General features: G+C 38.2%; 1 protein-coding gene and 2 long non-coding RNA genes across 3 annotated transcripts; 1 reads left to right on the top strand and 2 right to left on the bottom strand.

The window, feature by feature from the left end:
* Nucleotides 1–5,776: 5,776 nt before the first annotated feature.
* CA1 (carbonic anhydrase 1) lies at nt 5,777–57,388 on the top strand. The gene is made up of 10 exons (XM_032470001.1): nt 5,777–5,817; nt 11,527–11,596; nt 12,928–13,005; nt 47,101–47,161; nt 48,305–48,502; nt 49,994–50,112; nt 52,152–52,247; nt 53,126–53,188; nt 55,804–55,959; nt 56,942–57,388. The coding sequence occupies exons 4-10, from the start codon at nt 47,125–47,127 to the stop codon at nt 57,056–57,058; spliced, it is 786 nt and encodes a 261-aa protein (XP_032325892.1). The 5' UTR covers nt 5,777–5,817; nt 11,527–11,596; nt 12,928–13,005; nt 47,101–47,124; the 3' UTR covers nt 57,059–57,388.
* LOC116660459 lies at nt 21,125–25,317 on the bottom strand. Its single transcript, XR_004315996.1, has 3 exons — nt 25,230–25,317; nt 21,424–21,544; nt 21,125–21,295 (listed from the first exon to the last, which is right to left on the bottom strand). It is a non-coding gene; the product is annotated as an uncharacterized LOC116660459 (long non-coding RNA).
* Nucleotides 27,456–35,538, bottom strand: LOC116660458. The gene is made up of 3 exons (XR_004315995.1): nt 35,418–35,538; nt 30,179–30,328; nt 27,456–28,795 (listed from the first exon to the last, which is right to left on the bottom strand). It is a non-coding gene; the product is annotated as an uncharacterized LOC116660458 (long non-coding RNA).
* Nucleotides 57,389–60,948: the final 3,560 nt, after the last annotated feature.

Raw genomic sequence — 60,948 nt, forward strand, 5'->3', positions numbered from 1 at the left:
GCTCACGAAGTATTAATGCTTTCTTCCCTGAAGCATGGAATTGGCAATGATATAAAATGGTTTGGCTATGCTCTAATCGTTCTATGAAAATCCTCTTCCGTTTCCTTGCTTACCTCTTTTTTTTTTTTTTTTTTTTTTTTTGCTCTTCACAACAATCTTGCAATCTCCATATCTTGCCCAAGACCCAGGTTTTCAGAGGAAATGAAGCATTCTGGCTTGGACCTCTTCAACATGTCCTAGCTGCAAAATTACCTGGCCCTTTTCCATCCATGTCTTCGTTCCCTTTGTCTCTCTTCCTCTCTCTCTTTCTCTCACCGAAAGAATTTTCTCTCCTCCAACTAAACATAATCCTTTTAGCTGAGCTCTGAACCTCAATCAAACCCACATGTTTTTCTCAGTTTCCTTTATGTCTTCAATAATTTCCTATTCTATTTTTTTTTATCCTTAGCAGGTAAAAAACTTAATTCACTCACATCTGAAAACAAGCAAAATGGAAAGCCTCCAGTTATCGTGCCTGAACTCCCTCCTCCCTTATGGCCTCTCTCCTAAAAGCAAGAAGTCTGCCCTGTCATGCTCCCTTGCCATTTAATCTTCTACGCACTGAACTTTGCACCCTTACTCTTCTGCACCTGCGCTCTCTAGGGCGAGCAGTTATCCTCCAGTTGCAAAATCCAGTGAATGCTTGTCAGCCTTGTTATGGCTCTATTCCAGTTGCTTCCAGTGGCTCATTTTGACTTCTTTCCCAATTTCGATCCCACCCTTAACCTTTGGCCTCACCCACTGGTTTGGCCCTTCTGGCTCATACACGTCCCTTTGCTGACTCTTCTCCCCTTGTTCTTTCTTCTCAAGGCTTGAGGAGGGCTGCTCAGACCTTGCTCTGGTGCTGTGGCATTGACCTGCACGGTCGACACATTAGTCCAGCCCACCCTGGCCCCACTGATGGGTCGCAGGGTATTTTAACTCGGTACAATCTCACCAGAATACTTCATTATAATTCATCCATAAACATATTTTATGCATTGCATCCTTTAATAACTGATAGGAGAGGAATCTGAAGTGATTTTTTCCTTCTCCATGAGCCTCTGTTACGCCAGGGTAGAGAAAAGAGCCATTTTTCCATAGGCCATGTTAGATGATCCTTCTCTGTCCCCTCTTACCCTCACAATGCCTTATACAGCCATTGGCAGACAACTGTGGTGGTTCTGAAACATCTCCAGGGCTGGCAGTGTCCTTTTCACTTGCACAAATCCGATTTCTCGAACTTCTGACACCCTGTGCAGGCAGCTTCCTAGAGTACAAAGCAGGTCCCCGTGCCAGTACCTTTGAGCATGCTCTGCTAGCTAAGCTAGAACAGAGCTTAAACCTCCGAGCACTGGCACTCCTAAGCCAGAGAGTTAAGTGGAATGGATAGCCTTTTAAAAAATTATAACCCAGGAGAAGATTCAAGGGGGCACATGCCTTAAGGGCCTTCACTGAACAAGAGTTTATTAAACAGTTACTGTTGGGCCCAGAACTTTGCCCCTGGTCCTGACTTTGATCCCAAGTGTGCCTGGATGAATTCACTCCTCTCTTCCCACTCCCTTAGTATAAATGGAGGGGGAAAGCCTTTCTGTTTCCGGTTTCCCTAGGAAAAGCAAATATATCTACATTATCCAGAAAGAATGAGAGTTCACTCTGGCGTGTATTCCTGGCCCCTTCCAATTACAGACTCTATCTTCAAACCAAGTGACCTTGAAAGATTGATTGGGAGTTTGTCAGTCACAGAGAGCTTCAAGAGTACTTAAAACTAGAGAAATGGGGAAAAAAAATAAAAATAGATGTTGTTAGTCTTGGCAGGACTCCGAGTACAAATTTGGTAATTTTATGAAGGATATTCAGAATTTCTTCAAATTTTATATACTTCACTGAATTGTTATGGGGCCACGCATAGAGTTATACTCACAGTATAAGTCGTTTGTGTCTAACTTATTTTATTTATTGTGCCCCAACATGTCTTGAAGGGTAGTTACAGGAAAAAAAAAATAGGGTTATAAAAGGCAGCCCTCCTACACTGCTGGTGGGAATGCAGTTTGGTGCAGCCACTGTGGAAAACAGTATAGAGATTACTCAAAAGACTAGGAATAGACTTACCATATGACCCAGGAGTCCCGCTCCTGGGCATATATCCAGAAGGAACCCTACTTCAAAATCACACCTGCACCCCAATGTTCATAGCAGCGCCATTTACAATAGTCAAGACATGGAAACAGCCTAAATGTCCATCAACAGATGACTGGATAAAGAAGATGTGTTATGTTTATACAATGGAATACTATTCGGCCATAAAAAAATGACAATATAACACCATATGCAGCAACATGGATGCTCCTGGAGAATGTCATTCTAAGTGAAGTAAGCCAGAAAGAGAAAGAAAAATACCATATGAGATTGCTCATATGTGGAATCTTAAAAAAAAAAAAAAAAAAGAACATAAATACAAAACAGAAACAGACTCATAGACATAGAATACAAACTTGTGGTTGCCAGGGGGACAGGGGGTGGGAAGGGACAGACAGGGATTTCAAAATTTGTAGATATTGACAGGCATACACAGAATAGATAAGCAAGATTACACTGTACAGCAAAGGGAAGTGTGTACAAGCTCTTGTGGTAGCTCACAGAGAAAAAAAATGTGACAATGAATATATGTATGTTCATGTATAAGTGAAACACTGTGCTCTACACTGGAATTTGACACAACATTGTAAAATGACTATAATTCAATTAAAAAATGTTAAAAAAAAAAGTATAAGAAATCACATAAAAAAAAACAATAAGGTTGACTACTTCCTCATCTGTGCACTTTGCTGGATCTAGAACAAACCTCCATAATAAACATTTTTATAATTAAACAACAAGAATTTGCATTCTTGTCCTTTCCATTGCTTTGCCTTCTCACTGTCGGCCAAGTCAGGGCCTGAATCATCTTTGTGTACCAGCATCTAGTCAAGTGCTTGACTTCTAGGAGCCACTCATTAAATAGTTTGTGAAAATATAAATACAAACTTCCTAAGAAACAAAAGAGAGAACTCTTGGGGATGGGTATAGCTCAGGGGCAGAGTGCGTGCTTGGCATGCACAAGGTCCTGGGTTCAATCCCTGGTACTTCCATTAAAAAAAATAGAGAGAGAATTCTTGCCCTCAAGTCTCATACATGACACACTTGTGGAGCTCCTGGAAGGCAAGCTTTGATGCCCAAGGTGATACTTGTCAATTTTGACCATGAGAATTGAAGGAACTACAGATGAGGAAAAGAACAACTTAGGGGAAAAATTGGCCTGGGCAGGGTTTCACTGTGGGGAGAACTGAGGCAGATCTTAAGGGGTAGGTTTGAATTGAAAAAAAGGAATAAGAACATTCCAGGTAGTGATGAAAACTAAACAAGGTTATGGCAATGGAATTTGATAGAAGATATTAATGACCATATTATAAGTCTGTTGGACAGAGTAGTGAGAGAAAGGAACATGCTCTTGCTAGAAATCGCCTCGATTTCCCCTCTTTTCAAAATGTACATGCGACCATCTTCAAGGCCATGTTCATGGCTCAGTTTCCTTTCCTAGTGACCCAGCCCTAATCTTGCTCTCTTTCTGAAAACTTCTTCCTTCACTCTTTTTTCCTGTACCATTTGATACCTAAAATATACTACACTGAAGTAACGGAAAGTAGTGGGAAAGGGTCCCAAAAATTGGCATTCCAGTATTACTAGCTCTTCAACCAACTGGCTTGGTACCTTTGGCTAATCAATAAACCCCCATGGACCTCAGTTTCCTAGCTAATTTCTAAGGTCCTTTCCAGGTATGGGAATCTTTTTTTTTTTTTTTTTTTTTTTTTGGCCTTTTAGCAGCAAAAGGGAAAAGGGCCTCCAAATACTATCCATTTTCTAAAGTCTTAGGTATTTTCTAACACAACCCATGTCCTGCCCAGGTGGGCCAGGTCCTTTGCAGCCTTCTCTAGCTATACAGAGTATTCATTTAAAGATTTCCTCTCAAGTCTCTCAAGTCAGACAGCCTTGCTTTGAATTCAAGTCTACCACTTACTTGCCCATGGAAAGTTGCTTAAGCTCATTTTTACTATACACAGAATAGGGCTATGAGAGTACCTACTCCTCGTGGGAAGTCTTAAAAGCTTGTTGTGAGGCTTAAAAGAGATAAGCCATGAAGAGTTTAGCACACTTATTCCCAAGAGAAAAAAGCAGAAAGAAGTGATTTTCTTCCCCTCGTCCAGTGGGCTGAAACCCTGCTCCAAGAATCATGTCCTTCCCCCACAGACACCTGAGCCTTCAACATCACCATCCCTGCCATACTGAAAGCTGGGTTCCCCCACCTTCTTGGTCTTTCTGTTTCCAAGCTGTTTTCTAGATAAGCTTCAATAAGAAGTGTCCAACTTTCTTCACAGGTATTGGGAGTCAGGAGAAATGGGCTTAACACGTATATTCAACCCCAGATTTCAGTTCTCCCATTTCTAAAATGTTGGAGTGTGTCCCGTAAGTACCAGAGTTGTACTGTTTTATGTTTAAGGTGCTCTGAAATAATCAGTCCCAAATTAATGAGGCTGAGACATTCAGACTGAATTTAATAGATAGCAAAGGAAAAGCTATAAATTCTTAAGAGGTGAGTGAACAAGGAGATGGTACTTTAGGAAAACTGAGCAAACATTGGGGTATAAGAGGCCCTGAATTTAAGGACAGAAAAGACTTCTGATCCACAAGCATATATATTTTAATGGGATTAGGGTGTGTTATTTTTGAAACCACTTGGAAAATATGATCACACCCAAGTGTCAAAAGCCTAATTAGTAGAGAGGGGAGGGTATAGCTCAGTGGTAGAGTGTGTGCTTAACATGCATGTGGTCCTACAGAAATAGACTCACAGACATAGAATATTAACTTGTGGTTGCCAAGGGGCGGGGGGTGGGAAGAGATAGACTGGGATTTCAAAATTGCAGAATAGATAAAGAAGATTATACTGTATAGCACAGGGAAATATATACAAGATCTTGTGGTAGCTCACAGAGAAAAAAATGTGACAATGAATATATGTATGTTCATGTATAACTGAAAAATTGTGCTCTACACTGGAATTTGATACAACATTGTTAAATGATTATAAATCAGTAAAAAATGTTAAAAAAAAATGCATGTGGTCCTGGGTTCAATCTCCAGTACCTCCATTTAAATAAATAAATAATAAATAAAACATACAAACAAAAAACTTAATTACATCTCACCACCAAAAAAAAAAAAATAGTCTAATTAGTAGAGTTTTACTCTCAGAAACACATTTAGAAAGGAAGAAAGGAAGGAAGGGAGAGAGGAAGGAAGGAAGGAAGGGAGAGAGGAAGGAAGGAAGGAAGGGGCCCAAGAGGTGCTTGGCTTTTTATAAAAAACCTTTATTTCTCTAATTCCTTGAATAGACGTTATAAAGGGAAGGGCTAGTTTCTGACCTCAGCACATTTCAGGTAACAAGGTTTTCATACATGCCTCGCTTTTAGAATCCACACTGGTATTTTGAAATCAGTGGTGAGGGGTAAGGTTGGGTGATGGAAACCATTGTTTCTTTAAGAGGAGCAAACAGACTAAAACCTTTGAACCAGTATGTTTCACCTTCAGTAACCCGTCCCTGAAATACCCAGTGGGTGACGTGTATTTTGGAAACGAAAGCCAAAATTAACTGACTTTGGTTAAGCCTATAATAGTTAAACAGCTACCCAAAGTGTGAAAAGATAAAACTGCAAACCTCAACAGATCTACAAAGAATGAAGGGGACCAAGAGGAGGACGGGTAAGTCAGAGAGATGACAGATCTGCCAGGTGAGAGCAGAGCTGTCCGTTCAACATCACCCTCAAGAGGCTTTCAGATACGCACCGTCATCAAAAGCATTTGGGTGAAGGGGGGTCAAAGGGTACAAACTTCCAGTTATAAAATAAATAAGTCGTGGGGTGTAACGTGGGGCCTGGTGACTATAGTCAATGATGCTGCATTGCATGCAGCTGGGAGAGTGGATCTTGAAGGATCTCATCACATGGAGAAAAATAATTTCTTTTGTGACTGTGCATGGTGACTAACGTTGAAAAAAAAGCATTGGGGAATATGAAGGAAAACAGCGTCTAGGCTCAGAGCTGGGACAGTGGACATACAGGGTATCAATGAAACATAGCAGTTTAGGAGGGATGTGATTGGGGGTGAATTCTTATTTTACTTACTATACATGTGACTGTCCAGTAGTTTTTGTCTCTGTCTGACTCATCTCGAGATGATCACTCTGATGCACATTTCAGCATTTGTATGTCAGTTCATTTTCACCCTGTGGGCCGGCAATATCTTTGTTCAAGAGAGTTGACCCTGTTCAGGCCTCTTTAAATGAGCTCAGCTTGTCCAAGCAAACATACATACCTGGAAGGGCCATTAGGGATTCGTCTGCCAGCTTTCTTAGAGATGAACTGTCATGGCCTGAGAAGGTAGAGTCACTTGCCTAAGGTCTCAGACCATTGTCTGGAGGAGGCCACATTTCCAACCCAATGCTCTTGCCTATTGTAAGTTTACCTTTATCTTACATGAAGCATTAATCAGGTTGTATCATGGCTTCATGTCTTCACACTGGAGCGCACAGCCCTCAGGGGTACGTGAAAACAATGCAGGGACACAGAGAGTTTTCCAGGGAATCAGTTTCCAGATTCTTACCTTCCACATCTGCCTTTTCCTAATGTTCGTTTGCCTGAGCATGTGCCTGTGGTTGAAACCCCAATTATTCTTTCCCATTGTCACTTTCATAATTGACCATCTCTTTATATATAAAATACCATCTCTTACTTTATCTCTCACACTTCCTGATTTCACCATGCTTCACCTCCACATATAAAGGGACAATTCAAAACATTGTTATCACCCAAACTTCCTTTATATCAAGGCATCAAATAGCACAGGGGGCTTTTGTGTCTTTCCTTTTCTTACATGTATTTCTGTTAAGAGAAAAATATGGTGTTAGCAAAACAGAAGTTTTATCTTCTGTTGCCATATTCTACACTGTGAATATGCTATGAAGTGGGTGTAAGCGATAAGGTTTGCTAATGAGCTCTTCTGTTCTGCCCTCCAACTGTTGCCCAACTATTAAGTTTCTTTTTTTTTTTTCTAATTTTATTTTATTTGGGGGAGAGTAATTAGATTTATTTATTTTAATTTTTTAATGGAGGTAATGGGGATTGAACCCAGGACCTCATACATGCTAAACTCATGCTTTATCATTGAGCTATACCCTCCCCCCTTAATTTTCAATTATTATAGAAGCACTTATCCTAAGGGAAAGTCTTTTGAAAGCAAAGCAAAGAGAGTATCTGTAAGAAAAATTCAAGGTGATGTCTTATTTCATTTAGGTGACAAACTCCTTGCAAGGTTCTGTGCTTTATCTGTCTCAGAACTGAAAATCAAAAGTAAGATTATTATTACAAACATCTGTATTAACACACTTAAATTGAAAAATGAAGCCAATGTCAGTTACTAATCCTTAAACTGCAAAGAGGTAAAGTAAACATGGCAACGTGGGTATCTTTTTATTTTTTCAAGTCTACCTTTGTGTTCGCCTTACACAGGTTTTGCAAATTTCATGTTAAGTTTATTTCTAAGTGTTATATCTTCTCTTGCTCTGTAAATAGAGTTTATTGTATCATTTTATCACTTATCTGGCTACATTTCATGTACATGAAGGTTATCTCTTTATATTAATTTTGTATCCTGCTAGATTACTTAATTTTTTATTGTTTGAATCAATGGACATTCTTTTGAAAACTACACACTACACACATTTTCTTACAGCAGACTTTTCCTAATTGACAATTTCTTACTTTAGTCAAGAGTATATGATGTTATTATTTTAAAGTTAAAGGAAAGTAATCTATAACAATGTTGAATTTTGAAGATCTTTGTTTCAAGAAGAGGTCAGTACACTTCACGATTTCAATACCTGCTACAAACAATGGTGGTGAAGACAGTGTGGCACTGGTACGAGGACAGACATATGTATCAAAGGAATAGAAATGAGAGTCCAGAAGTAAACCCATATATCTATGGTCAACTTACTTTCAACAAGGGTGTGGAGACCATTAAATGGAGAAAGAATAGTCTTCAACAAGCGGTGCTGGGACAGCTGGATAACCACATGCAGAAGAGTGAAGTTGTACCATCATCTCACACCACAACAAAAATTAACTCAAACTAGGCAAAGACCTAAATGTAAGAGCAAAGCCCACACAACTCTTAGAAGAAAACATAGGATCAAATCTTCATGACACAGAATTTGACAAAAGATTCTTAAATACAACATGAAAAGCCTGAGCAACAAAAGAAAAAATTGGTAAATTGAAGTTCATCAGAATTAAAAACTTTTGTCCTTCAAGAAGCACTCTTTAAAAAGAGAAAAGACAGCCCAAAGAATGGGAGGAAATAGTCACAAATTATATATCTGACAAGGGGCTTATATCTAGAATATATTAAGAACTCTTACAACTCAGTGATAAAGACAACTAAGCCAATTGATCTAAAATGAGCAAATGATCTGAATAGATACTTCACTAAAGAATACATACAAATGACTAATAAACACACAAAAAGATGAACAGTATTAATCATCAAGGAAATAAAAATCAAAACCATAATGAGATATCACTTCACACCCACTAGGTTGTCCAGAAACAAAAAGTCAGAACAACAAGTGCATAGAGATTGAGGAAATGAGGAAACAGGGAAACAACTGCATGTAATTTTTGAAAAGAAAAGAATTTGAAATTAACATGACTCCATTTCAGTTATTTACAGATTAAAATTTGTATATCTTTGTCCTCTATGCCTGTTAACCTCCATTATAACAAAATCAAAATATATTAGTGATGTTCCCCCCAGCACAATTCCAAATCTTGTAGGTCATCTGGTCCAACACTCTAATTCAATAATTCCTTCTCTACAGTTTGTGGAAAGAGGAAACAGAGGGCAAGAGCGTGGTATTTGTGAAATCAGAAGGACTGGGCTTGAAACCTGGCTCCAGCCCATTCAAATCTGATGTTACCTTTGATTTGAGGCAAAATACAAACCACTATAAAATGATTTTTTCTGCATCTATTGAGATGGTGACAATGATTTTTATTTTTCCTTCTACTAATGTGGTACATTACACTAATTGATATGCACAACTAATACCATAGAAATACCAAAGATCATAAGAAACTACTGTGAGCAATTATATGCCAACAAATTGGTCAATCTAGAAGAAATGGGCAAATTCCTAGAAATATACAAATTACCAAGAAACATACAAACTACCAAGACTGAATAATGAAAAAACAAAATCTGAACAGATAAATTACTATTAAGGAGATTGAACCAGTAATTTAAAAACCTCCCATCAAAGAAAAGCTGAGAACAAGATGGTTTCACTGGTAAATTCTCCAAGCATTCAAAGAGTTAATGCCAATTCCCAAACTCTTGTAAAAAACTGAAGAGGAGGCAACACCTCCAAACCCACTTTAAAGCATTACCCTGATTCCAAAGCCTGATAAAGACACTACAAGGAAAGAAGCTACAGGCCAATATCCTTGATGAAAATGGATGCAACAGTTTTCAACAAAATACTAGCAAAACCAATTCAACAGCACATTAAAAGGATCATACACCATGATCAAGTGGGATTTGTTCTTGGGATGGAAGGATGGCTCCACATAAGCAAGTCACTAAGTGTGAGCCTCAAGGCTCAGCGGGCACCCAGTTGTTAAAAGACTCATTTGAACCTATATTTCTACCACCTAACAATCTTTCATCCTATTCAAGCTATAATGGGTGGATGGTTAATCCAGTCTCTCAGTCTCAGTCCCTCAAGGAAATTGAAATTATTGCTCCAGGGCCATTTCCACAGATGACGTGGACTATCAAGACATAAGCAAATCCATTTGATTAATGGAAATCACCTTTAAAAATTATGGTAGAACCAACACTCTACCCCACCATGATAAAGCCAGAACCTCCTCCTTGGTAAAAATTCACACCAGAGAGAAAGAAATACCAAGCAGCAAAAGCCCTTTAAGATGTAGCTGCACACCACTCTGTTGGCTTTGGGCTTATACTTGGTCTTGGTCTAGGTGCTTTCATTGGTTTGCCATCTGGAAACCCCAACCCTTTAAATAAGCCATTATTTCAAACAAACACAGCAAATTCTGAGGTCCAAATGCCATGAATTTTGCTAATGCAAATGTTGTACCCTCCCCAAATCTCAATGGCTTTTCCATCACCAACCAACAAAGAAATAGCAGATTCCTGTGACAATACAACACAAGGGTGAGTTTCCAAAGATGATAATGAGCACCCACCTGGAGACAGGATTTCTTTAGTTTCAGATTGCTTTATAGCATTGGGTTCTTTAAGGAAAAAAAGAAAGAAAGAACTGAGACTGAAAAATCCCCATAGGAATTGGCTACATTGGAGGGCTTGTCTGAAGCTAAACACTGGAGCTCCAACCTTAGCCATGGACATTTTAATTGTCAAACAACCTAACACCTTATTAACCACATGCACCCAAATCGGGCCTTATGATTGAAAACCTGTTTGGATCAGAACCCCTCTCATTACCTATCTGGGAAAACCTTTGGACTATTGATAACTTTTAGAGTCAGCTACTTTTAAGTGGGGCTTTAATTATGCCTGTCAAGCTCGGGCACTTTGCTCTAATTACGGCAGTATCATGGATGCCAGCATCATGCCAGCTCCGCACCCATAAAACCTTTGACTTAAAAGATATTCGCTAATCAAGCTTCCAGGGCCCAACACTATCTTCAAATTCCACAAACCACTCGGTCTCAGTACAAGACCATAGAGCCACAAAGATAAAACAAACATCAGCCTGAGTGGTTATCTACATGGGAAGGGTAGCACCATATCACAGGGCTTCTGTCCAAGAGATGATTGCTAGGAATGATTTCACCTCTGAGTCCCAACCAGCTGCCAGGAATTCCAACCACAACAGAGCTGGGAAAGCCTCGCCACCCACAGAAGACCCAGACTCTTGGTTTTTCAGTAATTAATTACTGTTGAGTCCTGCTTTAAAAAGTGGGACCCACCGACTGGAGTGGCTTCCCAGACATTGTAGTTTGCTTGTTGCATGACCCAACTCTCCTTTTTAATACCTGCAAAACAATAAGTTCTTCCCTATGACTGTAATTCAGCCTACACCATGTTACGCTCCTATGGGACCAAGTCCAATGTTTCCACAATGCTTCCAAGATTCAAGTTGCTGCTAATACCATCCATCTCTCCTGACTAAAGGGCAGCCTTACCGAAGTAACCACACTGTGTGCTCTGCTAGCTGTAACAGGAGAATTCTGCTGGCCTTTCAATGTTCAAACCACTCTTTCCCCTTCATCCTCTTCCCCTCCCCCTCCTCAATTTTCAGCACCCACACCCTCATCTTAGTCTCACGTATCCTAATAATGTCTATCTCTCTTGCCCTCTAAGAGACTACGAGGCAAGTAAGATGCAAATCCGAAGCTCCAGCCTCTCGAAGATTTACACAGACATCTAACAGGTATGTCCATCTGACGGAAGTATCCTCTCTCGCATGGACTATCCATAACCCTTGGATTTGCCATCAGTCTTCTTCCACATATACCATACCACACATTCATCCAGCGGATATCCAGCCCAGAGAAGGAAAACACTGGGAAATTAAAACCTGTTGCAAACTGTCGTCTCCTCTGTATCTGGGGTGCCCCCTCATGGCAAGTGGCAACGGCTCTCATGTTTCCTCAGTACACACTATATCTAAGAATTATGAACTCCTCACCCTCTCCACACGCTCAACAAAAATTGTGGTCTGCCTCCAGTCCCATTCTTTGTAATTCCCACTTACAGATTTTCAGTCTAAAGATGGCACCCCAGGACTACACTGTAGCACGACAAATGAGGGGGCTCCGTTCCCCTACTCCACCCCTCCAGTACCTCCCAGCCACAAACTACATGGGTGATCTTTCCATTTATGCAGACTTTGATCATTTTTCCTGACCCTGGCCAAACATCACCAAGGTGCAGGCTCCTACCTGTAATATGGAGACTCACCATTCTGCTGGGACTTGCTGACATGGCCACAAGTTAGGCCTAACAGTCAAAAATCATCGACACTAACCTACCCATGTCCCAAACTCTAGAATCTCATATTTCTAAAGTGCAACAAATATTGGGTCTGCTTAATCAAGGCCGAGGAATGCTGGCAGAAATGGTTTTTGACAGTAGATTTGTCCTAGCTCGTCAAAGAGATGCTTGTAGTATCATTAATACTACTTCATGTCGTGTGTGTGGGTGACACCACCAATCAAGTGGCCACTCTCACAAAGCCTGCTCCACACGAAATCATCATCATGATTTTTCATGCTTTTGCTTACTATCCTCCTTTTTACTGTCATAATGAAATGTTTTCTATGCTGTTGAGGGCAACTCCTCCTCTCTCAAATTCTCTGCTATTCCGACCATTCAAATACCCCCAATAATGGAGCTCAAAACTGATGTCAGACATTAAGGAGTCAACTGAGATATATATATAGATATAGATGTAGGGTTTTTTTTTTAATTTTGGGGGCTGTCTTGACTCAGTTCTGAGGACCTGGCTAGAGGATAATCAAGAGGGGAACTCTTCCTGAATGACTGATTACGTCCACACCTCAACCTTTTTCCTTATCAGGCTTGTACATCGTGAGGCCACCATTCACTTATCCTAATCTCTACCAGGCCAGGCACCGAACAGTTAGGGGCAACCCCATGCCCCAGGGCGGGCCAAAATTATTAAAATCAGCCAATCCATAGGAAGCCCGGGAAATCCAGCTAATCCCACCCTGCTTGCCATATATAAGCTGTCCCTTTCAGATCCCGGTTGCTGCCACCCTGTCCCCAGGTGCAACCCGCTGTGTGGCCCTGCCTGGCAGCCTTCTCTCATTTGGAGCTGTAAGTAACCAAAGTTCTGTCTTTCAGTGTGTTGTGTCCTGCCACCAAAGGAATCTTTAAATCTTATAAATCATACTTCTGCATAGGTTTTCATTACCATTGAATGTATTAAAGGTGCCAGGTTTAAAAATCCATTTTTCTAAAGTGTTGGTATTTAACAAACAAATCTTTATAAATCTGGAAATTTAGGTGGAAAATACAAATGATTACTTATACGCAATCCTTGATGAACATTCAATCTAATGTTAGTTTCCGTAGATAATTAAAGGAATGGATAGGCATGGTTCATTAAGTTGCTTTAAATATTTTAAAAGATAACAATTATAAATTTAGTGTATCTGAGTCTCTCAAATGCCTGAGATGTTATTCTCTGACACGCCTGACAAGTTAAAGGCGTGGGATGGGACCGGGAGGCTTTTCTAATAACTAAAGTAACCAGTAAAAGTAGTAAATCAAATGCATGCATTAGTAAATTATGGCCTCTTAAATATTTAAACACTGTACAAACTTAAAGTTCTCTTATACCTTTGGAATTAAATGGTCCATACATGTAATATTCTAAAATGTCAAGTTCTAGTAGGTGTTTCAAACACCTTAAAAATAATATTTCATAGATTATTCCAATAATTCAGTAATTCCCCAACAGTATGAATGTGTTAATACTGTAGGTTTGATTAATTTCAACATTCCTGTATTCCCAGTTTTGCAAAGTCACTTACTGACATAAAAAGAAGAGACGTGTGATCTCGTTGGGCCGAGATTACTGTATCAGAAGATCAGGGTCAAGGTTGAAGTGTCAGTTAAAGAATTTGAGAGAGGAGCAGGGACCTAGTTAGATACTAAAAATGGCCAGGGGGACTTCTCATGAGGTCACCACGTGGAGTGTCTCCTTGAGGCAATGGAATTTTTCATGCTCACACCATTTTGTGCAACCTGGTACATTATGTGTGTCTTTCCCCAATTTTTAACTTTAATCTCTCTTACAACTTTTAATTGTCTGATCTTTAGTTGACACTTCCTCTATAGGCTAATATTCTTCACCACTTGACTAAATTTAACTTATCTCTTCATTGCAGGATTGGAGTCTATATGGTTTTTATACTTTCCATATCTGGTTCATTATGGACAATCCTATTGCCGTTTTATTGGCTACTCCTTACCTTATTAATACTATCTATTTGATATGTATTTTAGAATATTATCTAGATTTGTATCTATAGCTCAACCACGCCCACCATTCCATTTCTGCAATTTGGGCTCGCAGTTACCAGGATCCAGTCCCTGTGCACCAGTCTCCACTCCACCCTGGGGTTCCTGGCTGCTGTTCCATCTTGTCTGAACAACCGCTCAGTGCCGTGTGTCTTATTCCTCTTGAAGTTACATAAATTCATTTGCAGCATGGAGCTCTTTCCTTGGGAGGTTTTTATACTATTTTATTCTATTTTATACTATTTATTCAAAAGTCGTGCCAACTTTTGTTTTAATCTCTTCATCTGTTGTAAACAAGTGTTCTAATCATAATTCTTAAAAAAAAAAAAAGAAAAAGAAAAGAAAACAGATCTTTTCTGGCACCAATGGGCAGGATAAGGCAGATAGGCAGGATGTGGAATTAGATGCATTTAGTGTTAATTTTCTGAAAGTGAAGATAAGAGGCTTAATACACAACAGTGCTATCTTAAGACAGGCCAGCACAAGGTAGGTGCTGGTTCTTCACTCGAAACTTTCCTTGGCCCAGGCTGGTTTATGTGTCCTTTGTTGGTGCATCTTTAATCTCTAGTTAGGTTTCTCTTGTATCCCTTGCCTCAATACTTTATAACTATCCAAGGTGGAATAGTATGTGCTTGAGAAGAAAAATGTTGAGACTTAGGTAGAGATGGCATTTATGTGAAACTATGACGTTAAGCTTCAGGACATGCCACTTGCTTGAACCCACTTCCAAAATCCTGGAAAGGCCCTAGAAGTGCCTTCATGTAATCACAGGTTTATACGAAATTTACAAAACATACTTAACCACAATTTAACATCTCACCGTCGTCAGATTTCCTGTGTCAGGTGGTGTTAGGAGGCTGCAGGCATTTTGAGATCCAGGTGAGGGGATGGTGGATTTTAGTTTGTGTTTAATGGGAATTACTTATGTGGTTCACAGTCATTTCTGTATATTGATAATTTATGGGTAGCCATTATGGGTAGCCCCCACTCTGCCAAAACAAATATGCAGAACCCAGAGTCTTATCAAAGTGCAAAAGTGTCCTAATGGCTCCCAGCTCTGGAAATTGGTAGGCTGTTGAAGGGAAAGAGATTGAGAAATGCAGAGACCAAGCAAACTGTCAATAAAAAATTTTTCAATCACCAAATGTGCAAAACTGTAGACAGAGAATTTACTTCCCATCCTAGTCAAGACAGAAATTCCTTCCTCAGGAATAAAACTGATAGTGCCTTCTATAAAATTAAAACCACATCATATTTTTTGAAGGAAAAATAGAAAATTAAATTTATGAGAATCCTGTGTTTGTAAGGCACAAATGTGAAGCAGTACTTCAAATGTGTGTGAAGTTTTATGCATCCCATTCTCAATAACAACAACAACAAAAAATTTTTAATCAACCGTGCTAGAAGGCTAGAAGATCTTTCTATTCTCTCTATAGAACATGATGTAAATTTTTTTGCCCTATGAATAAATAATTGAAGATTATGAAACTAAAGCATAAGGAAAAGGTATTACAGAGTTGTATTAGGCAGTTTGTTAATATAAAACTTTGTAGTATTTTTCTGGATTTTATGGTATTTTTGATAGTTGCCAGATTTTTTTAATGTTTAATTTATGATTTTTTTGTCCTAAGTAGATATTACCTTAGTAATATCTTAGTAATGAATTTTTATTATTAATTCTGTGTTCTTTTTTATGGTAAAATTAAATTTACCATTTTAACCATTTCAGACGTAATGTTCTGTGGCATTAAGTATTTTCCCATTGCTGTACGACTGTCAGCACTGTCTCCAACTCCAGACCTTTTTCACCTTCTCAAACTGAATCTCCATACCCATTAAATAGTAAGTCCCTAACTGCTTCTCCCTCAGCCCCTGGTACCACAATTGTACTTTCCATCTCTGTGAATTTGACTATTTGGTACCTCATATAAGTGGAATCATATTTGTATCATTCCTCTGTCCTTTTGTATCTGGCTTTTCCCATTTAGCGTAGTCTTCAAGGTTCACCTATGTTGTAGCATCCTTTATGAAGGCTGAGTAATAATCCATTGGATGTAGATACCACATTTTGTTTATCCATTCATCTATCAATGGACACTTGGGTTTTTTCCACCTTCTGGTTATTGTGAATATTGCTGCTTTGGACATGGGTGCCACAAGCATCTGTTCAAGTCCCTGCTTTCAATTCTTTTAGGTATATATTCCCAGAAGTGGAATTACTGGATCATATAGTAGTTCTGCATTTAATATTTTAGGCACTACCGTACCATTTTCCACAATGGCTGCACATTTTATATTCTCACAAGCAGTGAACAAGAGATTCCAATTTCTCCTCATCATCACTAACATTATCATTTTCTGGGGTTTTTTAAGTTTCATTTTGCTTTGCTTTTGATAATAGACAACTAATGGGTATGCGTGGTATCCCATTTTTCAGAGGAGCTCCCCCAAACCTGGGTCTGCCTTAGACTCAGTTCTGACCTTCAGCTCCACCATGATATTTGGTCCATTTACTCAATTTCCCTATGCTGTTTGTTTCCTCATTTGTAAAATGAGGATAGTAATAAGCCTGGCTCTGGAATTGTTTTGCAGATTTGGTGGAATAATACACATGAAACCCTTACCACGGTGCCTACACTTAGGAAGTAGCCATGCCTTTTGCCATTATTTATGTATGAATCTTTCTCTATTTTGAGCTCCTCACACATGTGTTTTCTCTAGAAAACCTAGCTTGGGGCCTGACACACAGTCAGTGTTTTATAAATGTTTGATGGTTGAGCTTAAAATAGTCTGTAGAACACAGGTCATAATTTTTTCAGCCACTGTGAATATAGGAGTTCAAAAGTTCCTCAGTGCAGAAGAACTAGAAGAACATATTAGACTTCTGCTGCTCTGTAATTCACTGTGGGCAATTAAATTCTTATCAACCTAGTAAAGTCTTTTAGTGTTCTCCTTCTCCAGTGCTCACTCATGCTCGGCAAATGATTTTATTTTTATCATAAAGTTGTAAGTCAAAGAACTCCTCTGGGTATTGCTTTAGACAAATATTTATACTAGGTGGACCCCACCTGACTATTGCTGAAATGACTTTGGTGCCCCAAAGGGCAAGATGGGATCAGCAGCAAGTGTTTCAGGATGCTGCCTCAGTGGGGCTGACTTCAGCTTGGGTTACTATCTGTGACATTAAAGCCAACAAGTTTTGGGGATCCCACTCCTAGGTGGGTCTTAAGGCTCATACAAACCCTGAAACTATATCTGAAACTGGGGACGAGGTACGTGTCTGAGACCATCTTCGTTTTTGAGAGACACAGATACAACTTCTATCAGAATCTCAAAGGAGCTCATGACCACAAAATGGATTAAGAATGAAAAACCTAGAAGGCCTGGGCACCTGACCCCTTATCAAGCCAGAGTCTTAAATTTAGGAAAAGAAATAGTAATCTTTATACAAACTGTGATATAGTTCAGGTCTTAGGCAAGATAAAACCCTAGATCCTAGCACTAAGCCACAGAATCAGCTCTAAGGGTCATTGAAACCATAAGGATGATTTAAATCTCCTTTGAACTCCCTCTGGCTACACACAGGATTGATCCAGGGTCTGTAGACTGATGCTAAAGATGGCAGGAAAGTCATAATAGCTGGGGACTATCCAGAGGAGCATGCAGGGATCAAACAAGTAAACGTAACTTCCAATCAATAAGAAATAGGCTAACAGGAGTAACGGGCTGGGGGACGGACCGAGGACGTGGAGATCAATCCATCACAGTGTCAGGGTGCCCTTTCATTTTCTCTTCAGGTAGAGGATGAGAGGATACTTTTTAAAAAGAACATTGTTCATTTGTTTCCTGTCAAGTACAACTCTTACAGCTTTTCAAGTCGGAGTACCTGTGATGATGTAAGGGACGCTGAGAAGCTGCTCTGACCAAAAATCCCTCCTTCTCTAGCCTGTGCTGTTCCCTGAAAATGTATTCCTGGGGAGAGGATACAGCTCAGTGGTAGAGTATATGCTTAGCATGCACAAGATCCTGGGTTCAATCCCCAGTACCTCCTCTAAAGATGAATAAATGAATAAATGAAAAAATCTAATTACCTCTCCACTGCCAGAAAAAAAAAGTTTTAATTCAAAAAAAAAAAAAAAGAAAGAAAATGTATTCCTTCATTTGGGTTTAAAATCACCATATAAAGTACAAGTGTGACTGAAAGAAATCAACATATTAAACTATTTTCTGCCATTAACACACTGATGAGAATTCGTTTCGAGATGACTGACCAGCTAAGGCTAGAAAAATTGGGGTACGGGGTTGGAAGCCAGAGAGATGTGTCCTAGGCAATCCGACATCCAAAGTGGGGCAGACAGGTCGCAGCAGGAAGCCGTGAACTTGGGAAGGAAAGAATACCATGAGAGATGAAATGGATGTGAATTAGGAGGAAGGCGGCAAAGCCATTTCACAGATATGTCAACCAACAGCAGTCCTGACCTCTGGTTTCCCTCGAGTTATGAGTAAGAGCTTTCACAAAGTAAGCATGCTATTTCAAAGTAGTGTCTGAGATAGCAGTGCAGCTACAATGTACAATTTAACTGGAACAGGGGAGAACCTCAGAAGAGCACAGACATCAGGGTACAAGCTTGTGGGAGGAGAGAAGTGGCTACTTGCTTGAGGATGTTCTTAGTTGTCCTGCTCTGCCACTGAGCTGCAGCCTTCAAACTCCGTCTTCACGGGAAGCGTTTTCAGAGCCTTCCTGGAGAAAACCCATGACCCCAAAACCTTCCCCCTGAAGCTCTGTCCAGAGGCTGAGTCCTGGCCCAAGAAGAAAATCTGATTTAGTTTCTGGGAGGGAGGACTTCATTGGGAAAGTTGTAAGATTGACATGATGGTGACAAACCTGGAGCCTCTTGACTTTGACGCACAGCTATTGGGCCATCTTAGGAACAGGACACTGCTCCCCCTAAATATTACAAAATTCTACCTGGAGTGGTTTTTTTTTTAACATGTTTCTTTTTAAAAAAAAAAAAAGTTAAATTTTAAGAAAGACAGAGCGTCAGTCTTGAAAAAATTACAGGGAAACCCAAAAGGGCTTATTGTGCATGTCAACTGTCTCAGTCACAATAAAACACAATAATCAGAGGGTATTTATATTTGTTTTATACCCAAAAAATGAAGGAAAAAATACTTCCATATGCTTAAAGCAGTTATGCCCTGCAACTAAAGACACACAGGATTTTTTTAAATTACAAATGCAATTCGCCAATATTCTGCCTTCTTTTTTCCTCCAATGCTCTGTGTTTTTATGTAATTTCAAATATGAGTAGCTGTAAAAGTCAATAGTCTTTCATCCCTTGTCCCTGCCAATCACAGTCCTTTCAAGGCAACAAATATTACCAGGTTAGTGTTTCTCTCTCCACTCACTTATCACTGAATGCAGAAGCCTATATATAAGCAAAAAAGGAGCTGTATACAAAATCAGGCTTATATGATGCTATTCTCTGCATTTCGCTTTTTATATCCAAAATACGACAAACACAGTTGCCCAGCTTCATTATTTCATTCATCCGCCTTTAGTTTATTTTGAAATGCCTACACTTACAAACTCTGATTCAGTTAGCATCCTTGTACGTATACATCAAATCAGTCAATTCTTCAGTAGCCTGGAGTTCTAAACATGAGATTTGAGGACACAATTCCATCCATTTGTAATGCAAATGAGTACTGCCAACTAATAACAGTATCAGTTTATGTTTCCAAAAGGAATGTCACCAATGTTTTGAATTTTGCACCCCCATCCTCTTGCTTTCTCACTGTTTTGAATTTCATCTTCCTACACCATGGCCACCTAGAGTCTTTTTCACGCCCTATTGGCCATTGGTGAGCAGAGTCTAAAAATTTCTTCTTTTGGAGGCAAAAGGGAAAAGGTGACCTCTTGGCGTTCCAGATGACAAAGGGCACAGTGGGCTTCTCCCCTCCTGCACTGTGTGGGTTAGCCACTTCTGTGCCACACTGCAGTTCTAAGATCCCCACAGTTGCTAAAGTTGACCTGCAGAAAGAAGGCTGCACGCTGGAAACTGGCAGAGCAAATTTTCTCCAAAGACCAAGGGGGACTCCACTGGGCTTAATTGGTTGTCCCCAAATCAGGGAGCCCAAGGTTCTGAGTTTCTCACCCTAGGCTAGAACATCAAGCCCGTTCCCAGGCTTCCCCTCCGTTCTGTAAATCCCACCCCATGTTCTTACAACTTCGTACTTTGGAGACCCACAGGCCTTGCTGATTCAACTGGTTGAATCTTGCCAGCAAGGCATTGGCAAGGAGAGGGTGGTCGTGGATTTGCAATCAGATTGTCAGCTTTCCCAGTTTGCTGTATCTTCTTCCTCTGTGTGCTCAGAAACGATGGCCACAGTTGTTCGCCAGGAACTTTATAATGATCAAGTTATGTTTCAGGGATCCTGAATGCTTTGATTCTTGTTTTGTAAAACTGGATTTCATTTTCTCTTATAATTTCAGTTTATCTAAATTTTGTGTTCCATATGTGTGACTGTACCACAGACTGTTACAGAAATTCAGTGTTGTATGTCTCTCTTTGCACTGTGGTACACCTAACTTGTGGATTTTTTTATACTAAAAATGTAGAATAAAGACTATTTTGAAGATTGGAATAAAGTGATGAGGTTGAAAAAAAAAGAAATATTTCAAAGCATTAGATATTAAAGTTAAATTAACAAGTCCAGGGTACATTGAAAGTGAAGGGGAGAAAAATATGTTTAATATTAAAAGTGTATCAACCCTTTATAAATTTTTTTAGAATTTGAAAATGTATTTTTTTTAATTGAAGTGTAGTCATCAGTTACAACATGTCAGTTTCTAGTATACAGCACAGTGTCCCAGTCATGCATATATATACATATATTTGTTTTCGTATTCTTGTTCATTGAAGGTTATTAGAAGATATTAGAATTTTAGAATTTAAAATCCATGCAAAGTCTATTAGGTGATTCACCAATTCTTCCAAATGCTAGTCTTAAAGTAGCATCTTGCGTACAGATGGGTGCAGGACACCATGGCATGAAGACCATATTTGGTTTCCCCGGCCTGCAATGTGAGAAATTCCTTTTACCATAATAATATTAGAGAGGCTCTGTCCAGCCAAGCAGGGTTCGCTTTCTTAAGTCATAGAGGTTTATCAGGTCAGGTAAAGTTTCAGAATCATTTAATCTCACCTTTCATCATCCATTATGGTGAAGCCGAAGTGATCTACTTCTAGATTTATGTGCCTGTAATTTTTTCATGTTGCTCCAAAATGAAGCGCCTGTAAGTTTACACCCGGGTAATCCTGTGCTTCTGGAATATAGAAGTTATCCTTTTCCATAACCAATGCAACATAGTCTCTCAAGCAGATATGACAACTTAGTTCAGAGATCACTGCCGTTTTACAGACTGAAGACCATCCCCTGAATCATCCCACTTTGTGTGGCTCAGCGGCATCTCCAAGACCAGAGTCCTCCTGGAACCCCCGCCCCATCTGTCCACCTGCCTCCCCATCGCATCTTGGATCTCTTAGCTGTTGGAACTTTTCTCATCCATCTCTTGGCCACAGAGGGAGGGCAGAGGGCTGCCTTCTGAGCCAGATGGCAGCTGTTGCTGGCAGTACCATGACCAGAAGCTGAGAACCCACCCCTCCCCAGCCTTCTCTAGCTGCTCTCTTGTCACATGCCCTTAAGGTGGCCCTGCGGGGTGGCCAGTGCTTAGGCTGATTCAATCCTTTCACCTCTGTCACAGTTTATGACATATTAAAAATTGAAACATATTTATTCTTCAGGTTTTAGGTTTCTGGTACTAGGATTAGACCAAGTCTTAAGAGACAGTATCTCTTTCCTGAAAACGGTGTTCTAAGAGTCTGGTCCACTTTCCTGAGACAAGACAATCCATAGCCTGGTGTGCACTGAAGCAGCCTTACTTGACTGAAAATGTTGTCACTCCAGCTCGAGGTGGGCTCAAATTCTTATTCACAGCATCACAAATGTCCCATGGAAATGAGTTAACAAGCTCAACTCACTTTTTTATCCATCCCAACATTTGACAGATATTAACTGAGTATCTGCTAAGGATAGTGGGAGAGTCCTAGACCCTTATCATGCAGTGGAGAGACAAGAATACACATAAATGTAGCCAAGGTTTGAATATGAGAAGCGTCTTATATAAGAAAGAAACAAAACAAGTTCTGTGGCTGCACAGAGACCTTTTCCAACTTGGGAGAGTATGAATTTCATCAAAGACTTCATTAGGGAAATACTTATGGTCTAAGACACACTTTGAGTAATAGGTTGGATTTGCACAAGTGGACATGCATGTTTGGAATGAGAAGTTAAGTGTTTCACACAAAAGAGCAGCACGTGGCCAAGCCTGAAGGTGTAGAGAGACACGGAATCAATCTGCGGATAATGTAGTCCTGTCTTACTGAGACATAAGCAATATAAAGGGAACTAGCAAGATATAAGACTAGAGAAATAGATTTGCAGCCCTTGAAGGCCAGGCTGTGTTGTTCACCGTGTTAGGCAAAGCATGGGGAAGCTGCTGAAAGTTAACGGACCAGGAGCAAGCTTATTGGAACAGGGCTTCAGGGCTGTTATTCTCACGGGCAGACTTGAGCTGGATTGGAGGAGACAGAGGCTCAGGCGGGATACAACTGGATGTCATCAGGGAAGAGGCAATGGCAGTGAAAAGGAAAAGGAAGGAAGGAATGCCAGAGGTGTTGGGGAGATAAAATTGATAAGCATTCACCTGTGGAAGTCTAAGGAAAAGGAGAAAGAAAGAGAGGACTCCAGGTCTGTGGGCTTAGACCCTGCCCCTTGGGTGACGGTGGCAACATTAACTGACATGTTGTAGGCGGGAGGAGCTCCGAGTGTGGAGCGAGTCATTCTGTAAGGGCTAACCCTTTAGCGGAAAGACTGAATAGTTGAGTGTTTAGTTAAAGGAGTAACATTTTCACAGATACGCCTTGCAAGCAAGCGTGTAAATCTACATTTCTTAAATGACTAACAGATGGAACACTTGACAACACTTATCACCTGCGGGAACAGAAATATTTATTGTGCTGTGTTCCTGTGTATGGAGCTAGAAAGATATGCATAAAGGTTCATTTTTCAATGAACTGTTCAGAAATTGGGAGTTTCTCTTGTTAGTAGTAAAAGCAACAAGGAGCTCCCTGAAGAAAAAGTGTTGGGAAAGGAAAATGTTCACTGTCCTTTTCCCTTAACCTGTGAGTGGAAGGACATGCCACAAAACACCAGCCATGATGACTCAGCAAAACCGTGTAAATTTAACAGCTCTTATAAAATAAAACTCACTTCAAAATCAATCTGACTCACCTTCGTGCTGTGGTGCCTCTAGGGAATGAAAGGTGAACAGTGCACATAAATGACTTTATTGGGAATCATTTTGCCAAAACACACATTTTCAACTCTTCTTAACCACTCCCCTAATGTACGTATTACTGACCTCAGCAGTGATATTTTCTTCAAAATACAATAGGGTATATTATCAACCTAGAAAATCCAGTGGAATCAATGGATGACCAACTGGATCATAGAAAATGCAGCAAGCTCTCCAGATGAAATAACAATGTGGAAAAGGCAGCTCCTTTCTGCTCTATCAACCACAGTCGACTGAAAAATATCCAAGAACAATACTCTTTACAGTAGTAATAAAACTATGACTATCACTTCCTCCCCACTCCTGCTTCCTCCCCACCACCCCCCACTGCACACAAAGACACAGAATTAGACCTGCATTTTAGAAAGCAAATTCCATGGATCATTTTAAGCTCAAGATAAACCTAATTTCCCTGACTCTCCTTCCCTAAATATGCCAATCCCATCATGCCCAGGGCTGAAATTCATCTCTTTTCCCCATCTGGCTAGTTTCCTCCTCAATACCTCCCCTCCCCAACCAATCTCTGTCACAGCTTAAACTTTGAGAAGCTGCTCTCTGCTCCCTGCCAGTAGTGGGCTGGATAATGCTCCCCCCCAAAGATGCCCATGTCCTTATCCTCAGAACCTGTGAATTTGCTACCTTACAGGGACTTTGCAGAAGCAATTAAATGATGGATCCTGAGATGGGAAGAGTATTCTGAATTATCCAGGTGGGTCTGGTATAATCACAAGTTTCTTTATAAGAGGGAGGCAGAAGAGCAGAAAGAGAAGAGATGCTAAGCTGTTGGCTGTAAAGATGGAGAAGGGGCCATGAGACAAGAGATGCTGGCAGTTTCTGGAAGCTAGAAAAGGCAAGGAATCAGATCTTCCCTAGAGCCTCGAGAAGGAATACAGCCCTATCAACACCTTGATTTTAGCCCCTAAGACTTATTTCAGACTTCTGACCACCAGAAGTGTTAAGAGAATAAGTCTGCATTGCTTAAACCACTAAAGCATATTACCTCTATGCATCATTTGCCATAAACCCGGTCCTGTAGCTGTGGCCTGTCTGCTCAGAGAGAGGTAACTCGTACGATCAATGCGTATTTCAGAATGACAGTAGCTGGAGAACCAGTACTAACAGCACTGGTTCAGAGAAGAAAGGATGAAGTTGGATCCAAATGTAGCTTCTAGCAGTCAGCTCCCACTGCATTTCAGACACTGTGCTAAACGCTTTATATGCTATCTCTTTACCTTTTTCTCTTCTATTATCTCTTTAAAGACGTTTGAGATACACAGGGCTTGTCTTCTTGAGTATTGGTGGTCTTTGATTGTGAGCTCATTATTTAATCCTTATTTGTGGGGGTCCTAAATTCTCAATTGGGCAGTCTTCCCTTCAGAGAGGTCAGTATCCAGTGACCATGGGTCAGTTCAGTTCCCCTGAGAGTCTTGGCTCATCAGGAGAGTCAAGGGTTCGGATTCCAGTGGCCCAAGCCTCAGAACTGTCATTGGCACCCATTCTAAGGGCAAAGCCACACCTATCTCTAAGACCCAGCTCTCAGTTTGGGGGATTTTGTTAGGAGGGAGTGTGTGCGTTTCCTGAAGGGGTCAATTACCTCTTGCATGATCCACATTTTCTCCAGGAGTGCAACCTCTCCAGGGCCTGGTGGTTCTGCAAGAGAGGCATGGTGGCAAAGAGGGTGGTGCTGTGAAGTTGAGGGAAAGTAGATGGATTTAAAATATATTTAAAAGGAAGAAAATATTAAACTTGCTCATTGTTTGATATATAGGTTTTGTGGAAGGAAATACTCAAAGAAGACTCCCAGAGTTCTTTCTCAAGAAATAGGGGAGTTGATAATGCCACTTATGGATATAATTCTGGAAGAGTTGTGGGGGTTGGGAAATAAGAGTTACATTATGGATGTGTTAAATCTGCTACCTTCTGCTTTATTCTAAAAAGAGCTTTAGTATTGAGTGTCCAGGTCAAAGTTTTCAGTAAGTTTCACTGTACAGCATTATAGTTCAACACCTGTATACAGAGTGATCATCACCACAAGTCTAATTACCACCCATCACCACACAGTTGACCCTCATCACCCATTTTTCCCACCCACCCAACCCTTTTCCCCTCTGGTAACCACTAATCCATTCTCTGTATCTATGAGTTTGGTTTTTGTTTTATTTTGTTTATTTCTGGGGTTTGGCTTATTTTGCCTTTAGATTCCATGTAACAGTGGAATCATATGGTATTTGCCTTTCTCTTTCTGATTTACTTCACTGACCATAATATCCTCATGGTCCACCTGTGCTGTTACAAATGGCAGAATTTCATCCTTTTATATATCTGAGTAGTATTTCATTATATATATACCACATCTTCTTTATCCATTCATCCATCGATGGATACTTAGTTTGTTTCCATATCTTGGCTATTATAATTAATGCTGCAATGAACATAGGGACATATGTCTTTTTGAATTATTTTTTTCATGTTCTTTGAATAAATACTTAGACGTGGAATAACTAGGTCATATGGTAGTTCTATACTTAATTTTTGGAAGAAACTTCATACTGTTTTCCATAGTGGCTGCACCAATTTACAGTCCCACCAACAGTGTACAAGAGTTCCCTTTTTTCCCACATCCTCTCCAACATTTGTTATTCCTTGACTTTTTTTTTTATTATAGCCATTCCAAATGGTCAGAGGTGATATCTCATTATGGTTTTGATTTTCATTTCCGTAATAGGAATGTTGGACATATTTTCATGCAACTGTTGGCCATCTGTATGTCTTCTTTGGAAAAACAAAAAAAGTCTTTTCAGGTCTTCTGCTCATTTTTTAATCAGGTTATTCATTTTGTGTGTGTGTGTTGGTGAATTGTATGAGTTCTTCATATATTTTGGATATTAACACCTTATTGAATATATGTTTTGCAAATATCTTTTCCTGTTCAGTAGGTTGCTGTTTCATTTTCATTCCCCATTCAGTAAGTTTTCCTTTATTGTGCATAAGCCTTTTGGTTTGGTGAAGTCCCATTTGTTTATTTCGGCTTTTGTTTCCCTTGCCTTTGGAGTCAGATTGACTAAAAACATCACTAAGACTGATACCAATGAAGTTACAACTTGCACTTTCTCTTAGGAATTCCATGGTATCAGATCTCACATTCACATTTTTAATCCATTTTGAGTTAATTCTTGTAAATGGTGTAAGATAGTTATCTGGTTTCATTCTTCTGCAAGTGGCTGTCCAGTTTTCCCAGCACCATTTATTGAAGTTACTGTCCTTTCTCCATTGTAAGTTCATTTTTTCTTTGTGTAGATTATTTGTCCATGTGTGTTGGGTTTATTCTTGGGCTCTCCATTCTATTCCATTGATCTACGTGTCTTCTTTTGGGCCAGTACCATACTGTTTTGATTACTATAGATTTGAAATTTGAAATCAAGAGGCTTGATACCTCCAGCTTTGTTCTTTCTCAAGATTATTTTGGCTATTTGGACTCTTTTGGATTTTCATATAAATTTTAGAATTATTTATTCTAGTTCTGTGAACTATGCCATTAGCATTTTGACAGAGATTTCTTTGAGTAGTATGGACATTTTAGTAAGACTATGTATTTCTAGAAATTTAACCATTTCTTCTAGGTTGTCCAGTTTGTTGGTGTATAATTATCTTGTAGTAGTCTCTCCTGTGGTATTGGTTGTAATTCCTCTTTTATTTCTGACTTTATTTGAACGTTCTTTCTTTTTTTTTTTTTTTTTGGATTAGTCTAACACATGTTGATTTTGTTTGTCTTTTCAAAGAATCAGCTCTTAGTTTTATTAACATTTTCTATTGTATTTTTAGTCTCTTATTTATTTCCTCTCTAATTTTATTACTTTTTCTCTTCTACTAATTTTGGGCTTTGTCCTTTTTCCAGTTACTTTAGGTATAAAGTTAGTGTTTATGTGGGATTTTTGCTTATTACTTGAGGTAGCCTGTATTGCTAGGAACATCCCTCTCAGAACTACTTCTGCTGCATCTCTTAGATTTTGGTATGTTGCATTTCTGTTCTCATTGTCTTTAGATTTTTTTTTTATTTCTTCTCTGATTTCTTTGATTCACTGGTTATTTAGTAGCACATTGTCTAATCTCCATGTTTTTGTGGTTTTTCCAATTTTTTTCCCTCATTATTGATTTCTAGTTTCATACCATTGTGGTTGGAAAAAGGGTTTGATATGATTTTAACTTTCTTGAGTTTATTGAGAGTTGTTATTGAGACTAATAAGTGATCTTCAGCCCACCTCCTGGGCCAACTCTGATATCTAACTTTCACCTTACAGGTTGACAAGAGGAGGTGAGTATTGTCTTTAGAACACATGTATGCCTATTTTCAGGGAACACTGGTATTTCATCTTATAAACAAAATGGTCAACTAAATTTTCTATTTAAGATATGAAAAAGTGACTATTTCAAGCAAGTAGGGTTAAAGGAGATAAAAAACTGCAAAATCTCATGTTTTTTATCCTCTTGGAAGGATTTAATTTGTTCCCCCAAACTGTCTGACAATGATTTAATGTGGCTTAAACTATTCTTTCTGTGTCTTTATATCTTGTTTTATTTTTTAATATCCTCCATTTAACCAAATGCTACAACCAGGAAATATAATCTGTACAGAACGTTATCACATGCTCTCTGTGCTCCTCCAAGGAATTTGGTCTCCGCATTGGTAGGTTGTATAAAATACCAGCAAATGGGTTTTGAGCCAGTTGTGCTTACTTTAGGACTCAGTTTTCAGAGAATCTGGATTTTCCAGGGTAATTGAAGGAAGCCAGTGCTCAGAGATAACGAATATGCCTACATCCTCAAGGGCCTTGGAGAAGTGAGCTTTGTTAGAACTGCCACTAAGCTGTGAACTAGATGTAAAGGACCATTGCAAGCAGCTTTCACTGGGTTCTTGCACAGGTGAACAAAAAAGAAAATAACCTTTGACAAAACTGGTCTTGCTGCCCCACTTCCATCTGCATGTCAAGCCTTCTTTCAGTCTGAGGGCCAGTGTATTTCTCCTTCCAAGCCCTCTCCACCATTAACATAAGAAAGGTCCTGACGTGATTGTTCGCATTTTGTTGAACCGCATTTTGACTTCTTTTAGCTCTTCCAGGTGTTTCTCTTTTTAAGTGTAACTTCTATTTCCGTAGGACTCACCTACCAACCAATAAGTGACAAATTAAATCATTGGTTTCTTGATCTGACCTGCTGGCATAAGATTCTCTACACTCCCACCCCGATCAAAACCTCACCCCAGTTCATCCTCAGAGTCCTTCAGGACGGTCTGTATACTCAGAGGCACATCTCTTTCTGTTCTTCCATCTGGCCTTCCAGGGTTGGCCTTACTTACCTCAAAAGCAATTTGGAGGTACCGCCCCACTACCTTGGCTGCCGATAACCTTTATGCAGATGGTACCTTCCCTGACTAGGGTACAATCTGTGCATTTTTTCCAACTGCACAACTTCAAGGTGTCAAGTTACATGTCCCTTCTTTCAGTTCCCACTGTGTTTAAGGTGGTGTTTTGTGAACCAATGGGTTGAATGTCCCCAAGTTGTTGCAATCTGTCAACTGGGACTTTAACCAACTTTGCTTTGGCCTCCGATCTCACAATATCCATCTTGAAGAAAGTTCCTTTGGCTTCTACTTACCGTTTTGCTTTGTGCTGTTTTGTTCTGTTTTATTTTTTTAGGGAAATAAGAACTTATTGATACAGTTAAAGCCTATAGTCTACACCTCCCCTTTTTCTTTCTCATTTTCCCTCCTAGAGGTGACCGTGATCACCTGAAATTCATGCTTACTTTTCTCAAGTATATTGTCTGTTATTACTACATAGTATAAATGTATAAATTATATGTTGCATTGTTATGTATGTTTTAAACTTTATACAAATGATATTATACTATACTCATTTTCCCCCAATTTAACTTTTTTGATTAGTTATGTTTTTGAGATTTATCTGTATTGATGCATATAGTTTATACTCCATTGTATGACATCACAATGTAGTTGTCCATTCCTCTGTTGGTGGTTATTTGTTTCTAGCTTTTAGCCATCAGCTACTGCAAACAATGCTTCAGTACTTTTTTTTTTCTTTTAAAGGGATTTGAAGCAATTGTAGTGTGGAAAATTTAGAATAAGGAAGTAGTCTTCAGAGATCAATATAGTTATAGTGTCACTGAAGGTCAGAGGGTTTGAGGTAGGGTACAGTTTGGGAGAAGGTGGTAAGAAGAGTTTCTTTCTTCCACCTGGACTATCCCTTCCTTTCCTCTTATCTCCTCCCTAACTCTAACAACTTTTTGCCTCCTTTCTTTCTGCCACCAAGGCTCTCCTATATTGTCAATCCAGAGCCCGTCTGATCTCTTAGAGTAGAAACAGTCTGCTTTTGGAATTAGATAGACCTGAGTTAAAATACTGCCTCTACCTCTCTGAAAGTTTAAACAAAGTGGTATAACGCATCTAAACTTCTTCTCGTCCATAAAAATTAAGATGATATTAACTTTAGAGTGTTACTGTGATGAGTAGAAGATAATATCTGGGACCTTGGGCAGACTGGTCTCTCCAAAGACAGCTGGAGTATGTCCCCTCCTGTTGAATCTGGGGGGCTCAGTGACTTAGGGACCTTTGACATGATTTCTTCTGCTGGGCAATCAACTTCTTGAATGCAGACTCAGGCTTCTGAGAGAGAATCCCTGGAAAGAGACAGCAGAAATTGTCAGTCTCAAGGGCAAGCCTGGAAATCAGTGCAGAGTCTTTCTCATCATCTTCCGTTAGTCAAAGCAGCAGTGGATAACTGGACAGCCTCCTAGCTGATCTCTCCTCCCTTCAAGCCTATTGATGATCTCCCATTGCATTTAATATAAAATAACTCCAGGTGTAAGGCTCTGAATGATTGTTGCCCTGTTTATTTCTCTACCCCCATTTCATACCACTGTCCCCTGCTCAGTATGCTTCAGTTGTGTTTCAGTTCTTTTGCAGATAGCAGACCACCCAAAAACTCCATGGTTTAAAGCAACTGTTTTCTATCTCACAATTCTGCACTGTGGAATTTCAGGGGAAGAGGAGGGTTATTCTTCTGGTTTTGCCTGGACCCATTCATGCAGCTGGATTTAACCAGAGGATTGGTAGGGAGCTAAGTTCCAGCTGGGACTCTGGGATGACCTGGTTTTGCTCTCCAAGTGGTATTTCCATTTGAAGGAGACAAAACCAGGCAAGGCTCTTTCTCATGGCTCATCTGTCTCAGATAAGCACTTACCAAGCTTCTGTTGTATGTTGGCATCCCATTGGCCCAAAAAGTCACGGGACCAAGCCCAGAGTCAGTGAGGGAGGGGGCTTCACACAGGTATGGGTACCAAGAGGAAGGATTCACTGGGGGGGTCATTAAAAATGTGACATGACCCAAAAGCCTGATTTCATTTCCTAGAACACACCAAGTTCTTTTCCACCTTAGGGTCTCTGCAGATTTTCTTTATTCATTCAACAAATATTTAGATACCTATAGGGACTGGACAAAATGCTCAGGGTTCTTACGAAGGTTTCCGTCTAAATAGGGGAAACCCACAATAAGCAAGAAAACAAAGTAATTTTAGATGGCGATAAGAGCTCTGAGGATCAGCAAATGGTGTTGGGAAAACTGGACAGCAGCATGTAAATCCATGAAGCTAGAACACTCCCTTACACCATACACAAAAATAAACTCAAAATGGATCAAAGATTTAAACATAAGACAAGATACAATAAACCTAGAAGAAAATATAGGCAAAACATTATCTGACATACATCTCAAAAATGTTCTCCTAGAACAATCTACTCAAGCAATAGAAATAAAAATAAGAATAAACAAATGGGACCTAATAAACTTACTAGCTTCTGCACAGCAAAGGAAACCATAAGTAAAACAAAAAGACAACCTACAGAATGGGAAAAAAATTTTTGCAAATGAAACTGACAAAGGCTTGATCTCCAGAATATATAAGCAGCTCATAGGACTTAATAAGAAAAACAAACAAACAACCCAATCCAAAGATGGGCAAAAGACCTAAACAAGCAATTTTCCAAGGAAGACATACAAATGATCAATAGGCACATGAAAAAAATGCTCAATATCACTAATTACCAGAGAAATGCAAATCAAAACTACAATGAGGTATCACCTCACACCAGTCAGAATGGCCATCATTCAAAAATCCACAAATGACAAATGCTGGAGAGGCTGTGGAGAAAAGGGAACCCTCCTACACTGCTGGTGGGAATGCAGTTTAGTGCAGCCACTATGGAAAACAGTATGGAGATTCCTCAAAAGACTAGGAATAGACTTGCCATATGACCCAGGATTCCCGTTCCAGAAGGAACCCTATTTCAAAATGACACCTGCACCCCAATGTTCATAGCAGCACTATTTACAATAGCCAAGATATGGAGACAGCTTAAATGTCCATCAACAGATGACTGAATAAAGAAGACATGGCATATTTATACAATGGAATACTATTCAGCCATAAAAACCGACAACATAACGCCATTTGCAGCAACATGGATGCTCCTGGAGAATGTCATTCTAAGTGAAGTAAGCCAGAAATAGAAAGAAATATACCATATGAGATCGCTCATATGTGGAATCAAAATAAAGACAAAAAACAAACAAATGAAGCATAAATACAAAACAGAAATAGACTCAGACATAGAATACAAACTTGTGGTTGCCAAGGGGGCAGAGGGTGGGAAGGGATAGACTGGGATTTCAAAAATGTAGAATAGATAAACAAGATTATATTGTATAGCACAGGGAAATATATACAAGATCTTACGGTAGCTCACAGAGAAAAAAATGTGACAATGAATATATATATGTTCATGTATAACTGAAAAATTGGGCTCTACACTGGAATTTGACACAACATTGTAAAATGATTATAAATTGATAAAAAATGTTAAAAAAAAAAGAGCTCTGAGGAAATAAAGCAGGGTAGTGGATAGAAAGTGACTGGCGAAAGAGGAGAAGTTAAGTTTAGCAGGTCAGGAAGATCTCAGGGGATGGCACTGGATCTGAAATCTGAATAACGGGAAAGACTTGCAGACAAGGAGTATTCCAGGGACAAGAAACAGCTCATGCTCCTCCACCCCAGCTGCCTCCTGCTTTCCTCTTGGCACCACTGGTACCTTCTCATCTCAGCCTGAAGATCACTTCTTTTTATAGGTTTCTCTGTCTGCCTAATCTAAAGTAGCCCATTCCTGCCCTCACAGTCCCTACCTAGCCTACTCCTTTAAAGAATTTACAATTTTCAGTAAGTTGCTTCTTGTTTACTTGTTTATTGTAAGTCCCCAGGAAGCTATAATACCCATGAAAATAGGGGCATGTCCCTCTGTTTCTTGAATATTTTCATAGAACTACGATTACTCAACATTCAAAAATAATTGCTAAATGAGTAAATGCATGAATTAAAATAGTTTTCCCAGTCCAGAGGCTGAAAGTGTGACCACAAATGCCTGGAGAGGGACAGGTTCCTAGGTCCAATTCCTGATGGGTCCAGACCACCGCTGCCCTTCTCGCTACAGGCTGGGTTTAGGACCATCCACTTTCCAGACATTTCATTTCCAGAGGCTCTTTGGAACTTCCTGGACTCTGAACTTAGGTCAGTGCTGCCTTGTCCACCCCAACAAGTCGCCATCAATTCAAATCCCAGAATGAGAAACTTTGAGGTACTGGTCCTTTTTCCTTAAAGAACTCTCTTGGGATTCTTACACAAAATTTTGTCTTTGTTTTTGCTGTTTTTAGGACTCCCATTTTATTCTTGGTAACCTGATTGTTTGGTCATGTCCCCTAACAAGTGAAATGTTACACTGGAGTATTTGTTTAAACCCCACAGCTTCAGATATGTAAGTTGATGAATGATTTTTGCTAAAGGCACACATTCGATAATTCCTATAATGTGAAATCTCAGCCAGATTTAATGTTCCCTGGGAATCACTCTGAAATTATTACAGACACTATGTATTCCACTCCCTGGGCTTGGAATTAATTTCAAAGCAGAGTAAAAGTGCATCCATTTGGATGCCTTGGGGGAGTTCAGATGGGTAACATTCCATTTATCCTGAAGTTTCTAAAGTTTAAAATAACATTTCACTTTATTGCATTTGATCTGGGTTTAGTAGGTACAAAATTTTACCTCTTTCTCCTACTACTGTCAAATTCTTTGTTTTATTTCTTTTTGTTTGTTTTGGAGGGGAGGTAATTAGGTTTATTTATTTATGTTAACTTTTTTTTTTAATGGAGGTACTGGGGCTTGAACCTAGGACCTTGTGCATGTTAAGCATGCACTCTACCACTGAGCTATACCCTCCCCCCCTCAAATTCTTCGTTTTAAAAAAATTTTTAACTGTATTTCATTAGATCCCACCTCCTATGAACAATGACAGCAATTGTCAATTATAGTGTGTTTATCAGGTACCAGATATTTGAAACACATTGTCATGAACCCTCACTACAAGCCTGCAAGGTAGGAATTCTTTTCCTACTTTTCAGATTGGGAAACAGTTAAGCAGGTAACTTCCACAGTCCCATCCAAGGGGTGAATTGTAAAGCAGGTATTCAGATCCCTGAGTCTAGATCTGATGGTTTTCCTTCCACCTCTATTGCCTTCGTGTTGACCCACTCATCATACGGCTTGCTTCCGACCCTGAAACCCGAAACTTTCTGAAAACCAAAAAATTTTCTGCAAAAATCTGACCTGACTTGACCTGAACTCATTTGTGAGGCAAACTTGACCTGACCTGATGTAAAGCCAATTATAGTCCTTATTTATTCTACTTATTATGACTATTCATACATTTTGCTATAAAAATAGTAATGTATTCAATTACAGGGTGACGCACCCAGGCTTCCTAGGGACACTACTTATATAATCTTTCCACTGTAATGATCTTATAAGATCTGAACTATTTAAAACTCTGAAGCACACGTGGCCCCCAGGGTTTAGATCAGCAACTGGGAATCAGTAAGAAGTTATATTTGTGAATGACTCTGTAGCTCACAAAGCTTTTTAAAGGCTGAAGTCATTTTATCCTATTTTCCTCTCATGCATAAAGAGGAATTTAGGGACTTTTAAAGTATGCCTTATTTCCTTGCTTTCTCTAAAGTAGCTTCATTCTGTGATTTCAAGGTATTAGCTGCACGTGAATCCAACAGAAGTGTGAAATTATTTGTTCTCACCAAAAGACATTTAATTTTTAAATTAAATAACATGTTACAGAGAAAAGGTGAGGGCCAAAAAAGTATATATAGAATAATACTACCTGTATTTTTTGAAAATGATAAGTATGGTTCTCTCTGGAATGATGGGAGGGAGTTTGTTTTATATTGTACCCTTTCATATCTTTAAGTTTAGAAACATATAGACTTATTATCCATTCAAAAAATTAAAGTCACAAGTTAAGATATCCATGAATGATTTTTCACAATGTGAAAGGCTCATGATACTAAACGCTACCCAAGTCAGCTGAGTTGCAAGTGCACACACAGCCTGGTGTTGCTCACAGTGGGGCACATAGTTAATGGCCCGTGTTCTTCTTGCTTTCACCTTTTTCCCACTTACGCCAGATGTTTTTCCACACTTTTTTTTGATTGAACTATAGTCAGTTACAATGTGTCAATTTCTATATTCAATATCTTGTAATAACATTTAATGAAAAAGAATATGAAAATGAATATTCATGTATATATGCATATCTGGGACATTATGCTGTACGCCACACATTTCTGACCACCAAAGAGCACACACTGACCTTTGTTCTGGCCTGTGCCAGCATGCCCTCTCCCTCTGTTGCTCAGGATCCCCGGCCTCAACTCTCAGCCTCTGGTCCAAGCAGTCATATGAGCCTGAACTCAACTAATGGTCAGTATCAGCTCATAGAACGGGTAGAATAAAGGGATTCCAGACTGGAGGCTGAGCTATGCTGGCAGGCAGGGGGTGGGCAGAGCAGAGACAAGAGTCCTGACGCAGGCAGCAGTCTGACTGTGATGACCAGCCCCAGACAAAGACAAGGTCAGAGTCCAGGTGGGAGGGCTGGGGCTGAGGTTCAGAGGGCGGAGCTGCTCCAGATGCCACCGGACAGAACTGACCCGGGCATACAGGTGTAGATTTGACATTCAAGCTGGGCACTAGAAACAGAGTTCAGCTTCCAGAAAAGACAGGTTCACACGTGTCTACTCCGGAATGAAACTCTGACATTCCCCCTTGGACTAGCTTTCAGCACTTTTCCTGCCGAGGACAAATCAGAGAGGAGCAGGATTCTGTAAGTGCTGCTTGGAGCATGTGGTTCTCTCCCCTTGCACATGCAGTGATGTCTAGCCCAATTTTATACCCTAAGAAGACATCCCAACAAACTTTATCCGTCCATCCCCTGGAGTTGGGTTGAAGAATTTGAGGGGCAGCCCTGATGGTTAAGGAGGTGGGCTGGTAACCTCAAAGGCCGTGTGTGAGTAACTGTGAGTCACAAAAATCAACCCATCGTTAATTTCAACAACCAGAAGTTGTGGTGCTTTAAGCAGTGCCTGACCACCATGGTACCACTTGTCTTATTCCTTGTTCATACCGTAATGAAGGGATTAAGTTGTGCTCGATTTAGCTTTGCCCAGACACCGTGGTTCAAGTTCTCCGTCAGTAGCTGCATTTCTATCCTGCTCAATTTAGTAAGTTTAAACATCTCTGAGGTACATCCATTTATCAGCAGTCTTTGCACTGGTTCCGTAACAGCCTTACAAGTAAGAAAAATAATTTATCAGTTCCTCGCCTCTAGGGTCTCAGCGGAGATCTTGAAAAGAACCGGATTTTCAAGCTCACTTTGGAAGAGGCCAGTAGGAAGGGGACTGAAAGCAGATTGTAAATCAATTGCTTTAGGCAGGACACCTGCCCTGTCAGTCTTAGCAACATCCAAATGGAAACATGGGTGATCTAGGATTACCCTCGCGCAATGCCAATGGCCAAGGCACTGAAAGGTCACATCTATTATCGTTGGCATTTCTCTCCCCACTGGGCTGTTTTTTGAGTGGATGTCATATTCATCTCATACAGAAGGCATGTGCATCATGCCAGAACATTGCTGCTAATATTTGATCTAATAAAAGACACCCTATCTTTTCTTCAAACTTTACGATGTCTAGCTGCCACTAAGGAATGGTTCCTTTCTTCGTCACCACTCCAATTTTATGTTTTAAGGACTTGAATCCTTAAGCAAAGCTGCATTTGCCACCTCTTATCTTAAAGTTAAAATATTCCTTTAAAAAACAGGGTAACCGGCTAATACATGGCACAGTCAGCCCAATTTCCAGAAGTGACTTGATGTCAATAGTCAATGCTCCTTTGGAAGGAGCACTGGTATTTACTAATAGTACCGCGTTCACCAAAAAAATAGCTTGGCACTTTATAAGTAGTATCAGAAGTGGGAGAAGGATGAGCAACACAATCTTAACCAAAAAAAACAAAAAACAAAATTAGGACAGAAAAGGCTAACAACAGCTGGTGTCAGCTGCAAGTAAACACACAGTTGAATCCTGCCCGACTCTGCAGGGGGATCTCTGAGAATTCTCGGAGTCTGGGGCAGAAGTAGCAAAAGGCCGCATTGTAGGAATGTCAAATGTAAGCCCAGCTAGCTGGCACCCCCAGAAATTGCCAACAGGGGGAACTGGTAACATTTGCCAGGAATTCATCTTCCCCGATCATATTGTTACATAAAATCAGCCTTGTTTGTTCTAGGAAATCCGTGCCCCCAAGCTTCATTCTGCCTGGGCCTTGATTCTTAGTGACCAAGGCCCTGGAGGGCTCCGTTGGCCTCTGTGGATCTCCTTTCTAAAAGCGTTATTGACTGTGAACCTGGGGTGGGGTGGGGGGGCGGTTCCTGGAGTTCTTTCTCACCAGACTGGTTCCGGCTGCCTCCTGGGTGATGATGGAAAACTAAGGCACTTGCCAGCATGTCATTCCCTTACTTTGTAATCCTCAGGCAGGTGCACGAAGCTTATGTGGAACTTTACCAAGTAGTTAAAGGCAGAGTCCAGGACAGTCTTAAAGGATGTTGGGCTGTTACTGCAAGGCCAAAGTATTGCATATTAAGGAAGTCCACCGCAGGGCCGGATAAACGCAGGATAAGGAAATGCTGTCAACACCTTTTTCACTCTTCGCCCTGAAGGTTGGAAACCCAAGGTGTTTCAAGTCGCGGTTGAGAACTGGTCCCCAAAGCCTCTCCACAGTTTTCTGATTGCAGAAAGAAGCTGTAAGAGACCCCCAGAAAAGTCCCTGTGCACTCTTGCTATGGGAGTCATTGCTGAAGGAAGATTGTATTTTATCAGAGATCTTTAAGATTCCTTAAAAGTCATCACTAACTTACAGCCAAATCCATCTTAGAGATCAGCTTAGTCTAAGATATGTATTTAGTTATGTATTTATCTCATTTGCCTAGAGCAACATAAAAAAATTTTAAAGCAAAGCAGAGAAAAATTCAGAATAAGACATATGGCCTCTAGCAACTAACTTAATTATGCAAGTAAGCTTCCACACAGGAGAGACCGGATCTGGAGGGACTTTCATTAAAATCTTGCTATTTTGCCTTTAGCTAAAAGGACAAGAATGTCTCTGAAATCTGGTTGAAGGGAAACTAATGTAAATTTACTTTTTCTTCTTCCTGCCCGAGCAACCTAAGACCAGAGGATCTGTTACATTCCATCCTGTGCTCTGATCCTTTAGCCTTAGGACTAGAAGAAATTAAGCAGATTTTGGTGGAAATGTGGAAATATGTGTTCACCAGCAATGCTGGAACCAGAGAGTTTTGAAATGTGAGAAATGTGGGAAGGGTGGGCATCGAAGGAGCCTCAGGAAGGACGTGTGACAGTTTTGTGGGCCTGGACAGGCTGGCTGTGGACATGCAAAAAAAAACCCCACAGCATCCAGTCACTCAGGAGAGATGATGGCCCATATTACACCTTGACACACACCCCCCACCCCCATGGACAAAACCAAGCATTGTCTATGCAGACATTAAGAAGCCTATTTTAGGGAAACTACAAAGACTGTTTTGGGATAATAACTAATCTTTTTTAATAATGAAATGCAAAGTGATGAAAGAAAAGCTATTTTTAGTTAGATTTTATAATGTGTCACTGGAAAGGATCATTAACACAGAGTTGGAAGACAATATTCTAACACGTACACCTGACTTTGGGTAAGTGGCTTACCTTTCTCATCTGGGAAAGCCTCTTTCTTCCTTTTAAAAAGGAATGCTAACATTTGTTCCCAGCTCACTATCTTCTTAAAAGTTCTAACATCATGTGAGTCCAAGTAAAGTGAGTAAAATCTCCCTTTCTATGGGCAATTTTAGAGGAAAGAATTTCTTTCTTGAAAACCATCTATAATCATTCCATTTATTTCTTACCCATTTCTTAGAAAAAGCCTGAGGGAGGATACCGTTCCATGGTTTTCAGGCTGACTAGCCTGTACACTTCATCAATCAAAGTCTTGGAAGGTCTGACACAAACCTGTGTCCTCAACTCTTGGGGGCACTTAACTCTCCCATCCTATTTAATCACAACCCACGCCATTTTCCATTATTAATAGTACACTGAGTGAAAAAATAATAGCTATCTCTACTGTGCATCTGTTATGTGTCTTTATCTCTAATCCTCATTTTTTGAAAAAGGAAGACCTTCACGGTGAGTAATATTATTAACCCAGTTCACAATAAAGAAATAGAATGACTCAGAGAAATTGGGATAGACAGATAGGCAAGGTTTAGAGAACACTAACACCTGAAAATCGAGGTGAAGCAAAAGAGAGTTTTTAGAGACTGAAGGAGCATTGTAGCTACTGCTTCATCCCTGATGGGTAAGATTAAGACTGTACTGTAAGCCTTTTAAGGCCAATAAAGAGGCTGTCTGTAATGTACTTCTTCTGTGCACCCTAAGTCATTCTGTAAATTACTATTTCAATTAGCAAGCTCGCCACTTTCCTTAGGTAGACCTACTTGGACAAGGATCAGTGAAGAGTGAATTAAAAGAGTAACTTCCTGCATACACAATGAATATTTCCAGTGCTAAAGGGCACTTGGTTATTACACCTGCGTTCACTTAATCTCGCATTTGACTTGAGCATTTGATTCAAAAATGCCTGCAGAGCAAGTCACCACCCAAGTAACAATCCTGTTGTTAGCCTGTTGACCCAACTGATAAAAAAAAAAAAGCACACAAAAAAAAAATGAATGGAAAAAAGATTTTCTCTTCTAGAGTCGGGTACTTATAAAAGCATTAGATGATTTTTTAAATCTTGTGGGGGGGATAAAACTTGTAAAACAGTAAATAGTTTTTCAAGTGGCTACTACGATTGGACATACTTCCTGAAGGAGGAACGCATGTCAGGACAATGACATGCATCTTAAGAGTGTTTGTAAAAGGGTCCAAACGTGTTTTAAAATGCCAACTAGAGGGCGAGAGTATAGCTCAGTGGCAGAGCACATGCTTAGCATGCATGAGGTCCTGGGTTCAATCCCCAGTTAAAAAAAAAAATTTATTTTTTTAAATGTAACCTGGGAATGTTTGTTAAAGCCACACATTCTAAGGCCTCCTATGCAGAGACTTTGATTCAATAGGTGTTACTTTGGTATAAGTAATGTGATTGTTAATCTAATTCTTAATAGGAATGCTTAATAGCATCCTAATAGGGACCTAGCACCTTCAAAGGTGACCGCTTACCATATTTACAGCTAACTCAACACTGAAAGGCTTGTTATTTACTATAAAGGATGGTAGACATAATATTCTGCTCATGAAATTAGAGGTGTCAAGAGTAGTAACTGACTAGGGAACTTTTCTGGACCCATAGTTTTTTTTTTTTAACTGCTGCTAATTCTTTTATTTTTTTAATTTTATTTTATTAAGTTATAGTCAGTTTACAATGTTGTGTTCATTTCCAGTGCAGAGCACAATTTTTCAGTTATACATGAACATACATATATTCATTGTCACATTCTTTTCCACCATGAGCTCCCACAAGATCCTGTATACATTTCCCAGTATAATCTTGTTTATCTATTCTATATATACCTGTCACAGTATCTACAAATTTCGAACTCCTAGTCTGTCCCTTCCCACCCACCTCCCCCCTGACAACCACGAGTTTGTATTCTATGTCTATGAGCTGGACCCACAGTTCTTGCTTGAACGAGATACATGAGTGACAAGTCTAACACTTGAATGCCACTGATGTAGTGTGTAAGTCTAGGCTCCAGTGGGCCCCAGTGGACCCAGCTGCTTGAACCAACAGCAAAGATCACCAGTCCTGATGTCATCAAAGCCTGTCCGGAATGAGTCCTTCATTCAGGGTGCTAGTTAAGGAGCCTCACTTACAGGCAGTCTTTCTAAAACCACAGGCAAGTCACAGGACTATTTTGTGCCAATTTGCTGCTAATGAATATACAACGGAGGGGGTTTGATCAGAGACTTGCTTTCACTGAAACGTATCTTTTGGTAATTGGATTGTAAAGGTAGATTCGTATAGCCCCCAGATACATCTTAAAAAAGCTAATAATATTTACTAAAAGATCTTGATATTTGTTAGCAATCTAAATTGGCTCAGGTCAACTCACCAAAGTAAGGGATCGGATGAAACATACGCATATGCATTTTTTCTTAGGATGGATCTTTTTTTTTTAATTGAAGTATGTAGCACGTGCATTTTAATTCACGTATATATGAATCTGAGGCAGGTGAGCTACAGACTACATGTTAAGAAACACTGGTGTAAGAGAGGTCACATTCAGCTGCAAATGTGCTTGAGAAATCTAATCTTTGATAAATGAGTTGGAGAGTTAACAAAATTACTCGGGGAGTCAGCAGAAATTGCTTTTAAATCTTCAGGTCACTTTTCGGTAGATGAACCCCAGCGAAGGTTGCATGAAACATGTTACGACAAGGTGACTGACCTTCACCCCCTTAATATTTACATTCGAGACTTATCTCCTTTCCTGTTTACATACAGGATGCCGTTTCATCTGCAGCAAGCAGATTTCTGTTACGCAATTGTTTGAATTTCAGGCCACATGCAATCTTGGACTATTTTATTTTATTTCATGCCTTTATATTATCTGTTTACCTGAGAGTTAAAATCAAGCTTTTTTTTTTTTTTTTTGAGGCTGAAGTTAATCATTTACATTCGTGCAGTTTTTATATGGCTCATAAAGCATCCTGCATAGTATTTTCTTTCTATATGAAAAATACTCCTTAATAATGTCCTCTGTTATAGAATGACTCATCAATTCCCCAGTCACAGGACATAAGCTTTAAATGTTATTTTGTCAGTTTCATAATTAATTAATTAATTAATTAATTAATTAGAGGTTGGTACAGTTAACCTGCTCAAGTTACCCACTTATCCCTAGAAAAGATTTCCGACAATTAGCTTAAAATTGCACAAGCCTATGCTTTCAGTGTGTAAAGTGGATAAATCTTTCCAACCAGCAATTTCAATACATATGACAATCAACTAGATATGTTTAAAATTTAATGTTTTCGGAAGCATGAAATTGTAAGAAACTAAATGCCTCTTTGCTGTGGATTAAAGTAGTTACCTATGCAAACTTACTTAGTTAATCAAAATACTCATTAGTGAATTTTTAAATTGCCTTCAAAAATGAAAGTAAAATATTCCAAAGCAGGAAATAAAAGGTTGAAAGTTTTTCTTTCATGACAGTAATAAAATCCATATAAGTTATGGGTTTTTGAAATTTGTATGTCAAAAGTTCAAAGCACATTTCAAGAGTTAAATTTTGACAGAAAGTGTCGAGAAATTTGACACTTATAAAGACCAACGTTCTCACTCTCCCAGCAGTGACTGACAGACACAGACGGACCACTTCATTCCTCCCATTAATAGAACTGAGAGGGGAAAGGCTCCTTCTCCTTAGTTCCAAATACGAACATGAGTTCAGCTCCAGCAAAGCTCATTCACACACCCCTGAGTTCAGACCCATGAGATTGGGTGGGTGCAGCCCCCGATAAGGGTTCTGCTCTCCTGAGTCTTTACCAAAGTACAATCATTGAAGTTAAGAATGACCACTTAATTGTTCTCACTAAAATATTTATTGAACACCACTGTTTTCCATGCATGTTGTGACTGAAGTGAACAAAATGATTAAAAAAATAATAAAATGGTCCATCATTTTGGAAGTGTCATTATAGAGATGGTTATTGATATTAAGCAATTAAGTGAATTTCTGAATGTGAAAAAGAATAAATTCAGGATGCAACAAAAAAATGCTATGAAAGAAATAAGACAGGATGAATTAATAGAGTGACTGAGAAGAGGAGGATATGTTAAGTTTGGAGGTCAGGAAGGTTGTCTGCAAGGTGATACTTGAGCCTGTGCGAAGATCTGGATACAGAGCAATCTGGACAGAGGAGACAGAAAGTACAAAGGTTCTAAAACGGGAACAAGCTTGGTATGGATGGAGACGAAGATATCATCAAGAAAGAGTAATGCTGGTAAGCCATCTTGTTGTAAGTGAAGAGAAAGACCAATTTGGAGGAAATCCAGACAAACCATCATGCCACTTAAATTGATTCATCAGAATTTCCAATTGTCTTACTGTAGGAATGCCCAGGGTAATATTAACATTTTCCATGATCCATTGCGTCACTGGAAATAAGATTTATCCTGCGACCTTAAGCAATACCAATTCTGGAAAGGCAGAGAAGTTAGGGAGCAATGTGAGAGTTATGCCAAGTTTAATAGTTAAACATGACACTTGATTTTCACTACGTGCATTTCCTTATTTTAGGGAAAATATCCCAGAGAAGCCACTTAACCTTGAGGAACTCGAAGCATTGTGTAACTGCTAGTGCCTGTTGGAATTTCTTCTCAGTGGGGTTTAGCAGATCTCTGCTCTAACTAGACACCAGCACTCTCTCAGTCTTTGTTCCTACTATACCAATTAGCTATTTTTTACATTATAAATGTAAATTTGAAACTCATCAGAATTTACATGCCTTCATAAGAGTTCATGTTTTCAATTTTAAATTATTAAAGTAGAAATCAGAGGAAAATGTTCATTTAAGAGACGAGGAGAAAAAGTCAAAAAGAAATGCTAAGCCTTTTAAATAGAATTTAAAGTTGGCTAAACATAATTTTTAAATTTTGTAAAACACTGAGAAAATGTCTCTGCTTTTTTGGAAAGCATTTTAGGGCATGAAAAAATCTTCAGCAAAGTTAATTGACATTACTCAATAAATAAATGTAATAAGCTATTAACTAACTTTAAAGCAAATGTTTTAAAGACTGTGGTGTGATAGAATAGAGAAGAAGATGCCCTCATGGGTTTGAAAGTAACCAGAAGTGGATTCAGATCCTGGTTTTTCTCCTTGAATTTTCTGAGCCTCAGTTATTCCTTTTAATAGTGGGGTAAGACTAACCAAACCCCTAGGTCTACTCTGAGAATTGAATTAGATCATTATTTCAAAGGGTCCAACAGATGGTAATTATTCAATGAATGACAGTCTTTTCTAGCCTACACCAACACCCCTAACATGAGTACACGGTGATAGTTTTGTTAACAATAATAGTAAATCTTTTAGCACTCTTCATACTGTTGTTTGTTTGTTTGTTGCAAGAATTTTATTTATTGAAAAGGAAGGTCAAGAGATAAAATTATGACATAAGGTTTAGGGTGGATCCCCTTAAGATAATGTCAATATTTCATCTTTCAAATTTTTTCAGTAATATTTGACCTCTAAAATTCCATTCCATAAAATAAAGGAAGGTATCTTTCTCCCTCCCCCCAGCCCATTAATACATTTTCATCAATTTTACAAATTAAACCAATGTAATTATTAAAATTAAACACTCTGCACATTATTCTTTCAACATTTAAAAATCTCTATTTAAAGTCCTACATTTTTTGTTTCTATTTTTTTCTGTTTTATTGACATATAATTGATACTACTGGATACCTCTCTGTGCTATCAATTAACCAATTCTCTATCAAAATTACTTATGTACTTTTGCATGGCTTTTTTTAAAAGAAGTTTTTCCATCAGCCTAGCTGCTCCTGATTCAGTTTCAAGTACATATGGATTTATTTGGAACATTCTAACAGCGGAAGGAATGTCTTTGTCAGTATGTGCTTAGATACAGTTTTAGGGAATAAACTGTTAGATTAAGAGAGTAAAGATTGTGTAAACTGACCTCCTTGGTATGCAAAAGCCCAGAGATTATAAGAAGAGGTCACTACGCGGAAGCTCCATGTGAAAGGGAAGTGAACACAAAATGAGACATCTTGGATTTAGCATAGATATTAAGTTGAAAGAGGCCAAGTTTGTGAGCAGAAAAAAAAGGCTAAAGGTAAACGAGAGGAGTGTTAGTTCTTATGAAACTGTAAGCGCTCATTAAATTTTACATCCTTTCTCTATATAGTTTTCTGCTCGTGGGAGTACACAAACACACCCTGGGTACATAGTGGAACAGAGGGTCATAATAGTTAGGGTTCAAGGTAATTTGGTGCCTAAAACTTTAAATAAATTACCATCCCATATAAAGTTAAAACCTTCATGTGATGAATTATCATGTAATCATGCAATGAAAAGGGAGTTGTCTTTTTCTTTCAAATAGATTGTTAAATACAGTAGTTCAATTTAAAGTTTCTGTTAACAGGGTGTCAATTAGGAAGCAACTTATCTGGCAAAGAATAGACAGCTTTATTCACGGCATGGGCTTCTGGCCAACCTGAGTCTCTTTAAGTCTGGAATGAAGTATCCCAAGGATCAGGTCTGACGATTGGGCATCTTGAGCCAGATCAGACCAGATCAACCAATCCAATTCTCCGCATCAAGTGGAGGTCGATGGGCATTTGTTGACAGTTGAAGGTTAAGAAAGAGTGTAAGCTTTGGGGTTAGGCAGATCTAGGCTTAAACCCTAGGTTTACAAGATGTAAGCAGCCGCTTATAAGCTTTATATAACCCTGAGCAGTTGTCTTCAATTTCTTCTTACACAGAATACAAATTTTAATGTTTAATTTGGTTATTGTAAGAATTAAATGAATTAATGCATATGAACTTGTTAGCATAACATCTGAGACACACTGGACGCTCAATAAAGGGTACCTTTAAAAAAAAGTTCTTATTTAGTTCCTTCTGCCAACTAAAGCGTGGAATGGAAGCTTGGGTCACTTCCCACTCTGCATCTGAGCCAGCTGGCTATCGTTAGCCAAAAGGGACAAACGATGTGCCTCTAGTCAGCCTGGCTAAAAATTGTGTCTGGTCCTCTTCTTTTGGAAAGCCCAGGCAGCTCAGACAGTCCCGGGGGAAAGGAGCTATGACTCTCAGGGCATGGACGCTTAATTTTTCAGATTGGATTTCCTCTGAGCGTATTTAGAGCCTTGGAAATGTGGACCTAGCCAGTCTGACACATGCTAATCAGTTTCCTTCACTTCCTTGAAAAGTCCTGTGGATCTTCTCATCACTCAGCAGGTGGCAAGTCTCACCTTGGTCCAGGCTTCAGTTGGGCTTAAGAGAATTGTGGGCAGAGAAGGAAAACTAAGGGGTCGCCCACCTCATAGCTCACCCAGTGTGGCATTCAGCAGAGATGTGGTGAAGAAAACAGCTAGACTTGGAGGCTGAAGTCTTGGCTTCTTGTCTTCTTGCTAATTGTGGTGAAGCCCCTCAACATCTCTTAACTACAAAACAATAATTCTCACTGTACAGAATCTGTGTGCATGTGGTGATGGTAAAATAAAATAATATTAAATTACTTCATAAATTGTACAGAATTATACAAAAGAAAGGCTTCTATTCCAAGAGGCCTGCATTTGATGGGTAAAAGCTACATTGGGCCATATTTAATTTCAATATTAATAAAATCTTCTCCATTTATGAATTCCAATATTGCTCTAAGACGAATGACTTTATTCTCATCTTGTGTGTCTTTGAAATGTACTGTTATGAATAATACGTATTACAAATGATTAATGATTCTGTTATCTGATTTTAAATTAGCATCATGATACCAGTGCCAATCAGCCTGTAAACACACAAATTATTCTCCTTACTAAATTATATTGCCAGTGTCACTTAAGTATCCAGCAAGGGTAAAATTAGAAATCTCAATTTTTAATTAGGAAATCCAAAGAATCTTATATGATAATATTCAGTCACATCTGCTAGGAATATAAGACAAACAGGGCTTGGTTTTATAAAACTTAGGATTTTGATACTTCTCTTTTACAGTATGAGAAAATAAAACAATTGGAATTGGCCTCACCCTTGTGGGCTTTTTTTACAACATCATTTGTTTTACATGTATGTATTTCCTGGTAGGTAGAGATGATGAAATAGGCCTATTAAGGGCAGGGACATTTCCATAAAAAAAGCCCCAAGGGATGGTTTCCGTTGTCTACCGTGGGTTCAACTGCAGTCAGGTGTTATCTCTGTTTTCAGAAAAAGAAAACTGAGCAAAAGATCATGTCAAGTCCTGACTGGGGATATGATGGCGACAATGGTAAGTTCTTCCGTTCATGTCTCTTTTCCAATTAAAGAGGTATTGAGCACTTAAAATAACTGCGCAGTCATAGATTAATGGTTTGAATTGCCTGACTTTGAATTATAAAAGCTTTGCATGTATTCTTAGCAGTTGTCCTTTGAGTCATGGCTGTCTACAAAATGTTTTCTTTCTCCCCCCCTCTCTCTTTCAGTCTCTCCCTCTCTCCATACATTTATATTAGAAATCTCTTGCTAACAGTAAAATATGGATAATTTGATCCCATAGACTATTAATACTTTACTTGTGCTGGCAAATAGACTATTTTATAGTACAGCACAGAAAAGGGGCATTCTTACAATAGAGAAAAGACAGTCTGTTCGGCGAGTGGTGTCGGCAAGTGAACAGCCGCATGTAAATAAGTGATTAGGACACTGCCTCACACCGTACACAAAAATAAACTCAGAATGACTTAAAGACTTAAACGTAAGACAGGACAGCACAAATCTCCTGGAAGAAATCATAGGCAAAACATCCTCTGACATAAATCATAGCAATGTTATCCTAGGTCATTCTCTGAAGGCAATAGGAATAAAAGCAAAAACAAGCAAATGGGACCAAATCAAACTTATAAGCTTTTTCACAGCCAAGGAAACCATCAACAAAATGAAAAGACAACCTACAGACTGGGAGAAAATATGTGCAAATGATGCAACTGACAAGGGCTTAATTTCCAGCATATATAAACAGTTCATACAAATCCATAACAAAAAAACAGATAACCCAATCCAAAATGTCCATTGACAAAGAAGTTGTGGTATACAATGGAATACTACTCAGCCATAAAAATAATAAAATAATGCCATTTGCAGCAACATGGATGGACCTGTAATAACATATAATGAAAAAGAATATATATGAGTAAAACTGAATCAATATGCTGTACAAGACACTAACACAAAATTGTAAATTAACTAAACTTCAATTAAAAAATAAATAAATGGAAAAGGGACATTTTGAAATATTAAATTTCTGTTAAGTTAAACAGAATATCATTTAAGATACCTGAATAAATCCTAATTTAATAAACAAAGTTATATTCCTAAAACTTGGAATTGAGCATTTGATCAGGTTTTGACTGTAAGCATATGTTTGTCCTTGTAGGTCCTGAACAGTGGGGCAAGTTGTACCCCATTGCAAATGGTAATAACCAATCTCCTATCAACATTAAAACCAGTGAAACCAAACATGACACCTCGCTCAAACCTATCAGTGTCTCCTACAATCCAGCCACAGCCAAGGAAATCGTCAACGTGGGACATTCCTTCCATGTAAACTTTGAGGACAATGATAACCGATCAGGTGAGCCAAAGACCCTTCTGATTTTTTCTTTGACTTTCCTGGGGAAATTAAAACAACAGGTCATTAAGAAACACAATGCCCATCTTCAGTCTTGTGCACATGTGTAACATCGCTGTAATCTTGTGAGGCATCTTGAACTTTCAGAAAATTTCTAAGTAGTAAAGATGATTTGGGGGGCTCCCAACTCAGTCCTTCTTCTTCTCAGTGACAGTGTTCCAACTCTTCCAATTTCCAATGTCTTCATGCTCACTTCACATCCTCTGAATGAACAGTATTTTTTTCCAAAAAGGTCTGTGAACCATCATGAATATAAAAACTGAAAATGCAAATATTTTCTAATTGAGATGAGGATGGAGGAGCACAGTAGGGAAGAAAAACAGAGGTGAAGAATGTATTTATCTTTTGTGACCAGAAAAAATGGCTCTATAACTGAGAAGTGCTTGGGTACCAGTAAGAAAATGGCCTTGCATGCATCTTTTTTGGGGGGAGAGGGGACTGGTAATTAGGTTTATTTATTTACTTTTTAATGGAGGTACTGGAGATTGAACTCAGAACCTCATGCATGCTAAGCATTCACGCTAACCCTGAGCTATACCCTCCCCCCTGCACCTCGCATAGAACAACTTTGTGCATAAGTATACTTACCTATCTTCCCCTCTCCCTGCTAGACCGTAATGACTGAATTATCTTCATACCCCAGAGTCTAGTACATTTCCTGCTACACAGTAAGACTTTCAAAAATGTTTACTGAATAATTTATTAACTGACAATTTCACAAAACAACTCTACTGACAAAAGGCAAAATTTGCTTTAGCACTTTCCTACAAGGTTCTGAGCCTAAATTTTAGACACCCTGGGGCTATGTCCATTGTTAATATTGGATTAGACCTGATATTATGTGTTTTATTAATCGTATGATTGAGTAGGCTCTCTAAAGAAACATGGTTCATTGTTAAAATTTTTTAAGTGATCCTACTGCCCCACTGACACTTTCTTTTAGTCCCTGCCTAGGGGTTCTCTACAAAGCTGTCAAGATACCCGCTAGTGTCTTGATCAGTTACAAGGTATGTGATGAGTAATTTGTTACCAAAAACTAAATCACTGAAGATCTTGATGCATACTTCCCATTACTGTCTTTGTTGAAAGAGTAAATGAATGGACTTGCAGATTAAAGCAGATTCAAGGAAAGCCCTGTAATCATATAATTCACTCATCTCCCAGTATGTTCTACTGAAGGCAGGAAAAGGTAAAACTACAGTCCATGCGCTGAGAATTGTATATAAGTCATGCACTATCTTAGGGTGCACAATACACATGAATGTCATCAATGTGGATGTGCAGGAAAAAAAACCAAGATGGAAATTCTGGTGCTAGTGTTTGTTTTCATTTCTCCTCAACCCCATTTAATGTTAATTTATATTACATGAGAAGGCAAACTGGAGTTTATGATTGTAGCACTAACATACTAACATTGTTTCCTTTTTCTTTAAGTTCTGAAAGGTGGTCCTCTCTCTGGAAGCTATAGGCTTCGTCAGTTCCATTTTCACTGGGGCATCACGGATGACTATGGTTCTGAGCACTTAGTGGATGGAGTCAAATATTCTGCAGAGGTAATGTAACTCAGTGAGTGAGAGATAACTGCGCTGAGAGTACTCCCAGAAGCAGCTGCCTTACAACATAAGACACCCTTACAGTGGCTCCAAAGGAATGAGCATTCTGGTCCACGTAAGGGACTCCCAGGCTCCATTAAAATCAAAGACAGACACACCACGTTTGGCAATAGAGGAGAATTTTTGGTGTCAAAGAGGCAGCTGAACTTGGAGCTGAACTCCTGAGCCCAGAATCCTCTCTCATTTTAGAATGCCTCAAAAACTTTTACTGTGACATCGGGCTGCCCTCTGGCCTCTTGCCCACATGGAAGTTTGTGATCTAGTCCAAGGCATTTTGTCTGTGTATCCGTGGAAAAATCAAGAACATTTGCATCAGGTTGTTAACAGAGGGTCTGGTTGAAAAGAAGAACTTTTGCCCTTTATATATAGGAATATGTAATACATTTGTAACAGCGTAGATAGGTTGGCTTTTTTATTTTACTTTTATAAAATGAATTTGTAATATATATACTTTTGCAACATGCCTTTTTTTCCCACTTACCAATTTATCATGATCATTTTTCCAACTCGTGTAATTCCACCTCTTTTTCTAATGTCTGTACAGTATTTCAGTGTATGCATATATCAGAATTTATTAACTGACCCCTACACATGGACAATTACAATGCCTTTTGCTTCTTGTTCTGTTGGGGTTTTTTTCTTTTGCTTTTACCAAAAAATTTTGCAATAAATGCATCTGTCCATACATCTTATGCACTAATAAAAGCAATTATGTAGGGCAGATTTTCATTAGAGGGATTGTTAAATACAGGGTAGGTGCACTTTTCATTTTAATAGAGGACATAGGAATAGTATATAAATATAACTCACTTTATGTTACATTGTAAAGCTAGACTAATAACTTTCAATGTTCAGAAATCCATTAAATGCCTTTTCCTATTTCTCCTTCATAAAATTGTAGGCAGACTAAAGTCAACTGGACTGAAAGCCTAAATTAGTATTAGTAGTATCTTTGGGGGAGGATATTTGGTTGTATCTAAGAAAACTAAATTGGTGATTCTCTCCTCTAATTTGAGAAAAATAAAATTAATCCAGTCTGGAGATGACAGGCACTTAGCCACAAAGTTCAACACATGACAGAAGGTGGGAGGGAGAAAGGAAGGGAGAGCAGGAGGGAGGGAGAGGTGGGGAGAATGAGAGAGATTCGTGGCATGGAGAGAATTGATTTGATTTAGAAGGATATGAGTGACCAGATGATCACTTTCCATTGGATGGTCAGAAAAGGATTCTTTCAAGAGTGGCATCTGAGTTTAGCCTTAATTCAAGCCAAAATCCTCCCATGGGAAAACTATGGGGAAGGTTCAATCCCCAGTACCGCCTTTAAATAAATAAATAAAATTTAAAAAGCTGATTACTTCCCCTTGCCAGCAAAAGAGAATTTTTTGGTCATGATTCCCAGATACTTCAGGACCCTCTTTTCATAAAGTTAATAAGAAGTATCTCAAGTGAGAGAAAGTTATTTCAATTTTTGTCTCAAAACTGGTTAGTCAGAATTCCTGATCTACAGTTTTCTTCTGTAGAGCAACAGGGAACTATATTCAATACCTTTAATGAAAAAGAACATGAAAACAAATATATATATGTATAGGTATGACTGAAACTTATGCTGTACACCAGAAATTGACATGTTGTAACTGACTATACTTCAATAAAAAATAATAATAGAAAAAAGAATTCCTGATCTCACACCAAAGAGAGATTTGTTTTTAAAAAAGAAGTAATACTGAACAGTTAAGATATTGTGGGAAAAGAAATTTCTTAGTGGTTCCAAAATCTGCCACTTACCCACTCTACTCAACACACAGTTAACCCTTCTTGAGAATGAAAATATAGCCCTTCTCAAGCCCTAGGTAAAAGTTCACATAGTTTTATCTTTCTAACCCAAGGTACATCTTCATATATTAACAAATTAATGTATGACTTAATTTTTACCTTCACAATGGTTATAAGTAACTGCTTAACCACATTATCATTTCCAGTTTCATATAGTTCACTGGAACTCTGCCAAGTACTCCAGCTTTGCTGAAGCTGCCTCACAGGCTGATGGTTTGGCAATTATTGGTGTTTTGATGAAGGTGAGTTACAGAGAGTTACAGAGCTCTATTAAAATTATTTTTTTACCAATCAGACCTCAAAATAGGATGAAATAAGGCAAAAAAAATGTTTGAGTCTTTTCTCTTTTTCTGGAAAGTTCTTTACTAATGAGTGACCACAGGTGACACAGTTCCCTAGTAGACTGTGGGGTTTTATTGGGGTTTTTTGGCTTTTCCCTCTTGAAGAGAGAAATAAGTTTCAGGCAGAGACAAAATGGAAAGGTGTTAAAGATGGAATGAATTTTTATTTTTCAGCTCTTCCACATTGCCTTTCTTCCTACATCATAGAGTCAGTTTATTGATTTAACATTTTATCAGGAAAAAAAATTAAGAGAATTTTTGTCCCATAAAGAAAGTTTAATTGATATTTAGAATGGCAGGTTTGTTCGGCTCCTCTACAGGAGAGTCCCTAAAAGTTCTAAAGGGAAGTTCCTACTAAATTGGGTATATTTGGGTGACTAAATTTTGGAATTACAGTAATTCTAGTTAACCTTTATTGTTTATCTATAACATGCCATTCACTGCACCAATTATAATTAATAGATTTGATCAAAAGTTAAGACGTTTGTTTCTGTATCACAGTTTTGCTGAATTTCTGGATTTCGACTTGCATATCTTTGAACATCTTACCCATATTAAATTAAAAACAAGATTTTTATTTGCCACTTTATCTGTGGTTACACATTATGAATCATTTACAGAGTACAGGGCCCACAAAAACAAACTTCTAGCAAAATTTCCTCCCCCAAAGCAAAAATACCTTACTTTTCTTCAGCTACTGTTTTTGATCGAAAAAAAATTAACTAAACAGGACTTGATAATAATTTTTATCTCACACTTTTTTTTTTTTTAATCTCCAGGTTGGTCCAGCCAACCCAAAGCTGCAGAAAATATTGGATGCCCTAAAATCAGTTAAAACTAAGGTAAACATACTAATTAAATTAATTTAAATCAGAACACAGGAATCCATAGAATTAGGAAATGATTTAATTCTATATCTGATATGGGGAGTAGGAAGCCAAAGCAAGGGCCACCAATCTGAAAATCAAGGTACTACTAAGATGCTCCTCGCTTCTGAGATCTCTGACCCAGGGAGTTCTTTTATTTTGTTTTTTGTTTTTCATAGTTATTGCTTATCTATTTCAGCAGGATGAAGCCTATAGAACAGGTTTTATAGCTGTTCAAATTTGTTTTAAAAACTATATCCAAACAAAATGTGATTTTTTCCCATTTCATGGAAAGATATCTTTATATCTTTAGCAAGACAACAATGCAGAAGTTAAGGATATTCTTTTGAGATCTCATTAAAATGCAAAATCTCATAACCATGATTTCACTGTCAGCTAAAAAATCAATTTTCTAATATATTTAACCTTAGTTTCCCTGTTTTAATAGTAAATAGTTAAATCATATATTAGAGATTTATCATTTTCTTTCACAATATGGAGAACTGCCATATTTTTACATAAAATAAATCTAGTTCATGATGATTCTAGAAAGCACTAATCTTTAAATGAGTATATTATAAAGTGAGAAAGTCTGAAGATAAATAAGCACTCAAGTCAGGAATATAAAAAATGATATATGAAAAGAAAACAGAAGGAAATAATGAAGATGAAGCAAAAATTAATCAAATAAGAAAGAAAATGAAATATAAGGTAAATTTTTATTATGAAAATAAAAAGTTGATTTTTTGGAAAAACAACAAAAAAGCACACTTTTGGCAAGTTTGATGATGAAGAAAAGGTATGCTACAAAAAACTACTAGAAATAAGGAAATGGATCATAATTAAAGATGTGGTAAAAAGGTTTAAAAGAGAAAAGTTTGTACAGTTGACCCTTGAACAACATGGGTTTGAACTTTGAAGGTCCACTTATATATGGACTTTTTTCAATAAACACACACTACAGCACTACTCAATTGGCAGTTAACTGAATCTGCTGATGCACAACCGTGGTTACAAAGGGCTGAAGTTATGGGTATATTTTTGACTGCGTGGGGGTCAGCACTCCTAATCTCCACATTGTTCAAAGGTCAGCTGTATACTATACCAGTACATTTGAAAATTCAGAGTAAATGGGTGCAGTTCTAGGAAAATGTGGAGAAACTGACTCAAAATGTGTTGAAAACCTAAATAGGCCAAAAATCTAAAAAGAATTTTTAAAAATAGCCAACAAAAAAAAAAATGTACCAAGTAAAAGAAAACTCTAAGCCCAGAACACGTTATGGAAAGTGTTACACAACTTTTAAGAAACAATCTTGCCACTGTTAACTAAACTGCCCAGATGAGGGGACAGAAAACTTTATATCAATTTAATTTAATGAAACCTAATACCTCAACTGGGTAAGAATACCTCAAAAAGGAAATCATAGGCAAATCTTTCTTGGGAATATAAATAAAAGATATATTAAAATTGATTACAGCAAATCATATTCAACAGTATAAAAAGAGCAACACTTCCAAACTAGTAGAGTTTAATCCCAGGAATGCAAGGATGGCTCTATATTAGATCATCTCCTAATAGAATTCATTACATTAACAAACTAAAGATGAAAAACTATATTACAAACTTGTTAGAGTCTTAAAAAGCATTTGATGAAAACTCAATGCCAATTCCTGAGGACAAAAAAAGAAAGAGAAGAAAGAAAGAGAAAAAAGAAAGAAAATTCTCTGAAATCTTATTGAATTTAAGAAAGAATATCACATAGAAACTTAGATCAAACATCAAATTTAGTAGTGAAATATTTTAAGCATTCTCATTTCAATCAAAAACAAGACTAGGGTGTCAACTATGAACACCACAACTGAACATTGCAATGAATGCCCCAATCAATGTAATAAAATATAAATAATTTTGGAAAAGAAATAATAAATAATAAAATAAAATAAAGAAAGAAATAAGAGTACAAATTAGGGCAAACATTAGAAAGTAAAGACAAAACTGCCATCAAGTGCAGAGGATCATTGACATCTACCTGGAAAACTCAAAACTAACAGCTAATAAGCAGAATCAATACGCAAGTCTAGTAAAGTCGATGACATAAAATATTATCTATAAATATCAGTTCCTTTTCTATACATCAATAATAACCAATCAGAAAAGAAAATAGGAATAAATAGAATAAAGCTAAAACACACCAATACACATGTTAATAATATCTTTGCCACCAGAACAGTATCTGGTATCATTCCTAGAGAAACAATAAATGCTTTATATTGAAAATTAAACATATTCTAAAGAATATAGATTATAAAAAAATTTTGAACCTTTGCTTATCCTCAACCAAATGAAGAAGGAGGAAGATTGCTTAGTCAAAATTTCAATGTAGCATATTTTCAGTCTTCTATTACTTTTGTTTATATCCACAAACATACCAGACATAAAATACTATATAGTAGAAAAGATTAAATTCTCAGCTAAGATATATATATATATACACATACACCAAATAATATAACATATATATTACACATGTATGTGGTATAAGTATTTGATATCATGGTATAATAATATATTACTTTTCTTTTTCTTTCAGGGCAAAAGTGCCCCATTCACAAATTTTGACCCCTCTGTTCTCCTTCCTTCATCCCTGGATTACTGGACCTACTTTGGCTCTCTGACTCATCCTCCTCTTCATGAGAGTGTCATCTGGATCATCCTTAAGGAGAGCATCAGTATCAGCTCAGAACAGGTAGAGTATGAAAAGTAGATGAGTGAGAATTGGGAGAACAAAGCAGGAATATCATTTCAATTCCTAGTATTAATGGGAGAAATCATTATTTCAATAAGATTTTGAAGAGTTCATTTTCCCTTCCAATTGTCTTTTTCCAATACTGAAAAAGATGTAATTCTGACATAAGGTCTATTGAATAATAAACAAGAAAAAGGTATTATAAATACTTTTTTTTTACTTTATGTAGAAAAATATATATGAGATTCAGAACTCCTGCTCTTCTTTTCAGCGTAATAAGGAAAAATCCAACCTTGTTAAATATCTTCCTAAGAGTTTCAGAAATAAAGAAAAAACTGACACTGGAAGTACAATTAAGACTTCGGAGAATTGTGACTCTCAAGTCAGCCTTGATAGTCGACATGGTTTTATTTGTCCTTTTATAAAGCTTAAGTTCTTAAATATTTAACAAAATATCTTATTAACTACTGTTTATAAGTATGATAATAATAACTACCTTTGATTGAGTGATTACTTTTATTAGGTGCCTTACATATGTGTTGTCAGTCAATTCTCATAACAAACCTTTAGGACAGGCAGTGTGGCGTATTGGTAACTAACACTTATTGAGCACATGCCAAATGCCAAACACCATTCTAACAACTTTATATGAATGAATCCATGTAGTCTTCCCAACATCTCAGTGAAGGGGTCCTCTACGGAAGCCGAGGCACCAAGCAGACAGGTCTCTTACCTGAGATAGCCCAGATGGCCAGTGAGACAGCTGGTATCCTAACCCACTCTATCACGGATAATTTAAGCCAAGTGCCTAGTGCAATGAAAGGGGAAGGAATTTTTGGCTTCCTCCCTTTTCATCAGTGAATGCATTGCAATCTTCAACTTGATTTTCTAAGTATCAGTGCGTTAATTACACTAGGGAAAAAGGTGTTTTGTGTAATTTTAATAGCTTTTGACTCTTTAAATATTTTATCCCTCCTCTAAGCTGGCTCAGTTCCGCAGTCTTCTATCCAACGTGGAAGGGGGTAAAGAAGCCCCCATTAAGCACAACAACCGGCCGCCCCAGCCTCTGAAGGGCAGAACGGTGAAAGCTTCATTCTGATTGGCCCACGAGGAAATATCCTCCCTCATGGAACACAGCTCTGCTTCTGCCATAATCCAATAAAGCAAGTTTTAAGAAACAAATTTATCTCAACCCTAGCAGAACCGCATACCTGCAAATTTAATCTGTACAACTAAAAACCTTTTATTTTTGCTCTTCATGCTTAACTCAAATAGTAATCTGTGAGCTTACACACTTGTGCTTAAATTCAAGTATATTTTGTGGAATTCTTTATAATTGCAATTAAGCTATACTTAATTTCTCAGTGATTTGTATCTCTTTTCATTGTAGTCAGTTTAATTGAACCATTAAAATAATTTTACCTCTTTCTTCTTGTCTAATATGCACTCTATTTTTAAAAAGCATTAAGTTGCTACCCCATTTACAGTCAAAAATCTTAAATGCTGTATTTGCAATATTATTTTGCCTCAAATGTAATAACCTAAGAACATCTTGAAATGAAATATCGAGAGTTCATTTGCTTACTCTTGGTGACAAATATACAACTAAGATGACAACTAGATTTAATATTATTATTCCAGCCCAACATTGCTACTATTTGTGTACTCTGTGATAAAACTAGTATGTTTTATATAAGAAATGATGCTTCTGGTTATTACTTCCACTTTTCCTCCCCCATTAGCAAAGTGCTTTTATTTTTTCCATTGTTATAATTAGTTAGCTTGCATGGAGGCTCTGTACCTCAGATTTGGAAGAAAAGTCACCAGTGAATTGTTTATTAAAAGTGAAGAAAGTGTTTGTCTCAAAACTATATAGGAACATCATGTAATTTTCTAGTCAGATGTGTACTTAACCTGAAGCCCGTTCCTCCTGAAACCACATCTGCATTCAGAATTCTACAATTCTTGTGTCTAGTGTCAGTCTTGTGATGCACTTAATTTCTATTTTCTGAGAAACCATATTAGAGAGCAAAGCCCACATTCATTCCAACGTTCTAGTCTTCTCTAATGTCACAAAATCAGTCAGAACCTCTAAGTAACTGTAATCATAGTCAAAAGGACAGACAAAGCAGATTCTTCATTGCTCTGACAGATTTTTTTTGTATAAAGGCTGTGTTTATTTATTTTTAAATTAAAAAAAAATTTTAAATAACATTATTATTTGTACCTAAAAATCATGCCGGAAGACGTCTTTTGAAATTTTTTATTGGGGCCCAGAAATTAAGTGAATCCTCTTTATTAAAAAAGTAATGGACCCACATAACACTTCATTTAGCTCTGATGTGTTCTATAGAAATAAAATACTATAAAGCATTCTATAAAAATAAATTACTTCCTTTGTAAAAGTAATCCGTGTGAATTAACATGTGGTTGCCAGATACTGAGAAAGCTTGAGACACCTGTCCTATGATCTTCTTATTTCACGTGAGTTACATTGGTAGGATTTTAATCTAAAGTTATCAAAGATCATCGTGAGCACCAAAGAAAGAGGAGTATAAGTTTAATTTAAGAAATAAATCTGCAAAAGGTGCTCAGGGCCTACGGTGTTTGAAAGTATTTTCTGAAAAGAAATTGAGCAATTTAAAAATAAGTTTCATGGCAAGGACCTGGAAAATACTTGACTTGCTAACCCATATATATTTTTTGAAGAAGGTTAAAATGGATTCCAGGTTTTAAATATAAGTCTGTAAGTCTTATTATGGAAAGGGCAAAGAAGTGACAGAAGATATATGATGGTCATCAAACTTTATCCCTAAGCTAAATGCCAACTTGGGAACATGTTTCCCCTTACTGCTTCTGCCAGAATTTCACATATTTGGCAGAACTCAAGAGGTGCATTATGGGAGCTTTCCACGTTTCTCTGAAGTAGCCGATAAAACAGCTGTTGGGAGGAGATACGTGGACAAGGCACCGGATCATCTGAGAGTGCAACTCATATGTGTCTTTGACTCACTCTCCTGCTCTGTGCACTCTTCCCTTGCTAGTTCAGGTAGAGGATTTGAACATCCTTCAAGGATTCTCTGTCTTTTCCATGATGTTTAGTAGCTGGCTTCTTTATGCCAAGATATTTTCTAAATTATTCATTTCTATAAGCTTGAGCAAAATCACTCTAAAAACATTAAATTCCTCAGAGAGAACTGGGGCAAAAGACAGGAAGGGACAGAAATATCTTCTTTTAATTTTCCGGCAGGACTCAAAGAGAAAATTTTCATTTATTATAATTCTGGTTAATCTATATCAGTGGTTCTTCACCAGCTTGTTGTCACAGATTCCTACGAGTTTGTGATAAAAGCTATGAAATGTCTTCCTGCCTCCCCTCAACATGTAAATTAAATATAGCCAAATTTTTGCACGGAGTTTTAAAGTTCTCAGCAACTTATGCCTTTTCTTTCTTCCTTCCTCATAACAAAGTCAATCCTGGACCCCAAGATGAGATCCTGACTCTAAACTATAAAAAAAATGAGCTAAAATGGATTCCAGGTCTCTCTTGATCTCACTTTTTCATTTAACATTTATTTTTGCTTTTCCATCTTATTGTTTATAGCAGGTCCCTAGAGGTGGAATGACAGTATACTTCAAGTATAGTTTATGAATTATCTTTTTGTTGTTTTTCCATATTCCAAATATTATTTTGAGTTGGTATGAGGTCCCATTGTAAGAGAGATATAAAAAGACAAAAAAAAATAATCCAAAGCTTAGTGAATTGCTTCATTAATTAGTGGGTAGACTAACAAGTCACAAATGAGAGTAAAAAGGGGCCTAGAAGAAAAAAAATTGACTGAGGAAGATATCACCAGATTAATAATGGGCCAAAATCACCCTGAAAGTCATCAACACTCTTTGTATCTAAGACCATGAAAGCATAAGGAAATATTTATTTTCTGAGCATTATCTTCATAATTATCTATAAACACCGAATGCTTATTTACTCCCTATTCTCTGAGGCATTGTACTGGGATTTCCTGATTACTCTTATTAGATCTGGCTATTTTAAATCTCATTAGATAGACAAAGAGACAGTTAGACAGACAGACAAAGAGACATAAATATAAATGAATAAATAATTGCATTTATTCCAGGACTACTCTACTTAGACAAAATGGAAATGTAGGTGTGAGTATTGAACCTACTGCAGGAAGTAACTTGATTTTATGTCCCTAAGCATATGTGGACACATTTATAAAGCTAAGGGAAAAACGCATAAAATAAAAAAGATTTTAATGGCAATATAACATGCTTGAAAGAAGTTAGGAGAAATGGCCTCAAGCATTCCTGCTTACAAATCTTGCTTTCAATAGGGAAGTAACTCATAGGAGTAACTTAGAGCCTTAAAGATATGTGCACACTCCCATTTTGTATCTTTACAAGTATCTTTATCCTAAAAGTAAACTGATGGACAAAGGGTAATGTTTGCAGGCATGAGAATGCTCAGAGCACAAGTGCATTTACTGGAGGTTTCTCAGAATGGCAGCTGGGCTAATCCCCTTACCATGAGGAGGTAGAAATAGCAATTGTGTCAGAGCACAAAGAGTTTAAGTGGCCTTATTTTTTTTCCAGCAAAGACTAGAGAATATACCTTCCCCAAATCATCAACAAACTATTTTTTTTAATTTTTAAAAATTTTGTCCAACTATTTTATTTATTTTTATTTTTGTTTTTGTTTTTGTTTTTGTTTTTGTTCTGGGGAGGAGAAGGAATTATGTTTGTTTGTTTGTTGATTTATTTATTTTTAAATGGAGGCACTCGGGATTGAACCCAGGACCTCGTGCACGCTAAGCATGCGCTCTACCACTGAGCTATGCCCTGCACCCCCCAACAAGTATTTTAATACCTTTAAGAAACAAACACATGTTACTCTATTTGGATGTGGTATTTTCCATCATGTTATTAGATGACCTAAACTTCCAGCAAGAACAATCATGCATACCA

The sequence above is a fragment of the Camelus ferus genome, chromosome 29, assembly GCF_009834535.1.
Source record: "Camelus ferus isolate YT-003-E chromosome 29, BCGSAC_Cfer_1.0, whole genome shotgun sequence".
NCBI lineage: Eukaryota > Metazoa > Chordata > Mammalia > Artiodactyla > Camelidae > Camelus > Camelus ferus.

Coding starts and splice junctions, on each gene's coding strand:
- CA1 (XM_032470001.1), top strand. CDS start 47,125: ATGTCAAGTCCTGACTGGGGATATGATGGCGACAATG. Junction 52,248..53,125: donor TTATTGGTGTTTTGATGAAG/GTGAGTTACAGA, acceptor TTTAATCTCCAG/GTTGGTCCAGCCAACCCAAA. Junction 55,960..56,941: donor TCAGTATCAGCTCAGAACAG/GTAGAGTATGAA, acceptor CCCTCCTCTAAG/CTGGCTCAGTTCCGCAGTCT.